The sequence below is a fragment of the Ipomoea nil genome, unplaced genomic scaffold (assembly GCF_001879475.1).
Source record: "Ipomoea nil cultivar Tokyo-kokei standard unplaced genomic scaffold, Asagao_1.1 scaffold1421, whole genome shotgun sequence".
NCBI classification, from domain to species: domain Eukaryota; kingdom Viridiplantae; phylum Streptophyta; class Magnoliopsida; order Solanales; family Convolvulaceae; genus Ipomoea; species Ipomoea nil.
The window spans coordinates 3,670,354-3,738,815 of record NW_017617849.1 but is presented as its reverse complement, the minus strand read 5'-3'; the positions used below and the strand labels follow the sequence as shown (position 1 = coordinate 3,738,815).

Sequence of the window (68,462 nt, the reverse complement as noted above, 5' to 3'; positions counted from 1 at the left end):
TTTGGTAAGTTATGTATGGAGTTGACGTGATTATGTATATTTGTTTATACAATTATGTGTATTTGTTTATTCAATTATGTGTATTTGTTTATACAATTATGTATATTTGTTTATACAATTATGTACATTCATGTATACAATTATGTGTATTCTAATATAAAATTATGTATATTTTTGAACATGAGATTTTTTTTTAAAGAAAAACTAGTATTTTCACCCGTGCGATGCACGGAATGGAATTGTTGTAATATATTAAGAATATTTAAATCGATATATAATTATTTAAGAGTTAATTTCACCAGAGGTCGCATATCTTTCCTGACAATTCCAAATTTAATCCTAGACTATGGTTATTAATTATTACGATTTATTCTATATTATAATTCTTACGTTAATATTCTTACTATTATTATTAACACTTAATTATTTATAGATATTATTTTTACCACATATTATTATTATTATTATATTATTATTATTATTATTATTAGTTTCTTTTCAAGTTTTGTTAGCATATAATGGGCGTGAGGCAAACAATAACAATAAAATCATAATTAAATATTCTTATATTGTATTTCGTGAGTCACAATAATATTATAACAATAATTAAATATTCTTCAATTCAATATTCTTCTAGGATTTCTATTACCATCATTAATTATTCCCTAATTTACCAAAATTAAATAATTTGACCAATTATAAAAACAGATTATTAAATAAAGCACGGGACAATTTTTAAATTAAAAATTTTAAAAATTCATTAATAAAACATAAAGTTCTTATAGTTTTTTCTTAGAAACTATTTAATAAAGCATTTTTTTTAGAAATTGGTGGGCCAAACCGCCTACGGCAATTTGCGATGGATAGATCTCGAAAAAATACGCAATTTCAAAAAGACATTTGTCCAAAACGGACAACCGAGTCAAAAGTTATGCGTTGTCGAACTTTTGACACTTCACAACTTTAACCCAGAATTATTGTACGAATGGGAAAGTAGACATCAATATATTTTATTGGGAATGGAGATTTTTTAGGAATTGGGCGGGAAGTTAAAATTTCAGGATTTTGTTATTATATATAGTATAGATTAGATGTGCAAAGGGAATTGTATTACATTATTTTATAATTTCAGAATAGAATTTTTAACCCAGAATTATTGTACGAATGGGAAAGTAGACATCAATATATTTTATTGGGAAGAGAGATTTTTTTAAGAATTGGGCGGGAAGTTAAAATTTCAGAATTTTGTTATTATATATAGTATAGAAGTATAGATTAACTGCCAACATTGGGTAGCGAAATTTCAAAAAAAAAAAAAAAATCTGAAACGACGTCGTTTGCATCAGGGCGCACAATGCAATGTGCGCCTGAGTGCACGTTATAAATTGCCATTTTTAAGAGGGGGCGGGCGGCCCAGGAAGTTAATAAATCCTTCTAGTAGAAATAGATATTGTATGGGATGAAAAAAGCACAATTTAAATAAGAATAATATGCACACACAAGCATAAGAGAGGAGATTTATAATGATTCGGCAATTGTTTAAAAAAACAAACACCAATCTTTTAAAACCAACAGACACTAGACAACGTCTTTGGTCTGTAAGACAAAATCATCTTCAAACGAACATTTTTAGAATGATGTTGAAAAGCATAGATGCCTAAATATATGTGATATTCCTGACTACAATTTGCGCAACAGAAGCGGAGCTCCATACTGGGGTTGCAGACTTATAATGGAGGTGGGAGCATGTGCGTACGAAGGGGAGAGCTCAAAAGAGTAACGCTGCAAAATCATAGCCATTACCAGTTTTGCTTCGAGCATTGCGAAGTTTTGCCCAAGACATATTCGAGGTCCTCCACCAAAGGGGAGAAAAGTTAACTCTCCTTTAGTTGCCTTTGACACTCCTTCACTGAATCTCTCGGGGTTGAACTCTTTTGCATCGTCGCCCCATATCTTTTCGTCGTGATGATTTAAGATCACTGGGATTGATATTAGAACCCCTGGGGGAAGCATTAGGTCTCCTAGCCTAGTTTCTTCTTTATTCCTTCGAGTAAGTGATGCTGCCGGTGGATATAGTCTTAGGGATTCATTTAGAATCATTGTCACCTGTTTTTGAACATGTACACGGTTAGTGTGGAGATTCAAAAAGTTGATAATAGAATGTGTACCAAATCGTTTAGTGTACTTACAATTTTCATATGATTTAATCCATCGATATCTGGTTTGTCTTTACCGAATAGCCGAAAAACCTCTTCTCTAGCTCTTGTTTGCCATTCTTGATACATACACAACAAAACCATTGTCCAAACAAGCAATGCAGAGGTGGTCTCCTGACCAGCAAGATAGAACAGTTTGCACTCTTCAATCACCTCTCTGGTGGTCAATCCAAAATCTTTGTTTCCATGTTTTTCAATTTCTTTAAAATTTGATTCCAGTAATATGCCCAATAGATCGTTCTTACTACCTTCCCCTGCTTTCATTGCTTTCACTCTCTTGTCAATTATACACCTAATTAATGCTTGAACCTGCTTCTCAATTTCCTTCATTCTTCTGTTCCTCCTAGTTGGTAAGAACCTGCCATGCACCAATAATTCATCCGATCCACTCAATAGAAAACCAAAAACATAAAGGGCAACCCGCCCTGTGGCATAATTTAGATGATTAGTCAATTCAAAAAGAGTTAATAGCTCTGTTTCGCTAGCAATAGTAACAGAGTGATAAGACGTTCAGAATCGGAATGCAGTCCTTTAGTAAATTAAAAATCAATTTAACTCTACCTTGATCCTGGTATATATACAGAACCCAAAAGTTCTGTCTTATGCTGGGCTTGTTCCTTTTGGAGTTCAAATATCTTTCTTCCTTCTTCATAGTTGCTCCCAAATGCAGTTCTGGAAATTGCATCACCGCTAATCTGTTGAAGGTGAGGCCACACATCCACCTCGGCTAAACCTTGGTCACCCACGTTCTTCTCCCATTTGCCCAACATTTCAACACAGCTCATGTAGAAAGCTGGTACCATATGCTGTACTAAGACCAAACTTATTATGAATTCATTCTTTTATTTTACAACAAAACCAAAAATATAATGAAATGAAACAAACCTTTAACTTCTCCATATGAAAAGCAGGATTGACGATTCTCCTATGTTTGTACCATTTATCTTCTTCGTAAGTTCCAACTCCTAGGACTAGCAGTTTGGCCAGCGGATTGGGCATAGGCTTATGGTACATAGCGTACTTAGTTAAGATATCCCTTATGAGTCCAGGTTCCTTGATGAGTACCAATGGATTTGGCCCAAGCCATACAAACGAATTCTCACCTACATATAATATATGTTTCCAGTTACCAAGTTGACAGTCTTTTCTAGTATGTATAATACACAGATAGTTCTGTTCTTCAAGTAAAGCTATTTTATTTATAAGATTTATTGGCTGAAAACATCTACACATTTATACTTTATAAACTTGATGAAAAACAAAGCTTTGTATTTTCTTACAATGGTAGTCAATTATAGTATATAGCTCTAAAAATAATTCAGATCTGATCTCTCGATTTAAGTATTAATTAGTGTCTACTGCAATATAATATTCAAACAGGGTTTTATACTGTAAAGTATTTGTTTAAAGAGTTTAATTTTAAACTTTTACTTGTATAAAGTGGATATTTTCATACATTATATTTTTAAAAATCATGTTATGATGTTCTTTTTAAATAATTTGTGCGCAAACTCAAGAAGTTTGGGTTAAAAATTATATTCCGTAATTGTTATAAAATACAAATGTTTGATATCAATTTATCAAACTTTAGAGGTATGTAAATATTTCTATGCATAATTGGGTATATTCCCAAATGGGTAGTCACCGGATCAAACTCGGGGGAGGGAAATTGATTATTTGGGCTGAAATGTTTAAGAAAGTATAGAACAAATACTACATTGTAAAGAATAATGAGTGTTTAAAAAAAAATAGGTATACTTGTCAAGAAATAGAAGGGTTTGTGTTTGTTTGTTTTTTTTTTTTTTTTTTCACTAAGTTTAAATGTTTGGATATAATTGCCACGGTGTTCCAAAAGTCACTATATCTAATCCGCTTGCCTAATTCTCTATATGTAAATAATTTAATTATTTGAATTGTTAAATTAAGTATTTTTATCTTTAAAATTAGATTTTTTTTTTCCTTTTTGAATGAAATATTTAAAAAAATATTTTCACTTTGATTTTTATTTCCATGCTTGAATTTTAATATTAGAATTTATTTTATTTTTAAAATGTATGATCCACCATTCAATTCAATCGACATCGAAGTCATTATTGGTGGAACATATAGGATTGAATTCACACTTTTAATAAATGCAGATGAGATTTTTTTTCCCAAAAGGCTGAATCTCCAATCCTAAGGACCCTATACTCCAGCCCGACAGAGTATTTGGGAGGATGTAAATCACGGTGACTCAATATTCAGCGGACAAGGCTAAATGTCTGTGCGCACAAAGAATCTGCTCACTTTGAACATAATTCCCACACGCAGATGAAATTTTCTAAATTCACATTTAGCGGATTGAATACAGATTCATCCCTTCAAACCTGATTACATGCAACCACCTTGCAAAGAAATAATTAACACTAAAACGCTTTGCAGGAGAACTGGAGAAGTGAATTTGTTTCTAGAGAAATGATTACTCCACGTTCATGTTATCAACATTTTCTAGAAGTGAATTCAAGCCAATAATAGTGAATCTTGGAATCAACCCACACAAAATTAAAGATTGTGAAACTTACCATTTTTGTGGATGGCATCAATGAAGAAAGGAAGGAGTCTTGGGGATATGTCATGTGAGAGATTCATTGGCTTGGACTTGGCTTCTTTGGCGCTCTTGGTTAGCTGTTTGAGGTCCCCAAAGATGAACTTATATTCGTTCCCCTTAAGGCCCTGTTGTCTCAGCCACTTCTGCAACTTTCTTGGCCTAAACCATGCCCAGTTCAACACTCTCCATAGCCACACCAAGAACACAACACCAGCTGCCATACCAAACACCATCTCCATCTTTCTAGTAATTCTCTTCTTACTTTCTGTATAATTGAGATTTGTATATATAGGGGTGGATTCAATTTTTTTGGAAAATGCGGACAAAATAGGGAAAAATTTTGGGGATGAGACAACAAATAAAATGAAATTACAATGCACTTATCGTTTTTAATTAAAAATTAATTTTTTTTTCTCTCTTTCCAAATTACACAATTCTGATCAAGACCTCATGGTTTAATGACACTAAGTTGTATTCCCATACACATAGTCACATATGGTATATTATATATAATTGTTTTATTTTTTTTGGTAAATATATAATGTAAAGAAATCCTACGGACTCTTATTTGTACTCTTTTATTCTTTCTTGTTTGGTTATTCCACCGCTCCCCACGTCTCTTTTACTCATTTCCTCTTATTTTTTTGTTTCTTTCTTTTTCTTCATTTTCCAACGACGCCCATGGTAATTACATTGCCGCTTCTGTCTATCATCCAAAATCTCATATGATTCCAAGTTCCAACCAGTAGAAGCGGGACCACATTTGTCAAAAAAGAAATTCAAAATTTAAGGGGCATGCAGTAATTGCTAATGTTGCTATTTGTACCACCCTTTAGTCAAAAGTAGGTGTAAAGTACGTTAAAATTGTAAAAATGACAAAAAATTTAACAATTTTATAGGTGGGTGTAAATAGCCATAGGGGTGTTCGTAGTGTTATTTGCACCACCTTGGTCAAACATGATTTACAAGATGCAATTAATAATTTTTTAATTCAAAATTTAATTAATTAAAACATTAAAAAAGAAAAACAAAACCCCTCGCCTTCTTCGGTGAGAAGGCAACCTACTGGATAGGCTGCCTTCTTATCGGGGAAGACGAGGAGTTTTTTTGTGGGAGGTGATAGGTTCAAGCCAATCATGTACACTGCTTGTATTATGAAATAGATAATTTTTTTTTTTTTTTTTTTTTGTGCCGGCAGCCCAAGAAGTTAATAAATCCTTCTCGTAGAAATAAATATTGTATGAGATGAAAGAAGCAGAATATAAATAAGAATAATCTGCACACACAAGCATAAGAGAGGAGATTTATAATAGTTCAACAATTGTTTAAAACAACAACAATAGATACTAGACATCGTCTTTGGTCTGTAAGACAAAATCAACTTCAAATCAGAATGATATTGAAAAGCATGCAGTAGATGCCTGAATATATGTGATATTCTTGATTACAGTTTGCGGAACAGAAGTGGAGCTCCATACTGGGGTTGCAGACTTACAGTGGAGGTGGGGGCATGTGCGTACGAAGGGGAGAGCTCAAAAGAGTAACGCTGTAAAATCATGGCAATTACCAGTTTTGCTTCGAGCATTGCGAAGTTTAGCCCAAGACATATTCGAGGTCCTCCACCAAAAGGGAGGAAAGTTAGCTGTCCTTTAGTTGCCTTTGACACTCCTTCACTGAATCTCTCGGGGTTGAACTCTTTTGCATCGTCGCCCCATATCTTTTCGTCGTGATGATTTAAGATCACTGGGATTGATATTAGAACCCCTGGGGGAAGCATTAGGTCTCCTAGCCTAGTTTCTTCTTTATTCTTTCGAGTAAGTGATATCACCGGTGTGTATAGTCTCAGGGATTCATTTAGAATCATTGTCACCTGTTTTTAAACATACATACATATATGTACACGTTTAGTGTGGAGATTCAAAAATAAAGTTGATAATGGAATGTGTGAAAAATCAAATTGTTTAGTGTACTTACAATTTTCATATGATTCAATCCATCGATGTCTGGTTTATCTTTACCGAATAGTCGAAAAACCTCTTCCCTAGCTCTTGTTTGCCATTCTTGATGCCTACCCAACAAAACCATAGTCCAAACAAGCAATACAGAGGTGGTCTCCTGACCAACAAAATAGAACAACTTGCATTCTTCAATCACCTCTCTGGTAGTAATTCCAAAGTCTTTGTTTCCATGTTTTTCAATTTCATTAAAATTTGATTCCAATAGTATGCCCAATAGATCGTCCTTACTACCTTCCCCTGCTTCCATTGCCTTCACTCTCTTGTCAATTATACACCTAATTAATGCTTGAACTTGCTTCTCAATTTTTTTCATTCTTCTGTTCCTCCAAGTTGGTAAGAACCTGCACCAATATAATAATTCATCCCTGTTGAGCATATAGCCATTAATGTGCAATCCAACTATCAGCTTAGGCTTTTAGTTGAAATGGAGCAAATGCTTCAATTATCCCATCCACTCAATACAAAACCAAAACTTTATCAAGCTAGCTAGGAATTGAACTCTACCTCCATCCTGGTATATATATAGAACGCATAAGTTCTGTCTTATGCTGGGCTTGTTCCTTTTGGAGTTCAAATATCTTTCTTCCTTCTTCATAGTTGCTTCCAAATGCAGTTCTGGAAATTGCATCACCGCCTATCTGTTGAAGGTGAGGCCACACATCCACCTCGGCTAAACCTTGGTCACCCATCTTCTTCTCCAAATTGCCCAACATTTCAACACAGCTCATGTAGAAAGCTGGTACCATATGCTGTACAAAGACCAAACTTATTATGATCGAATTCATTATTTTAGAACAAAAGCAAAAATCAAAGGAAACAAACCTTTAACTTCTCCATATGAAAAGCAGGATTGATGATTCTTCTATGTTTGGACCATTTATCTTCTTCGTAAGTTGCAATTCCTTCGGCTAGCAGTTTGATCAGTGGATTGGTAAAAGGTTTATGATAGATAGTGTTCTTAGTTAAGATATCCCTTATGAGTCCAGGTTCCTTGATGAGTACCATTGGGTTTGGCCCAAGCCATACAAACGAATTCTCACCTACAATTGTACTCAATTATTATAGTATATATATATAACTCTAAAAATAATTCAAATCTCTTCATTATATCTTCAAGCCAATACTATCTAGTGAAAATGAAAGATTGTGAAACGAACATACCATTTCTTTGGATGGCATCAATGAAGAAAGGAAGGAGTCTTGGGGATATGTCATGTGAGAGATTCATTGGCTTGGACTTGGCTTCTTTGGTGGTCTTGGTTAGCTGTTTGAGGTCCCCAAAGATGAACTTATATTCGTTCCCCTTAAGGCCCTGTTTTCTCAGGCACTTCTGCAACTTTCTTGGCCTAAACCATGCCCAGTTCAGCACTCTCCACAGGCACACCAAGAACACAACAGCAAAAGAAACAGCTGCCAGACTAAACACCATCTCCATCTGGACTGTATGTGTTCCGCGCAAAATTAATGTTTGTAGAAATTCTCCTTCTTACTTGAAGAGCACAGGGCCTGGCCCTGACATATATATTTATATACACACACAACCCCACATTTATCAAACAGCTACTCACCAATTTTATTCATTTATTTTTTTTAATGAATTACTAGTTTTTTAGATGAGAAAATGTCCAATGATTATTTTTAAATAAGTACTTCAAAGTATATAAATGCAATATTATATAAAAGATGTTTATGGATAGGTAATTGAATGCTGAATTTGTTTATTTAAATCGTTAATTTAAAGTATACAAATGCAAATAATATATGAAAGCATGATTATAGTTGTCACTAAAATAAATGTTTTCAACTTTATAATATCATTAGTCTAAATACTAATTAGTATAAGAGATAGTCTTGTTGGGAAAAAAATCTCACTTCCTATGACAATAAAAAATCACAGACCCGACACGGTCTAAAAATACGAGATAACACAATTGCCATAATTAATTATTATTTACGAGGACGAAACGGAAAAAAGATCCATAATTGACTGAAAATTGAAAAGAAAAATATTATTGATTATTATGCACGACGATGAAACGGAAAATGATCCATAATTGACTCAAAATGGAAAAAGAAAATATTAATTATTCACGAGGATGAAACGGAAAAGGATCCATAATTGACTAAAAATGAAAAATATTATTGATTATTATCTACAAGGATGAAACGGAAAAGGATCCATAATTGACTCAAAATGGAAAAAGAAAATATTAATTATTCAGGAGGATGAAACGAGAAAGGATCCATAATTGACTGAAAAATGGAAAAAGAAAAATATTATTGATTATTATCCATGAGGATGAAACAGAAAAGGATCCATAATTGACTGAAAATAGAAAAAGAAAATATTAATTATTCACGAGGATGAAACGAAAAATGATCTGTAATTGACTAAAAATAAAAAATATTATTGATTATTATCTACGAGGATGAAACAGAAAAAGATCCATAATTGACTCAAAATGGAAAAAGAAAATATTAATTATTCAGGAGGATGAAACGAGAAAGGATCCATAATTGACTGAAAAATGGAAAAAGAAAAATATTATTGATTATTATCCATGAGGATGAAACGGAAAAGGATCCATAATTGACTGAAAATTGAAAAGAAAAATATCATTAATTATTATTCACGGGGATGAAACAGAAAAGGATCCATAATTGACTGAATATGGAAAAGGAAAATATTATTGATTATTATTCACGAGGATGAAACGGAAAAAGAGCTATAATTGACTTGAAAATGAAAACGGAAAATATTATTGATTATTATTCACGAGGATGAAACAGAAAATGATCCATAATTGACTTGAAAATGAAACGGAAAAGGATCCATAATTGACTAAAAATGGCAAAATACGAAGAATTATATTTAGGCAAATGATATGACTACTTTACTCTTTGATTTAAAGTTCAATTTACCGTAGTTTGACGAAAGGACCTCAATTGGAAAGAAATTGAAAGTCAAGGGACGTAAAGTGTCCAAATTAAAAGTCGATGACTAATTTTAGAAAAGAGTTAATACCCAAAATGGTCCTCCGACTATTAGTTAATACTCGATTTTTTCTCAAAGTATTAAACGTAAATATATAAAGTAAAGAATAGAGATGGCAATGTGCCCGTCCCCGATCCCCGCCTCAACCGAGACGGGGATGAAAAAATTTCCGGGAACGGGGACGGGGATACCCCTCCCCGCCCCGCCCCTTCCCGTCCCATCCCCGAAAAATTATTGTAATTAAAAATAAATAAATAAGTAATATATATATATATATATATATATATATATATATATATATATATATATATATATATATATATATATAATTTTTAAAAATTAAATTTAAGTTTTTAATTTTTAAAATTAAAAATTACACTCATTTAAGATTTTGAGTAAAAATTGATCAGAAACGGAGAATCTCCATCCCCGCTAAATTACCCACGGGGACGGAGATGGGGACTATTTTCAATTTTCCTCTCGAGATGGAGATGTGGTTAGAGTTTCGGGGACGAGGATGGGGAGTATACTCTCCGCCCCGCCAGGTTGCCATCCCTAGACTAAAGAAACCCTACCGACTCTTTTCTTGAAGCAAAAGGAAACCGGTATATTAGCTCATTAAATCAGAAATACACTGGGGTGGGTGATCATCCCACGACCCTAGGACAGATCCAGAATCCGTTGCCCGTGCAAGCACGTGAGCCACGTGATTCGCTGACCGCTTAACATGGTGAACCTGAACGTTCCCAATGTCACAGGCAAGCAGTTGACACTGCTTTACAATCAAATCAACATACGATAAATCAAGACAACGCGAATTAAAAGCAACAGAAAAACAATCAGTTTCTAGAACTACGTACATTATTACGGTTGTGATGCTTCAGCCAAGTGAGTGCCTCCTTCACAGCAATTGCTTCCGCCATGAGTGGGTCAGTGATACGGGCTAGTTTTCCACTGTGTGCCGCGACAAATCGACCCTCATGATTACGAAGAACCGCTCCAAATCCCGCACCATCCGCAAAGAGAGTTGCGTCGACGTTGCATTTTAACCAAGTTGGTAACGGTGGAGTCCAAGCGGCTGTCAAAGCCTCGCTTCGTGCTGCCCTTCCGGTACCTCTGTAGGTGTCTCTCCATTGATTGCGTAGGAGATGTACTTGGATGCGGAGAGAGTCAATCGACTGGTTCTCATTCTTCCAGACTTTGGCATTGCGGGCAGACCATAGAGTCCAGAAAGCAGCCGCCAAATGCATCACAGGTTCTTCAGTTGCATATCCCAATACCCGCTGCATGCATGATGAAACAGTGTGGACATCCAAACCAAACTCCTCCCCCAGACCTTGCGCGCAACACTGCATTCACAGAGAAGGTGATCCAAAGATGACGGGAAATTGCATAAAGGGCAACCACCCCCAATCCATACATGTCGAAGTTTGAGCGTCTCTTTCACAGGCATAATACCTCGAGCACATCTCCATAATAGGTTACGCACTTTTGGCGGTACAGGTAATTTCCACAATTTATTCCAGGCTGTGAAGTCCGGTACAGTGTTGAGGTGATGCCGGGAATCAGTGAGAATATCATAGCCGTGTTTTACAGTATACATACCTCGCATGTCGCCTTGCCAACGCCACGAGTCTTCAAGCAAAGGTGAGATAGGCGTCGCCATAATTTGGATACGGTCACTTTCAATGAAAAGGTCCTGTAGGATTTCTGCATCCCAGCACCCTTGTGAGTCCATGAGACCATTGATTGTAGCATCTCTGAGTTCATCAATAATAGGGGTGTGGAGCTCAGGTGATTGTGTAGCAGACAACCAAGGCCAAGCCCAAATATTGGATGATTTACCATTCCCGATACGCCGGGCAGAGCCAATTTTAAGTTAGGGTTGTCCAGCCATGATGCTTCTCCAAATGTAACTCGGACTACCCCCCAGTTGAGCATCGATGAAGTCTTTCTTTGGATAGTATTTCGCCTTCATAATGCGGCTCACTAAAGAATCGGGATAGATCATCAACCGCCATCCCTGTTTAGCCAATAAAGCAATGTTAAATTCATGTAGCCGCTTGAAGCCTAGACCCCCCTGATCCTTTGGTACACACAGACGACTCCAACTTAGCCAATGAATGCCTTTACTAGCAGAATTACCCCCCCCCCCCCCCACCAGAACCTATTAAAACACTTCTCAATTGAGTCACAGACTCGACCTGGTAATAAAAAAACCGACATGGTGAAGATGGGCAAAGCTTGGGCAATACTTTTCAGTAGAACCTCCTTTCCAACCCTAGATAAAAATCTTTGTTGCCAACCCCCGATTCTTTCCCGAATTCTTTGTTCAATATACCTGAACGTGGCCGTTTTATTGCGGCCTAGGACCGATGGGAGTCCTAAATAACGACCCAGATCAGCCGTTACAGGGACACCCAGAGTAGTGGACACCACGGTTTTTATATCAGCTTTAGTATTTGAACTGAACATGACATTTTATTTATCATAATTTATTCACTGACCCGACACAGCACTGTAAGTATTCAAGCAATCTTGTATGTGAACTGCTTCCGACTCTACGACCCTGAAGAATAGAAGACTGTCGTCCGCGAAGAAGAGATGTGAGACAGGTGGGGCCCCCCTGGCCACCCTAATCCCATGTATATCCCCCCGGGCTTCAGCCTGTTGCAAAAGGATAGAAAGGCCTTCAGCACACAGGATAAACAGATATGGGGATAACGGGTCCCCTTGGCGGATGCCTCTCGTAGGGTAGACTGTCCCTACCTTCTCGCCATTCACATGGATGGCATATTGGACTGACGTCACACACATCATCAGCAATTCTGTCCACTCCTTAGCAAACCCCAAAGTATTCAACATTCCTTCCAAAAACCCCCATTCCATTCGATCATAGGCCTTGGCCATGTCGAGTTTTAAAGCAGTCCAACCCATAATCCCAATAGTTTTGCGTCGTAGGAAATGGCCCACTTCCCCGGCTACAATCACATTATCAGTTAGTAACCTGTTCGGTATAAAGGCGCTTTGGGACGCCGAGACAACGCGACTGTTTCTAGGACGTCTTTAAGTCGGTTGGCTAACATCTTAGCCAGAACCTTGTAAGCCACATTGCAAAGAGCAATGGGGCGCAGGTCAGAAACCCTTTCGGGTACCTTCTTCTTTGGGATTAACATGATATTGGAGTCGTTAAGACACTGTGGGAGAGTCCGACTCGTTATGCAGTTCATGATAAAAATGTATAAATCATGGCCTAGTATCGGCCAAAATTGTTGGTAAAAAGCAGGTGTCATACCGTCCGGGCCTGGGGCCTTCTCCGGTGCCATCGAGAAAAGTGCTGCCTTGACTTCCGCCAAAGAATATGGTTGGAGTAAAGATGCATTATTGATTATTATTCATGAGGATGAAATGAAAAAGGATCCATAATTGACTGACAATGGAAAAAGGAAAATATTATTGATTATTATTCACGAGGATGAATAGGAAAATGATGCATAATTGACTGAAAATTGAAAAAGAAAATATTATTGATTATTATAAAAGAGGATGAAACAGAAAAAGAACCATGATTGACTGAAAATAAGTAAGGAAAATATTATTAATTATTATTCACGAGGATGAAACGGAAAAGGATCCATAATTGACGGAAAATGAAAAAGAAAAATATTATTAATTATTATGCACGAGGATGAAACGGAAAAAGAGCTATAACTGACTTGAAAATAGAAAGGGAAAATATTATTTATTATTATTCACGATGATGAAACGGAAAAGGATCTATAATTGACTGAAAATGAAACCGGAAAATATTATTGATTATTATTCACGAGGATGAAACGGACCGGAAAAGGATCCATAATTGAATGAAAATGGAAAAATACGAAGAATTATATATTAGGCAGATGATATGATTAATTTACCCTTTGATTTAAAGTCCAATTTACCGTAATCTGACGAAAGGACCTCAATTGGAAAGAAATTGAAAGTCAAGGGACGTAAAGTGTCCAAATTTAAAATTGATGACTAATTTAAAAGAATCAATATAGTCGGAAGACCATTGCTGGAATTAACTCTACCAACAATAAATGAGTGTGAAAGCAAAATGGCTTCTCTTCATCTTCTATCCAAACATTGTTGCTCCAACTTCCACTATATTCCCTAAAATATTATTATTATATATAATATAATAATAATAATTAGGGCTTAACAAAAATATAATGGATAAAAATATATGTTTAATAATTATGCCAACTCTGATTGGGATGAAGTTCGAAACTTCGAACCTAAACTTTTTTTTATAGAAACCAATGAATAAGTTAAGAATAATTAATAAATAGTTAACGAATATTTCATTATTAAAGTTTATACTAACGAAATTAAGGGTTATTTAAGTGAAAAAAAAATAATATAATAGAGGATAAATAAGGAAAATCATTAAAAATACAAAAATCAAAATAATATTAACCATTCATTTCTGTGAATAATATGTTTAGTGTTATTATTATTTCCTCTTGTAATAAGATATTTAATATGTGGTGTTAGACTAGTCAGCTTAGAATAGTCTATTAGTCAGGAGACTTTTACGTGTAGATCTTTAGTATTAGTCTCTATCTCTGTAACCGAATTCTAATTGAATCGCATTTCATCTGGTATCAGCTAAGCCGCAGGTTAGATCCTCCGCCTTTCTCTCTCTCCCTATCGTCGATCAACTCCCGATGTCGACCAATTCCTCTTAGAGGACTGTTACCGCCGGTACACCACCGCCGGCCACCACCCCAAACACTCTAGCCACAACCCATCACTTTGTTTCAATCAAACTCACCTCACAAAATTTCCTGTTCTGGCGCACACAGTTCGTGCCCTTCCTCCGGGGACAGGGCCTGCTTGGCTACGTGGACGGAGAAACTCCGTGTCCGCCGCCGATGATCGACCCACCACCGTCCGACGACTCCGGAGCCACCACTGCCGTGCCTCAGGTCAATCCAGCGCACCGGGTGTGGATGCAACAAGACCAATCCATCCTTTCTCTTATGATTTCATCACTGTCAGAAGAAGTGATGTACTTGGCGGTTGGCCGGAACACGTCGCGGGAAGTATGGCAATCCATCACCCCCGCCCTCGGGTCGTCAACACGTACGTGCACGCTACCTGAATCTACTCGAGCAGTTCCAGTCGTTGCGCCAAGGCAACAGTTCGTTGGCAGAATTCTTGGGACGTGAGCAGCTTCTAGTCAAACAGAACTTGTTCGTATTCTTGGATCTACGCCCGGAGTTCAGGGCCACGGCAACCTCCTTGACGGATCCAGGTAATCCGATAACCATCCCTCAGCTGTCTGATTTCCTACAGGCGCAAGAATTTATTCTTGCTGATGACTACCCATCGCCGGCTGCCGGAGCGTCGCATTCTGGTCTGTACACTGCCCGTGGTCGAGGTAATCAGAATGGCGATAGCCATTCCCGTGGTGGATGCGGTCGTGGAGGTCGCGGCGGGTACGGCCGTGGCGGTCACAATGACCGAGGTAATCCTCCGAGGTGCCAGATCTGTCGCGCCATCGGACACACTGCCGTTCATTGTTTTAAGAGATACAATGCACCGCCACCTGCCCAGGCGAATCTGACGGTCGCTGGTGATGAGTCCACGACCAGTGACGTTAACAACTGGTTCCCGGATACCGGAGCATCTACCCATGCCACGCCCGATGCGCCAATGATGTCTCAGTCTGATGAGTATAATGGCAATGACATCCTGCGAGTCGGTTATGGCGCAGGTTTGGTTATTTCACGTGTTGGTTCTGCATCTATTCCATCCGTGTCAAAGTCTCTTAAATTGTCTAATATATTGCATGTGCCTGAGTTGTCTGTCCCATTACTTTCAGTTCAAAGATTTACTAACGAAAACAACGTGTTTTTTGAATTTCACAAAGATTGTTTTTTTTTTTTTTTTTTTTTTTTTTTTTTTGTGAAGGATTCAATAACTAGGGCAACCCTGTTTAAAGGTCCCACTTCTGGAGGGCTATACACACTTCCGCTGTCTCGGTCACGTTTCGCATTCATAAGTTCCCGAACCACTCCAGTCATGTGGCACCGCAGACTTGGCCATCCACATAATCGGGTCCTAAATAATGTTCTACAAACATGTCCGGTTGACAATAAATCAAAATCAATGGGCGTTTGCACATCGTGTCACCTTAGAAAATCGTCCCGATTTTCGTTAGATAGGGTCAATTCTTGTAGTACAAATGTATTAGATTTACTGTACACGGACGTTTGGGGTCCGTCTCCTATTATTTCCAGTACTGGTTTTCGTTATTTCCTCTTGTTTGTAGACGATTATTTCCGCTTTACCTGGTTTTATCCTTTACGGGTAAAGGCGGATGTATACAAATGTTTTGAGTCGTTCCGAGTCATGGTAGAACGACAATTCTCACGTTCTATCAAATCAATTCAATCCGATCTAGGGGGCGAATACCGGAAACTCCATAACACGTTTCAATCCCTAGGCATAAATCATAGACAGTCATGTGCTTACACGCACGAACAAAACGGAAGGGTAGCGCCGGAATAGACACATTGTCGAAACCGGGTTCGCTCTACTCGCTGAAAGCTCAGTCCCACTGCAGTACTGGGACTATGCCTTTGAAACAGCCACCACCTTGATAAACTATCTGCCTTCCTCCGTCCTACAGTTCCAAAGCCCCTACTCACGTCTCTATAACATGTCCCCAACATATACGTTCCTACGAGTGTTCGGGTGTCGGTGCTATCCCTATCTACGGCCTTATAATCGCCATAAGATAGAGTATCGCTCCGCCCCATGTATCTTCTTAGGTTACCCTCCCTCCTATAGGGGATATAGATGCATGGACTTAACAACTGGAAAAATCTATATCTGTCGTCATGTCCGGTTTGACGAAACTGCTTTTCCCTTTTCAGATGCAACTGTGCAGAACACACCGCAACAGACAACACCCGCGGCACCCTGGGCAGTCGGGCCCTTAGTACCGCAACCTATACTGCCCCCAGTTGCGGTTGCACCACCCACCGAGCCGGAGCCCATACCCTTAGCTAGTGAGCCTGCTCCGTTAGCTACTGAGCCCGCTCCATTGGCTATTAGGGCACTGGTCAGAGCTCGTCGCATAAAACCACCGGCTCCACCCACGCCACATGGTATGCGTCTCCGACATATGACACAAGGTACAGATGAGCACTTTCACGCTCTAAGTGCCACTATCGACCCTATTTGCTACTCTCAAGCTGCAGGGTATCCACATTGGCGTGACGCCATGGACCAGGAGTTTAATGCACTCCTCCACAACAACACTTGGCAGCTAGTCCCAGTAGAACCACATATGAATATAATTGGGTGTAAGTGGGTCTTTAGAACTAAACGCAATGCAGATGGCTCTGTTGAGAGATATAAAGCAAGGCTTGTTGCCAAGGAGTTTAACCAAGTAGCCGGTGAGGACTTCTTTGACATCTTCAGTCCAGTTGTCAAGCCAACTACAGTTCGGCTGCTGTTCTCACTTGCTGTGTCTATAACTGGACCTTACGACAACTTGATGTTCATAATGCATTCCTAAATGGGCATCTAGCAGAAACGGTACACATGAAACAACCGCCAGGATATGAAGATCCCATGCAACCTGGTCACGTCTGTTATCTCCAGCGCTCTCTATACGGCCTCAAACAAGCACCCCGTGCCTGGTTCAAGAGACTGCATGGTTTCTTACTCTCTACAGGATTCGTCGCATCCAAGACAGATGTGCCTCTTTTCCACTACACCGCTGGTACAGCCCGGGTTTTTTATTAGTATATGTGGACAACATAATCATGCTGGGTAATGATGCTGTGCTCATTGACACTCTTCTCAAACAGTTATCCACGACATTCAAGATTCGGGACTTAGGGACACCAGGGTTCTTTTTGGGTATTGAAACAGTGAAGGTAAACGATGGTATGCTTCTTTTGCAACGTCGTTACCTGGGTGATATTCTCACACGTGCAGGAATGGGTGATTGCAAGCTGTTGGCCACTCCTGCTGCTGTTACTCAAGCTGTCTCACCATCTGAGAAACCGTTTGACAATCCAACTCAATATCGTCGCATTGTGGGGGCCTTACAGTATTTGACGATTACTCGTCCTAATTTATCCTATGCAGTCAATAGATTATGTCAGTTCATGCACTCACTCACAGAAGACCACTGGGGCCTGCTGAAACGAGTTCTCCGTTATGTCAAGGGTACTCAGGACTATGGGTTGCGTCTATCACCGTCGACATTGACTGCCTTGCATGCCTTCTCAGATTCAGACTGGGCTGGATGTCCAGTTGACAGGAAAAGTACGAGTGGTTATGTTGTGTTCCTGGGCTCCAATCTCATTTCGTGGTTATCCAGAAAACAACGAACAGTTACCCGCTCGTCTACCGAGGCAGAGTATAAAGCTCTTGCAGATGTTTCCGCGGAAGTCACGTGGGTTGTTTCTCTACTTCGGGAACTTGGTTTACACTCCGGTCAGCCTTCTACTATGTGGTGTGACAATTTGGGCGCCACATATCTCTGCGCTAATCCGGTTTTTCATGTTCGTACAAAGCATGTGGAGATTGATTATCATTTCGTACGGACAAGGTAGCATCCGACGACTTCATCGTTAATTTTGTCTCTACTAAAGATCAACTGGCAGATATCTTCACAAAACCGCTACCGGGTCCTCGCTTCCAGCTTCTGCGTGACAAGCTCAATGTGGTCGCACACCCACCTTGTGTTTGAGGGGGTGTGTGAATAATATGTTTAGTGTTATTATTATTTCCTCTTGTAATAAGATATTTAATATGTGGTGTTAGACTAGTCAGCTTAGAATAGTCTATTAGTCAGGAGACTTTTACGTGTAGCAATTATCTTTAGTATTAGTCTCTATCTCTGTAACCGAATTCTAATTGAATCGGATTTCATCATTTCAAGAAACAATTACACCAATTATTATTATTATTATTATTATTATTATTATTATTATTATTATTATTATTATTATTTATTTCTGTTAAGGGTCTAACATTATTAGCTTTTATTATATTTGTAGATGTAGATTGTAGATATAATTTGGGAGAAGAATGTAAATTAGATATTATATAATTATTTTTCATTTTTTGGTAAATATATAAAGTAAAGAATAGGGATGACAATGTGCCCCGATCCCCGCCTCAACGGGGACGAAGATGAGAAAAATGTTCGGGGAACGGGAACGGGGACGGGGACAGGGATACCCCTCCCCGGCCCGCCCGTCTCCAAAAAATTATTATATTTAAAAATAAATAAATTATATATATATAATTTTTTAAATTAAATTTAAATTTTTAATTTTTAAAATTAAAACGTACATTAGTTTAAAATTTTGACTAAAAAATGATCGAAGACGAGAAATCTCCGTCCCACTAAATTCCCCGAGGGAACGGGAATAGAGACTATTTTCAATTCTCCATCGGAAATGGGTACGGAGACGGAAACGAAAAGTATACTTTCCACCCCGCCTCGTTACCATCCCTAGACTAAAGAAACCCTACCGACTCTTATTTGTACTCTTTTATTCTTTCTTGTTTGGTTGTTCCACCACTTCCCACGTCCAACGGCAATGGTAATCTCATTGCCGTGTCTGTCAATCATCCAAAATCTCATATTTTAAAAAAATTACCTAATCAAGCTATGACTCCAACCCGTAGAAGCGGGACCACATTTGTCAAAAAAGAAATTCAAAATTTAAGGGGCAAGCAGTAAATAAATGCTAATATACTAAAAGTTGATCTAGTTTAATATATATTCCGTTTTGGTTTTCCAAAAAAAAAAAAAAAAAAAAAAAAAAGTTGTGCTGTAAATGCTTAAATTTAATGTGATTTTTTTACCTCCATATGTCAATTTTGACTTATTTGATCATTATTAATTGTTTGATAAATTTTGCTAATGTGTCACAACTGGAAATTATGGAATTTCCGACCACCTGAAAGTGATCTTAAATCAAGTCGAAAGCCTTGTTCCGACCACTTTTGGTATCCGGAAAAACCTTTGTTGCTATTTCCGACCACTTTTTACTTTCGACTGGATTTAAGACCACTTTCAGGTGGTTGGAAATTTTATAATTTCCAGCAGTGTGTAATAACTTACAAACCACATAAGAAATCGAGATAAATCACAATAAAAAAAAAAATCTTTTTTAGATGTGCTAGACAATATCTTTAATATCTTAAAATTATCATATACATTCTTCCAAAAGGCTGAACCCCAACCTTAAGGGTCCCCACACCCCGACCCGACAGAGCATTTGGGAGGATAAAATTATCATATACATTATAATATATTGTATAAATTCTAAAAACACAACAGATAAAGTTAAGGAGTTCTGTTTAGAAGGTTTAATCAACAAAATGGTAATTTGATTAAGAAAGTGAATGGTCCACATGCATAATGGTAGAATTGCCGTCCCCACTTTTAAATCTTCCCAATAATAATGTAGAGTTTTAAAATGTTATATTTTGTGTAATTTAAGGATATAAATTGAATTATGTACTTTGAGTTGTTAGAATCATTAACCTCTTGATTGCAACAATTAATCCCAAGTTTAGCACTGATTAGGGACAAGTTTTATCATTTGAACAACCGAACATTAAAAAATCCTATTACTACAACGAGGATGTTTGTTCACCAACTCCTACACTCCTTTTCATGGATTGTATAACAAAATAGAGCTTCATGTTTCTCTGAAAGGAATAATCAAGTAGGAGAAATATAATTATCATACCTGAAAATATTTAATTAAGAATCAAAAGTGAAAGTATGATTATATAAATTATGAATTAAAAATGAAATTAATTAACTCGTATTTATTTGTTCAATTACTAATTTCTTGTTCTTCAATACTAATTAATTATATAGATCAGAGAGGTTACTTTAATTACCTCTTGTTTAAGTTTTACCTTACTTGGTTTTCAAAAAAAAAAAAAAAAAAAAAAAAAAAAAAAGAAGTTTTACCTTACTTCAAATGTGATTTTTGCCGCCAGTGTTTCTGAATAGATGTATGAGTTATGCATTTATCAGAAGAACAAAAAAAAGCGGTACGTCTTCAAACCAAAAATTCACCTAACTGACAAATTTCAACTTGAAGATTTTTAGTATTTTTTTTTTTGGTGTCAACCACACACAAGTTGGCGCAAAGGGATCGTCACTTGTGAGAGTCAAACCCAAGTTATCCTGAAATCCTCCCCCATAAGAGAACTCATTTGCCACTTGAGATACTCTGTTGGGTTAGATTTTTAGTATTTCTAATTGAATTATTTTTGTTGTTGCACATTCACTTTATTTTAATATAATTTATACATGTTTGATTTAAAACTCAATATGATATAAAATAACTTTTTTTCTATATATTATTTTTGTGTTTTAAGGGTACAGATGATAATTTCTTTGTCAACGGCTTATAATGATGAATCACATGCAAATGCAAAGTTGCTTCCATCTTTTTTATATTGTTGGCTAGAGATATTTCAATTCCAACAACTAAGGTGATTTTTCTTATTTCTCGTTTATATTTCTCCGATCCACTCTTAATTACCTTGTTACTCTTGTGCAATTTTGAAGAAGCCGAGGAGCTTAACACCTAGGCGGCCTAGTAATTCGAGTATATTGTCTCCACTTTTTTTACTCACGGCTAGGAATTGTTACTTGTTAGACTGCTATAATCTCTCGAATTAGTCAACTGCATATGTTAGATGGTTAGTTGAGTACATGCATGGCTTGAGAAATATAGAAGAGACGTAGTCGAGTAAACAAAAAATAAATTACTCGGCCGAGTTGAGCACCAACTCGGCCGTGTTAGGCACCGACTCGACTGAGTTAGGCACTGACTCGATCGAATTAGGTGCTCCACTCGGCCGAGTTAAGCGCTCAACTTGGCTGGGTCGGCGCTTAGGGTGCCTAGTTGGTCAATTAGTCGATCAGCTGATTAAAAATCACCTAAGGCGATCGCCTCAACTTAGCGACCCCTAGCGCCTAAAAAAAAGTGTTAAAAATGAAATGTATAAGGATTGAGAATGATGTGATAATATATTGCATCATTTAAATTCTAATTGAATTGGGTATATGTGTGAAAAAATGAATTGCAATATCAATCACCTGTTTACTAACGGAAAAATTTCTCCAAATTTCTTTAAAAATTGAAGAACAAAAATTAGAAATGTTTTTAACATAGAAAAAACTAAGAGATTGATTAACAAAGTTTCACTCTATAGTTCACCTTCAAGACTAAGAATTTAATGTGTGTGCATGCGCATATATCGATGTCATTATTTCTAGTGCCTCTTATCGACGCTAATTTTATTAACATAATAATTTATTTTGTTATCATAGTATTATATTATTGATTATTATTCACGAGGATGAAACGGAAAATGATCCATAATTGATTTAAAATGAAAAAGGAAAATATTATTGATTATTATTCACGATGATGAAACGGAAAAGGATCTATAATTGGCTGAAAATGAAAAAGGAAAATATTATTGATTATTATTTACGAGGATAAAACGGAAAAGGATTCATAATCTATACTATATATAAAAACAAAATCCTGAAATTTTAACTTCCCGCCCAATTCCTAAAAAATCTCTCTTCCTAATAAAATATATTGATTTCTACTTTCCTATTCGTACAATAATTCTGCGTTAAAATTCTATTCTAATATTATAAAATAGTGTAATACAATCTATACTATATATAAAAACAAAATCCTGAAATTTGAACTTCCCGCCCGATTCTTAAAAAATCTCTCTTCCTAATAAAATATATTGATTTCTACTTTCCCATTCGTACAATAATTGTGGGTTATAATTTTATTGTAATATTATAAAATTGTGTAATACAATCTATACTATATATAAAAACAAAATCCTGAAATTTGAACTTTCCGCCTGATTCCTAAAAAATCTCTCTTCCTAATAAAATATATTGATTTATACCTTCCCATTCGTACAATAATTCTGCGTTAAAATTCTATTCTAATATTATAAAATAGTGTAATACAATCTATACTATATATAAAAACAAAATCCTAAAATTTGAACTTTCCGCCTGATTCCTAAAAAAATCTCTCTTCCTAATAAAATATATTAATTTATACCTTCCCATTCGTACAATAATTCTGCGTTAAAATTCTATTCTAATATTATAAAATAGTGTAATATAATCTATACTATATATAAAAACAAAATCCTGAAATTTTAACTTCCCGCCCAAATCCTAAAAAATCTCTCTTGCTAATAAAATATATTAATTTATACCTTCCCATTTGTACAATAATTCTGCATTAAAATTCTATTCTAATATTATAAAATAGTGTAATACAATCTATACTATATATAAAAACAAAATCCTGAAATTTTAACTTCCCGCCCAATTCCTAAAAAATCTCTTTTGCTAATAAAATATATTAATTTATACCTTCCCATTCGTACAATAATTCTGCGTTAAAATTCTATTCTAATATTATAAAATAGTGTAATACAATCTATACTATATATAAAAACAAAATCCTGAAATTTTAACTTCCCGCCCGATTCTTAAAAAATCTCTCTTCCTAATAAAATATATTGATTTCTACTTTCTCATTCGTACAATAATTGTGGGTTATAATTTTATTGTAATATTATAAAATTGTGTAATACTATTCCTATTCTAATCTATATCTATTTTATATATCAGTGTTGCAAAAATCGTGTCGCTGGCCTCAGCGAGGAAAGCCGGAATCGGCCTCCTCAGCAGCCGCCTCGCCGGCTGATCCGGCCTTTAATTTTTTTATTTTATTTTTAAGTTGTAAAGTGTCATAAGTTCGGCAAGGCATAACTTTTGACTCTGTTGTCTGTTTTGGACAAATGTTTTTTTGAAATCGCGTATTTTTTCGAGATCTATCCACCGCAAACTACCGTAGGCGGTTTGGCCCACCAATTTCTAAAAAAAAAATACTTTATTAAAGAGCTTCTAAGAAAAAAAACTATGAGAACCTTGTGTTTTATTAATGAATTTTTAATGTTTTTAATTAAACAATTGTCCCGTGCATTTTAATAATCTTTCTTTATAATTGGTCAAATTATTTAATTATGGTAAATTTGGGAATAATTAATGATGGTAATAGATATCCTAGAAGAATATAGAATTGAACAATATTTAATTATTGTTATATTATTATTGTGACTCACGGAATACAAGAGTTAATGCCATTTTTGGTCCTAGACTTATTGGGGCATTGACACTTTTCATCCTCCGTAATAAAAATTGCCACTTAGTAGCCACTGTTATTGATCGTTGGACAGTTTTGATCCTCCGTCAATGACGCCGTTTGTTGACCGTGAATTAGAAGGGTTTTTTTTTTTTTTTTTTTTTTTTTTTTTTTTTTTTTTGTGTTTTTATGTTCTAATCCTTGTATTTCTCCATCCATTGGTCACTGCTACATCCATTTCTTCAAACTGAGGTTATCCGCTTCAGTCCTTTCTAACATTAAGAAACCATCTTCACCCAACTAACAATCACGAATTTTACATTTGACATCAATCTCAAGATAATAGAAACAAGTGCAGTTGGAATAGAAAGGGTGTTAGTCCATGCCTGTGGAAATTTTGTCGAGCATACAACATAACTAGCAAAGTCAGGAATATTACCCAACCCCTCCCTTAACCTTTCTGCATCAACTATAATAGGTATGCCCCTACTCTTTGCCTCCTGCACTACAATCAAAGCAGTCTCATACAGCCTTCCATCTAAGTAGACAATATTTACTCCAAGCGCTGAAGACAATTTTGATTTGGTTATGTAGACCCTCAGATATCATGGGTGGATATCCTGGAGTGAAAATGCACGTGCGAGTTTTTTTTTTTTTTTTTTTTTGGTTGTCAACAATGACATATGTGAATAGTGAGTTTCCTCCTTTGGACACCACCATAAAAGATGTATCAACACCATCCCTTTCAAGCTCATCAAGTATTCTTTCGCCATGCGAGTCATCAGCAACCTTAGATATGATCCTTGGATTAAGACCAAGACGAATTTTATCATCCGGGTTTTATCAAAGCATTGCCAGTGTTACCACCTCCTTGAACCTCAAAGCTGGTGCTCCGAATTTTATCATCCGGGTTGGGGAATGAAGCTACAGCAGCCAGGAAGTCAACACCGGCCATTCCAACACCTCAGACAATGCGATTTTTGGGGAGCAGCGGATACCACATTTTCAGCTTGAAACTTCAATGAATTTCAGGTAGAATAACAGAGTTTTTGAGGTTGTGCACCAAGTAGTTGTGGTCAGAGAGAGAGAGAGAGAGAGAGATGGGAAGGATATTTGTGGCCAATATGGAAGGGAGGACTTACAGGTGCAAATTCTACATCACGCCATCTACAACTACAACTGCTATTTACCATATGAGGGTTCGGCGACCTGCTGCCCTCTCTGCTTCGCCGGAACCAAAAACCACCGGTGAAGGCCCCAACCTCGCCGGATCTGTTGCTGCACCGCCAGATCTGCCTTACTGGTCCGTCGCCGGAAGGAGTTACTGCCTCGTATGCTCGCCTCCATACCCACAACTCGCCGGAGAAGAACCTCGCTGCTACTCACTACCGACGGTTACTACTTAGCCGCCAAGTCTCGCCATCTTGCCTCACAGGAGTCACAGCAGCACTGGTCTAAACAAGATTAGAAGAATAAGACATAAAAAGACAAAAAAAAAAAACCCCTTCTAATTCACGGTCAACAAACGGCTTCATTGACGGAGGATCAAAACTGTCCAACGACCAATAACAGTGTCTACTAAGTGGCAATTTTTATTATAGAGGATGAAAAATGTCAATGCCTTAATAAGTCTAGGACCAAAAATGACATTAACTCCGGAATACAATACAAGAATATTTAATTATGGTTATATTATTATTGTGCCTCACGACCATTATATACTAACAGTACTTGAAAAGAAATTAATAATAATAATATAATAATAATAATATAAGTGGTAATAATAATATCTAAAAGTAATTAAGTGTTAATAATAATAGTAAGAATATTAACGTAAGAGTTGTAACATAGAATAAATTGTAATAATTAATAACTATAGTCTAGGATTAAATTTGGAATTGTCAGAAAATATAAATGACCTCTGGTGAAATTAACTCTTAAATAATTATATATCGATTTAAATATTCTTAATATATTACAACAATTTCATTCCGTGCATCGCACGGGTGAAAATACTAGTTGACTAAAAAAGGAAAAAGAAAAATATTATTGATTATTATTCACGAGGATGAACCGGAAAAGAATCCATAATTGACTGAAAATTGAAAAAGAAAATATTACTAATTATTATTCACAAGGATGAAACGGAAAGATCAGACTGAAAATGAATAAGGAAAATATTATTGATTATTATTCACGAGCATGAAACGGAAAAAGGATCCATAATTCACAGAAAATGGAAAACGAAAATATTATTGATTATTATATATCCATGGAGGATGAACCGAAAAAGGATTCATAATTGACTAAAAATGAAAAAAGAAAATATTAATTATTCACGAGGATGAAACGGAAAATGATATATAATTGATTGCAAATGGAAAAAGGTAAATATTATTGATTATTATTCACAAGGATGAACCGGAAAAAGAGTTATAATTGACTGAAAATTGAAAAAGAATATATTTTTTATTATTATTTACGAGGATGAAACGGAAAAGGATCCATAATTGACTGAAATTGAAAAAGAAAAATATTATTGATTATTATTCACGAGGATGAAATGGAAAATGATCCATAATTGACTGAAAATGGTAAAGGAAAATATTATTGATTATTATTCACCGAGATGAAACGGAAAAGGATGCCTATTTGACTGAAAATGGAGAAAGGAAAATATTATTCTTCCAAAGGTTGAACCCCAACCCTAAGGGACCCCCACACCTCGGCCCGACAGAGCATTTAGGAGGATATAAATCATGGTGACTCAACTGAAGAGAAAGGAAAATATTATTGATTATTATTCATAAGGATAAACCGGAAAAGGATCCATAATTGACTGAAAATTAAAAAAGAAAATATTATTGATTATTAGTCACGAGGATGAAATGGAAAAGGATCTACGATTGACTAAAAACGAATAAGGAAAATATTATTAATTATTATTCACTAGGATGAAACGGAAAATGATCCATAATTGACTGGAAATGAAAAAGGAAAATATTATTGATTATTATTCACGTGGATGAAACGGAAAAGGATCTATAATTGGCTGAAAATGAAAAAGGAAAATATTATTGATTATTATTCACAAGGATGAAATAATTGACTGAAAAGGGAAAAAGGAAAAAGGAAAATATTATTGATTATTATTCACGAGGATGAACCGGAAAAGAATCCATAATTGACTGAAAATTGAAAAAGAAAATATTACTAATTATTATTCACAAGGATGAAACGGAAAGATCAGACTGAGAATGAATAAGGAAAATATTATTGATTATTATTCACGAGTATGAAACGGAAAAAAGGATCCATAATTCACTGAAAATGGAAAACGAAAATATTATTGATTATTATCCACGAGGATGAACAGAAAAAAGATTCATAATTGACTGAAAATGAAAAAAGAAAATATTAATTATTCACGAGGATGAAACGGAAAAAGATCCATAATTGACTGCAAATGGAAATAGGTAAATATTATTGATTATTATTCACAAGGATGAACCGGAAAAAGAGCTATAATTGACTGAAAATTGAAAAAGAATATATTTTTGATTATTATTTACGAGGATGAAACGGAAAAGGATCCATAATTGACTGAAAATGGAAAAAAAAAATATTATTGATTATTATTCACGAGGAAGAAACGGAAAATGATCCATAATTGATTGAAAATGGTAAAGGAAAATATTATTGATTATTATTCACTGAGATGAAACGGAAATGGATGCATATTTGACTGAAAATGGAGAAAGGAAAATATTATTGATTATTATTCATGAGGATAAATCGGAAAAGGATCCATAATTGACTGAAAATTAAAAAAGAAAATATTATTGATTATTAGTCACGAGGATGAAACGGAAAAGGATCTACGATTGACTGAAAATGAATAAGGAAAATATTATTAACTATTATTCACTAGGATGAAACGGAAAATGATTCATAATTGACTGGAAATGAAAAAGGAAAATATTATTGATTATTATTCACGAGGATGAAACGGAAAATGATCCATAATTGACTTGAAAATGGAAATGGAAAATATTATTGTCCATTGTTATTGGTTGTCCTATTTTCTTTAGAATTGCGCATTGCTTCTTTTGTGCATTGTTATTGGTTGTCCTATTTTCTAACCATTTTCTTTAGAATTGCGCATTGCTTCTTGTGTGTGTGTGTGTGTATGTGTGTGTGTGTGTGTGAAAATTTAAGAAAGAAAATATTATTGATTATTAGTCACGAGGATGAAACGGAAAAGGATCTACGATTGACTGAAAACGAATAAGGAAAATATTATTAATTATTATTCACTAGGATGAAACGGAAAATGATCCATAATTGACTGGAAATATGGATGTCAGCTTTTTCCCCATCCCCAGTAGCCATTGCCCCCTCCCTGATGATGATGCGGAGGCGGCTATGGTGGTTAAGAATTATGGGAATAATACAACAGAAATTCACACTTAGTTGGTGTACAAATTTTGTTGTGCGTGCGTCATCTATATAAACATTCAACTGCACTGAAGGTAGCTGATAATCCAGAATCCATGGCCAAATTGAAGGAAGAAGTAACAAGAAGCTTGGGCGTTAATGTGTGTGAGTTTTCTGTTCTGCTTCCTTTTGAGCTCGTAATTTTGAACTACTCACGCACATTAAGCACAAATCTCACGCACATTAAGTACAAATCTCACCCACATTAAGCACAATACTCAGACACATTAAGTACAAAACTCACGCGCATTAACATTACGCACATTAAGTACAAATCTCAAGCACATTAAGCACAAGACTCACGCACATTAAGTATAAAACTCACGTACATTAATCAACCGTACAACCGCACGGGAAGCCACAAATGCACCTGATCCTTTCCCTATATAGATATAGATATAGATATAGATTTGTTGTTTTTTTTTTTAATAATTCATTTTGTTAAAAAAATTATTCTCATTTGTTTGTTTTTTTTTTTTTTTTGGAAACAACTCATTTAGTTAAAAAAAGATCTTCCACTTGATGACTGATGACATTTCTCAATGCGGGCGCTTTCTCCGAGGGAGAGTGTAACTTGAAATGGATAGGTTGGTGGCCGCACATAAATTGTTTTATTCTCATTTTTTTTTGGAAACAACTCATTTGGTTAAAAAAGATCTTCCACATTGATGTGTATAAAATAGTCGTACTTTGATACAGTAGAGTTAAGGGTTGACCGATCGTAGACAATGACCGGGACCCTCTGGAGTACAGTGTATCGATAGATCCAAAAGTCCTCACTCCAGCGCAGCATTAAATGCAGTATTTATAAGAGACATAGGGAGCAGCACCCGGTCTTCCGGCATGACGGGCACGTGGCGTACATGCATCGTGTCTCGAGGAGGCGAGCATGCAGTCTTACACGTGGTGCGCACCTCCTGACAGCAATAGGGTCCAGCTCCACCCGGTTGTCCCTCCCGGTCACCGATCGAAGAGGCGCAAGGCCCCCAAGGCGCTCTGCCTCCAGAAGATGGTCGGGCGACCGGAGAAAGACTTCCCGAGGAGCTGACCGGGCTATGTTACACGGATCACCGAGCGGATCTGATGACCGGGCTAGACGACCCGAACCGATCAGGGTATAACCCCCATCACACATGATGACTGATGACATCTCTCAATGCGGGTGCTTTCTCCGAGGGAGAGTGTAATTTGAAATGGATGGGTTGGTAGCTCCACGTAAATTGTTTTATTCTCATTTGTTGTTGTTGTTTTTTTTTTTTTTTTTTTTTTTTTTTTTGAAAATAATTCATTTAGTTAAAAAGTATCTTTAACATGATCACTGATGACATTTCCTAATGCGGTCACTTTCTAGGAGGGAATGAATTATTGTTCACATGTCAAATGGTGAAATTTTTGCCATGATGTAATGATAATAATTAAGGCTTGCTGAAGTCCTTCATTTGCATATACTTACCTTTACTTTCAATGTTGTGTCTACCAGTTAATTGATTAATAAATCAGGTTGTAATTTATTTGTGATGGCTAACAATTGTTTGATTCAACTCATTCAAGAAGGACACATGTATGAAGATGGGTGATTTGGCTAAAGGGAATAAAAGAGTTTACTATCTAATCAACCTACCAGAAAAGGATTAGTTTTTTCTCTCAATAATATTGTAGAATTACGTTATAATAGTGTCAATTTACATAATTAACTACAACATTTTCCTATTAATAAAATGCACATCTGGGTAATCGGCAAACTGGTTCGACATTCCTAGGCCGAGATGGTGCGAAGCGGAAGAGGGTCTCTACCCCGTGGAAATCGAGGTTCGCCGGGAGATTGAAGCGCGGCGTGGTTGGGTGTGTTGGTTTTTGTTCTGAACGGGCGGTTGTTTTTGTTTTGATTCTTGGATTAGTGTCGTTTGGGTGTGTTGGGATTAGGAGTTTTCCGGAGATTAATGAGGGAGAGAACGGTGGTGGGTTTGGATTTTCTGATCAGAACGACGTGGGCTGTCTGGTGATTAGCCAAGGTGTACTAGGGATTGAAATGGCGTCGTGTTGTGGCCCTTCTTTGGTTCACATAGCCATGACACTTGACTCGGAGTATCTCCGGCAATTGCGAGACAGGAATTACCGGAGCAAAATCGAGAGGTGGATGAAGGTTCAACGACAGAGGATAATATACGATCTGGGGTCTTTGCCGCCGTTCCTGCTGGTGTTCGCCGGAAACCTGGAGCCCAATAATAACTGGTGGAACCAGCACGGTCTTGGCGGCAACAATGTGAAGGGATGGCAATTTATATCCTACACCACGGCGTACATTGCACTATGCGCTCAGATGCAAAACGACGTCGTTTTAATTTTTTTTTTTTTTTTAAATTTCTCGCCCCAGTGAATGGCAGTAGGCTTTTCTTTAAAAAAAACCCGCTGTTCAAGAATGTACATAATGTTATACTTGAATACATATAATGTTATACATGAATACACATAATGTTATAACAAAATATACATACTCTTTTTAAAAGATAATACACATAATCTAACATAATACATAATAAACATAAACTTTTAACATAATACACATCAACTCTTAACATAATACACACAAATTTTTTGATTCGGATGTACATAATTGTATAAAAACAATGTACATAATTGTATAAAAAATACACATAACTGTATGAACCAATACACATAACGTTGTGAACGAATACACATAATCTCAGCAACTTCCTACCGCGCCTCCCAACACGACCCCAAAACGACGTCGTTTTGGGAGGCGCGCGGCGCACAGTGCTATGTGCGCCGTGGTGTAGGATATAACGATTGTGAAGGGATCTTGCAGTCGCTCCATCCTGGTCCGGTGAGCCTTCATTTAGGCTGAGAGGAAGAAGAAATCAATATAATGAAAAGACACATCTACGGTTTACCCCCTAAACTGGGCGGTCAAGAAACGGATTATTAACGGAAGGACCTTTGGTGGAACAAATTAGAAAATTAAGTGTCTTTTTCGTCCAAATTAAAAATCAATGACCAATTTTAAAAAATCGCAATAGTCAGAGGATCATTGCTGGAATTGACTCATATAATTAATACATATAAGCTGATAAGCATAGTAAAGCATAGTACAAGTACTCTGAGATAAAACACGCAGTACGTACTCGAGATTCAAGAAGCTAACCTAAGCTAAGCAAAGCAGTATTTTCAAAAGTAACTTCATTTAGTATTCATACAAACCTCAATCTAATTGTTCTCTAGCTTTCTCAGAATTAACTGAGCGCCATACTGAGGTACGAGAGCCATTCCAGCTTGAGGAGCATGCGCATAAGACGGGGACAACTTGAAAGCATAGCGGCGTAGGATCATAGCCAATGACATCTTGGCCTCTAACATGGCGAAGTTCTGTCCAATGCAAATCCGAGGCCCCCAGCCGAACGGAAAGAAGGAGAACTGCCCTTTGGTTGCTTTGCTGATCCCTTCGCTGAACCTCTCTGGGTTGAACTCCTTTGCATCTTCGCCCCACATTTCTTGGTCTTGTTGCAGCAGAATCAGTGGCATGAGGATCAGAATTCCGGCAGGTAAGGTTATGTTTCCTAGTTTTGTGTCTTGTTCAATCACTCGACCGAATAGAACCACCGGTGGATACAACCTCAAAACCTCGTTCAAGATCATAGTTACCTGCATGCATATATGTAGACAAATTAATAAAGTTATGGCTCTTATAGATGATGAAAGTTGAAATTTGCCAAACTTTAAGAAGATGAGATGAAAGAATACTAACAATTTTGAGTTGGTTTAGCTTGTCGGAATCTGGTTCCTCAGTTGTGCCAATGACTTGTAAAATCTCTTCTCTAGCTCGTTCTTGCCACTCCAAATGCTTACCTAGTAAGATCATTGTCCAGAGCAATAAAGTTGAGCTTGTCTCCTGCCCCACAAAGTAGAATAGCTTGCACTCGTCAATGATTTCGTCGCTACTCATTCCATAGCTCTTACTTCCATGCTGTTGGATTTCAGTGAGGTTTGATTCCAGCATTATGCCCAACAAGTCATCATTTCTTGATCCCCCTGCCTCAATTGCCCTCATTCTTTTTTCAATCATTCCTAGTATTGATGATCTCACTTCATTAAAGATTTGCTTCATTCTTCTGTTCCTTTTGGTTGGCAGAAACCTATGTATACAGAGAAAGAAATACAAAATCAAGATTCAAAAGTCCAAAAATCTATTGTTGGGATAGATGCATGGTGTGATTGTACCTCAAACCTGGAATGTACAAGGAGCGTGCTACTTGAACAGCAAGCTCAGCCTGTTCTTGTTGAAGTTCAAATATCTTTCTTCCTTCTTCATAGTTACTGCCAAAGGCTGTTCTTGAAATCCCATCAGCTGTTAGTGTTTTGAGAAAAGGCCAAACATCCAACTCTGATCCTTCTGCCGCAACGAGTTTTTCCCATTTGCTTAGCATCTCTGAACAGCTCAAATAGAATGCTGGTACCATATGCTATATATATATATATATATATATATATATATATGTGTGTGTGTGCAGCAAAAACATAATCTTTATTATCAATATGTACCAGAGCTACCAATTCAAGAACACAGTACAGCATTAGATATCTGTATAGCACATACAGTTAACCATGAGTACAGTTTGATAGAGTGTGTAATGAGTACCTTCAATTTTTCAGCGTGAAAAGCTGGATTAAGAAGTCTTCTGTGCTTAACCCATTTATCTTTCTCATAAGTTGCCAGTCCTTGGGCTAGCAGCTTAAAGAGTGGGTTATTTGGAGGCTTCTGAAACACAGTGTATTTGGAGAATATCTCCCTTATAAGTTCAGGGTCCTGGATGAGGACCTTTGGTTGGGGCCCCGTCCACATAAAAGCATTCTTGCCTGCCAATAGAACCACAATACATACCAACAAGAAACTAATCAAAATTCTCAAACTAACCCCATAAAAATTCTTGATAATTAGACATACATGATCGAGAGGGGAGGAAAACGTTGTTGTTACCATAATTCTTGATAGTTTTGTCAAGGAATGGCAAAAGTCTAGGTAAAATTTCGTTGGTGAAACTGATAGGCTTGGAACTGGCTTCTTCCATCAACTTGACAGTCTCTTTAAGGTCCCCGAACGGCGGGCGGTAAGAGTTTCCATTGAAACCCTGTTGTCTGAGTCTCTTCTCCAACTTCTTTGGCTCAAACCATAACCAGCTCAAGGTTTTCCAGGCCCAATAGGCCAAGAAAACTACTGAACAAAATATTGCAACGCTAATATATATGCTGCTCACCATATTCATTATTTCTACTAAAATTGCCCAAATCCAAACTATATATATAAGTGATGAATAGAAAAGAAGACAATAAAGCAGAGGTTTCTCTCTTGTTTCCCTTATCAGACTTTTCTTGTTTTGTGTGGGGAGAAAGTTATATTTGCCATAAAAGTTAAAGGATCTACAACACTCTCCATAGCCACACCAAGAACACAACACCAGCTGTCATACCAAACACCATCTCCATCTTTGTTCCACAAATGTTTCTAGCTAGTAATTCTCTTCTTACTTTCTGTATAATTGAGATTTGTTTATATAGGGGTGGATTCAATTTTTTTGGAAAATGCGGACAAAATAGCAATCATTATTGTATGGACCATGGTCCACATAAGTTGTGTGGACCATATTTTGTTTACTGTAAAATAATATACATTCAGTACAAAAATAGTGTACATTTAATACAAAAATAATGTACATTGTATTCAGGGGATGTACATTATTTTTGTTATGAGTGTACATTATATAGTAATATAGTATAATGTACATATTGTATAAAAATAATGTACATTTAGTATATTAACAATGTATTTTTTGTTATGGTCCACATAACATTGTGTGGACCAATAATTTGCCACAAAATAGGGAAAATTTTGGGGGATGAGACCAAAAAATAAAATAAAATTACAATGCACCTATCGTTTTTAATTAAAAATTAATTTTTTTCTCTTTTCAAATTACACAATTCTGGCCAAGACCTCATGGTCTAATGACACCAAGGTTGTACTCGAGCCTCAGTAAAGGTGGCATACATTTTACATTGTCACAGAGATAGTAGCACTCGAAAAAAAATTAAAAAAAATAACACAATTCTGTACACAAATGGTATATTATATATAATTGTTTTATTTTTTTGTAAATATATAATGTAAAGAAATCCTACGGACTCTTACAGCATGTTTGGTTCACGGAATGAATTTTGATATAATAGGAATGCTATTCCATAAGGAATGGAATATGCAAGGAATAGAATAGGAATTGTATTCTATTGTTTGGTTCGCGGAAGGAATAGACTTTAGGAATTATATTACAGTGTTTGGTTGATTTATGGAATAGAAATGAAATATGTTTTAAAAGACATAAATACTCTTATAAAAATATGTGATGGTGGCGATGGTAGTGGTGGTGGTGGCGGTGGTGGTGGTGGTGGCGATGTTGGTGGCGGTGGTGGTGATGGTGGTGGTGGTGCTGGGGTGGTAGTGGTGGTGGTGGCTGTGGCAGTGGTGGAGGCGACGGTGGTGGTGGTGACGGTTGCGGCAGTGGTGGTGGGGGTAGCGACGGTTGTGGCGGTGGTGCTGCTGGGTGGTGGTTCTGGCGGCGGTGGTGCTGCTGGGTGGTGGTTCTGGTGGCGATGGTGGTGGTGGCAGCGACGGCAATGGTGGTGGTGGTGGTGGTGATGGTAGTGGTGGCGGTGGTAGTGCTGGGGTGGTAGTGGTGGTGGTGGCGGTGGCAGTGGTGGGGACGGCGGTGGTGGTAGGGGTAGCGATGGTAGTGGCGGCGGCGACGGTGGTGAAATAGGATAAATTTATATATAGGATAAAAAAATTAGGTTAAAAAAATTAGGATAAAAAAATTAGGTTAAATTAGGTTGAGCATTCAGTAATAGGCTAATACCAGGGGCCCTAGTAATAGCTATTACCTTATTTGAGGTAATAGGCTATTACCAAGAATATTATTCCTGATAATAGAATGGTTACCAAACAAAGAAATATACCTATTACTGGGAATGCTATGTTATTCCTAACCTATTCCGTGAACCAAATGAGCCATTATTTGTACTCTTTTATTCTTTCTTGTTTGGTTGTTCCAGCGCTCCCCACGTCTCTTTTACTCATTTCCTCTTATTTTTTTTGTTTCTTTCTTTTTCTTATTTTTCCAACGGCGCCAATGGTAATTCCATTGCCGCTTCTGTCGGTCATCCAAAATCTCATATCATTCCAACCAGTAGAAGCGGGACCACATTTGTCAAAAAAGAAATTCAAAATTTAAGGGGCAAGCAGTAAATGCTAATATACTAAAAGTTGTGCTGTAAATGCTTAAATTTAATGTGATTTTTTTTTACCTTCATATATCAATTTTGATTCATTTGATCATTATTAGTTGTTTAATAAATTTTGCTAATGTGTAATAACCTACAAACTACACAAGAGATCGAGATTAATCACAGTAAAAAAAAAAAAAAAATCTTTTGGAGATGTGCTAGACAATATCTTTAATATCTTAAAATTATCACATTATAAGATATTGTAAAAATTGTAAAAACACAACAGATAAAATTAAGGGGTTCTGTTTAGGAGGTTTAATCAACAAAATGGTAATTTGATTAAGAAAGTGAGTGAATGGTCCACATGCATAATGGTAGAATTGCCGTCCCCACTTCTAAATGAGTTGTTAGAATCATTACCCTCTCATTGTAACAATTAATCACAAGTTTAGCACTGATTAGGGACAAGTTTTATCATTTGAACAACCAATTACATTAAAAAGGGAATGCTGTCACTAGAACGGACCACACAAATAGAGGTGATCTATCAATCATTATTGTATGGACCATGGTCTACACAAGTTGTGTGGACCATATTTTGTCTACTGTAAAATAATGTACATTTAGTACAAAAATAATGTACATTCAGTACAAAAATAATGTACATTATATTCAGGGGATGTACATTATTTTTGTTCTGAGTGTACATTATATTATATTGTATAATGTACATTCAGTACAAAAATAATGTACATTTAGTATATTAAAAATGTACATTTTATTATGGTCCACATTACATTATGTGAACCATGGTCCATGAAATAATTTGCCGTGATCTATGCATAGTCATACCAGGTCCACGCATTTCTATTACTACAACGAGGATGTTTGTTCACCAACTCCTACACTCCTTTTCATGGATTGTAAAATAAAATAGAACCCCATGTTTCTCTGAAAGGAATAGTCAAGTAGGACGAATATATAGAGAAAATTTCAATTTTGGTCTACTGACTATTGGAGTTGTGTTAATTGTAACACTTGACTTTCAAAAATGTTAATTTAGTACTTTGACTATGTAATTTTTATCAATTTTGGTCACTCCGGCCAAATTGCCAACCAAATTTCGCCGAAAATTTTTAATAGTTAAAATAATAGGGGTACTTTAGTCATTTTACTTGTTTATTCTTTCTTCTCCGACGGTCCATCTCTTATACCCAGCTTCCGGCGATCGTTTCTTCTCTGTTCTTGAAGCTGCTGCCGCCGTCTTTCATCTCCCCTATTTCGGATGAGTTGGTCCTCTCTTCTTTCCAAAGCCAATAACGACAGTGACAAAGTGGTGGTGGCATAAAATTCAAGAAACCAAACAACAAAAATAAACACAAACAAATTATGACCGACGACAACCTTGATTTGCTTCTCTGGCAAGCTTTTGCACCAGCCAAACACCCTTATTTGCATCACTCTGAAGAAGCTCATTTGGATGTCAACGACGGCTCACGCAACCTCCAAATCCGGAGGGTTTTCTCTACGAGCTCTGTAATTGAATAAAATGGCGAAAGTTTGGAGATGGGTTTGAAAAGCGTGAGCCGTGGAAGGATTAAGACTACATGTGAACGTGGGGAGGGAGTCAGAGAGGAATGGAAGGTGGATGTTAGTGTCGTTCAGGCATCTGACGTCGATTGGTACGATGGTGATGGATTCGGATCTGAAAAACAGGGTGAAGTCTAATTTTGAAGGGTTTCTCAAGTCGAAGCAGTATTATCACCGGCTATGATGACATTTTCGCCGCTATCAGAATTGTTGAATCAAATTTCCGGCGGCCTTCACCATTACCGGCGGCGAATTTGCACGGAGAAAAAAAAAAGATGCAAAAAGACTAAAATACCCTATTAAAAATTTTCGACAAAATTTGGTCAGCAATTTGGCCGGATTGACCAAAATTGATAAAAATTGCATAGTCAAAGTATTAAATTAACATTTTTGAAAGTCAAGTGTTGCAATTAACACAACTCTAATAGTCAGTGGACCAAAATTGAATTTTTCTCCGAATATATATGATTATTATAACTTAAAAAGTTTAATTGAGAATCGAAAGTGAAAGTATGATTACATAAATTATAAATTAAAAATGAAATTAATTAACTCGTATTTATTTGTTCAATTACTAATTTCTTGTTCTTCAATACTAATTAATTATATAGATCAGAGAGGTTACTTTTTTTTGAAAATTTTATGGTGCTTCATTAAAAATAGGCCGAAATAATGTCAGGTGGGAGAAAATCCCAATACATAGCAGCGGATTGCTGTTAAGCCGTAGTAGCTAAAGCATGAGCTAAATAATTGTCTAATCTAGGAATAAAGTGAAACGAACAAAACTGAATCAAAGATGCAATAAGTCTGCAGCTGTCAATGGCATAGCCTAGATACGTGCGCAACACAACGGTTGGTGTAGTAAGATAACGATGTAGTGTCAAACAATCTGTATATACCTCAACATTCTGTTCTCCCCGATCCTTTAACCATGATAGAGCAGAGAGGTTACTTTAATTACCTTTTGTTTAAGTTTTACCTTACTTGGTTTAAAAAAAAAAAAAAAAAAAGTTTGCCTTACTTCAAATGTGATTTTGTGCCGCCAGTGTTTCTGAATAGATGTATCACTATGTATGAGTTATGCATTTATCAGAAGAACAAAAAAAGAGGTACGCATTCAAACCAAAAATTCACCTAACTGACAAATTTCTCCAATTAATGTTTTCGTTCAATTCAACTTGAAGATTTTTAGTATTTCTAATTGAAATATTTTTGTTGTTGGACATTCACTTTATTTTAATATAATTTATACATGTTTGATTTAAAACTCAATCTGATATATTAAATTTATATATATATATATATATATATATATATATATATATATATATATATATATATTAAGGGTACAGATGATAATTTTTTTGTCAACGGCTTATAATGATGAATCACAAATGCAAAGTTGCTTCCCTCTTTTTATATTGTTGGTTAGAGATATTTCAATTCCAATTAAGGTGATTTTTCTTATTTCCCGTTTATATTTCTCCACTCTTAATTACCTTGTTACTCTTGTGCAATTTTGAAGAAGCCCGGACGCGCCTAGGCGGCCTAGTAATCCGAGTATATCAACTTTACTTTTCTCATTCAAGGCTAGGAGTTGTTGTTATAACCCAGTAAATTAGTCAAGTGCATATGTTAGATGGTTAGTTGAGTACATGACTGGAGAAATATAGAAAATGCGTATTCGAGTAAACAAAAAATAAACCACTAAGCCGAGTTGAGCACCAACTCGGTCGCGTTAGGCACTGACTCAGTCGAATTAGGTGCTCCACTTGACCAAATTAGGCGCTCAACTTGGCTAGGTCGACGCTTAAGGTGCCTAGTTGATCGGTTAGTCGATCAGCTGACTAAAAGCCACCTAAGGCGATCGCCTCGACTTAGGGGCACATAGCGCCTTAAAAAAAAGTGTTAAAAATGAAATTTATAAGGATTGAGAGTGATGTGATATTATATTGCATCATTTAAATTCTAATTGAATTGGATATATGTGTGAAATTAATACATAAGCTGATAAGCATAGTAAAGCATAGTACAAATACTCTTGAGATAAAACACGCAGTACTCAATATTCAAGAAGCTAAGCTAAGCTAAGCAGTATTTTCGAAAGTAACTTCATTTAGTATTCATACAAACCTCAAATCTAATTGTTGTCTAGTTTTCTCAGAATTAACTGAGCGCCATACTGAGGTACGAGAGCCATTCCAGCTTGAGGAGCATGCGCATAAGACGGGGACAACTTGAAAGCATAGCGGCGTAGGATCATAGCCAATGACATCTTGGCCTCTAACATGGCGAAGTTCTGTCCAATGCAAATCCGAGGCCCCCAGCCGAATGGGAAGAAGGAGAACTGCCCTTTGGTTGCTTTGCTAATCCCTTCTCTGAACCTCTCTGGGTTGAACTCCTTCGCATCTTCGCCCCACATTTCTTCGTCTTGATGCAGTAGAATGACTGGGATGAGGATCTGAATACCGGCTGGTAAGGTTATGTTTCCTAGTTTGGTGTCCTGCTCTATCGCTCGAGTTAATTGAACCCCCGGTGGATACAACCTCAAAACCTCGTTCAGGATCATAGTTACCTGCATCCATATATGTACACAGATTGACAAGTTTATGGCTCTGATCTGATAGATGCTGAAAGTTGAAAATTGATAAACTTTATGGAGATGAGAAAGATCAGAATACTAACAATTTTGAGTTGGTTTAACTTGTCGGATTCTGGTTCCTCAGTTGTGCCGATGACTTGTAAAACCTCTTCTCTTGCTCGTTCTTGCCAGTCCAAATGCTTACCTAGTAAGACCATTGTCCAGAGCAGTAAAGTTGAGGTTGTCTCAAGCCCGGCTAAGTAGAATAGCTTGCACTCTTCAGTTATTTCGTCGATACTCATTCCGTAGCTATTACTTCCATGGTGTTGGATTTCAGTGAGGTTTGATTCCAGCAAGATGCCCAACAAGTCATCATTTCTTGATCCCCCTGCCTCAATTCCCCTCATTCTTTTATCAATCATTCCTAGTACTAATGATCTCACTTCGTTAAAGATTTGCTTCATCCTCCTGTTCCTTTTGGTTGGTAGAAACCTATGTATACAGAGAAAGAAATACAAAATCAAGATTCAAGAATCCATGAGTCTGAAACAATCTCAACCAAGTTGATTAGATTGTTGATTTGGTAACCAGAATGTTACAAATATGTTCTACTCTCACTAAAAATGGCCTATTGGCCTTCTTTATGTGAGCCAGTTAGCTATATCTCCTCGTGATCCTTCGCTGACTAGGGTAAGCAGGTAAGGTTATTACTCAGAGAAAAAAAAAATCCAAGAATCTACTGTTGAAAATTGCAGGGATTGATGGTGTGATTATACCTTAAACCTGGAATGTTCAAGGAGCGTATTACTTGAATAGCAAGCACTCCTTGTTCTTGTTGAAGTTCAAATATCTTTTTTCCTTCTTCATAGTTACTGCCAAAGGCTGTTCTTGAAATCCCATCAGCTGTTAGTGTTCTGAGAAAAGGCCAAACATCCAACTCTGATCCTTCTGCGCCCACAAGTTTTTCCCATTTGCTTAGCATCTCCGAACAGCTCAAATAGAATGCTGGTACCATATTCTATATATGTGCAGCAAAAACATAATCTTGATTATCAGTACCAGAGCTCAAGAACACAGCATTAAATATCGATCTGTTTAGCACAGTTAACCATGAATTTGATAGAATAAGAAATCACGTACCTTCAGTTTTTCTGCGTGAAAAGCTGGATTAACAAGTCTTCTGTGCTTAGCCCATTTATCTTTCTCAAAAGATGCCAGTCCATAGGCTAGCAGTTTAGTGAGTGGGTTACTTGGAGGCCTCTGAAACACAGTGTATTTGGAGAATATCTCCCTTATAAGTTCAGGGTTCATGATGACGACCTCTGGTTGTGGCCCCTTCCACATAAAAGCATTCTTGCCTGCCAATAAAAACACAACACCAAGAATTAACAAACTACCTTAAATTAATCAAAATTCTCAAACTAACCCCATAAAAACTACATGAGGGGAGGAAAACGTTGTTACCATAATTCTTGATAGTTTTGTGAAGGGATGGCAAAACTCTAGGAAAAATTTCATTGGTGAAACTGATAGGCTTGGAATTGGCTTCTTCCATCAACTTGACAGTCTCTTTATGGTCCCCGAACGGCGGCCGGTACGAGTTTCCATTGAAACCCTGTTGTCTGAATCTCTTCTCCAACTTCTTTGGCTCAAACCATAACCAGCTCAAGGTTTTCCAGGCCAAATAAGCTAAGAACACTACTGAACAAAATATTGCAATGCTAAAGCTGCTCATCATATTCTTTATTATATTTCTACTTAAATTATTGCCCAAATCCCAACTCTATATATAGTAGAGTTGATGAATAAAAAGAAGACAATAAAGCAGAAGTGGCCCAACTCTATATATAGTAAAGTTGATGAAATAAAGTAGAAGTTTCTCTCTTGTTTCCCTTTTCTATCCGACTTTTCTTGCTTTGTGTGGGGAGAAAGTTAACTTTGGCAGTAAAGTCAAAGGATCTATAACGACTGCAGTAGATATCAGCCAATTATATTTTGACATGTCAGGTAGCTTGGATTTGACGGTCAATGAATGTAGTCAAATTTTGTTAAAATATTATTTCCTATGTCATACTTGTAAGTGTTGTGAATAATAATAATAATAATAATAATAATAATAATAATAATAATAATAATAATAATAATAATAATAATAATAATAGAATGGAGCTGAAGGAGGAAGAGATGAGTTTTGTATATATTCCTTATTTTACAAAGAGTGAGGATGGGTATTTATAAGGCTGAAATGAGATTAAATAAATAAAGATTTACAAGATAAGGATAACTATCTAAGTCAGGCAAATTGACTTGTCACTTACTCACGGCATTGCATTATTACAAGAGGTAACGTGCTCCATACCCTCCACCATGAGTTAGTCCTTCTTGGAACTTGGAAATTGATTGTGTTCCATACCCTCCATCATGAGTCACATGTGTCAATCCTTTTTGGAACTTGCATGGAAACCGATTGTGTTGAACATTTATGTTCAATATGAAATATTAACCCAAATGGGATTGTTTTCAAAAAAAAAAAAACTCAAATGAGACTATAGTAGGTGGATATTAGTGTGATTTTTGAGGTGTCAAATATGAGAGAAATGAAAGAAAGAAAAGAAGAAAAAAAGAAGAAAAAAAAAAAAAGGAAAAACATGCATCTCACACAAGGAAAATAAAGATGCAATGTTAATGACGCGCCTAGCTGGGCGGCATTTTGCATTTCCTTCTTTTGTCTCCGCGTGACCCACAAACACCCTTTCCTTGTAAGAAGACCTCATATTTTCTCTCTCCTCTCATTCTCTCATTCACATCACCAATGATACTCTCAAAAACTATGCAAAATGCACTAATGGGGATGACCTAAGGTTCTTGTTTTTTAAACTAGGTGATTATCTTATCATAGAATGTTCACTACTTTAATACGTGCGAGAAATAAGCAATTTCTTTTTAACATCAAAATGGTGTTGTTTTGGATCGTGGTCTATACAATAATGTGCCCTCAATCACACCCATCATGTTGTAAATATTACAATTTCAGTTATAAGGATTACTCACACTGTCCCATTTTATCTGTCCTACTATTCATGGGGTCAAAGTAACTCTTTCTTCTTTGTTTATTTTCTTCCGTATTTTTTTACTTATTTTTAAATTTGATTTTTTGTGTTTAATAGTATTTTTAGTGTATTTTTCAAATATATAAATTTTGTATACAAATACTAAACTTAATATTATGAAAAATTAGATTAAAAATAACTTCAGTCAAGCATCATTAACCGAACCAAGACACATAAAATGGGACAGATCTAGTATAATATTTATCATTAGTAACAATCAATTTTACCTTAAATATTATCACAATTTCACGTATATGTATTATAATATCTATCATAATTAGTAATATCTATCATAGATATGTATTATAATATCTATCATAATTAGTAAGGATTTATTTTTAATTTAAATTGGTATTAATTTTTTTACCATAAGTATTACAATTTCTTTCGAAAGTAAAACTTCATTCACATATAAATATTACTCCGTACAATATTTATATTAGAATTACAATTTTTATTACTCCGTACAATATTTATATTAGAATTACAATTTTTAAGTATCACAATTTGTTAAGAACTTTGTAGTCCAATGACATCATATTGCTCCCTCATAGCCATAGGGGAGGTTGTGGGTTTGAGTTTCAGTGAAATTGATATTGCAATAGAGTTAGTAGTTATCAATATTCTTATTTAACCCTAAATAGCTAGTATTATAATTTCACATATAAATATTACAATATATACCTATTATAAGTAACAATTTTATTTTCAAAAAAAAAAAAGTAACAATTTACACTACTGGAAATTATGGAATTTCCGACCACCTGAAAGTGATCTTAAATCAAGTCGAAAACCTTGTTCCGACCACTTTTGGTGTCCGAAAAAATCTTTATTGCTATTTCTAACCACTTTTTGCTTTCGACTTGATTTAAGATTACTTTGAGGTGGTTGGAAATTCAATAATTTACAGTAGTGTTATTTATTTCAAATCAGTATTAAATTTTCTGTAATAAATATTACAATTTCCTACATTCTACCCGTGTCATGAATTAAAATTTATGATATGATCGATTTTTAAGTGTTTAACCAGTCAAATATGGTAAAATTGGTCAAATAAACTACATTTGACTCATAAATCATTTTCCAAACACCTCATAACTGGATAAATAAGCAAAGTATCATATTAAAAAAAAAAAAAAAGATTGAAAGAGGGATGAGATTTATAATTGTGAAATAATTGAGAGACTATTATGAAAAGGCCTTCACACTACAAATTAAACCCTTTAGCGAAAATGATAGTACCTGATATATGATACAAAAGCTGATAAGCAGAGTAGTCTGAGCTAAAACACACACTCAAGATTCAAGAAGCTAAGCACTATTCATTTTTCTTCATCTAATTGATCTCTAATTTTCTAAGAATTAACTGAGCGCCATACTGAGGTATGAGAGCAGTTCCAGCTTGAGGAGCATGCGCATAAGACGGGGACAACTCGAAAGCATAGCGGCGTAGGATCATAGCTAATGCCATCTTGGCCTCTAACATGGCGAAGTTCTGTCCGATGCAAATCCGAGGTCCCCAGCCGAACGGAAAGAAGGAGAACTGCCCTTTGGTTGCTTTGCTGATCCCTTCGCTGAACCTCTCTGGGTTGAACTCCTTTGCATCTTCGCCCCACATTTCTTGGTCTTGTTGCAGCAGAATCAGTGGCATGAGGATCAGAATTCCGGCAGGTAAGGTTATGTTTCCTAGTTTTGTGTCTTGTTCAATCACTCGACCGAATAGAACCCCCGGTGGATACAACCTCAAAACCTCGTTCAAGATCATGGTTACCTGCATGCATGTAGACAAATTAATAAGGTTATATGGTTCTGATGGATGATGAAAGTTGAAATTTGACAAACTTTAAGAAGATGAGAAAGAATACTAACAGTTTTGAGTTGGTTTAGCTTGTCGGAATCTGGTTCCTCAGTTGTGCCAATGACTTGTAAAATCTCTTCTCTAGCTCGTTCTTGCCAGTCCAAATGTTTACCTAGTAAGATCATTGTCCAGAGCAATAAAGTTGAGGTTGTCTCCTGCCCGGCAAAGTAGAATAGCTTGCACTCGTCAATTATTTCGTCGATACTCATTCCGTAGCTCTTACTTCCATGCTGTTGGATTTCAGTGAGGTTTGATTCCAGCATTATGCCCAACAAGTCATCATTTCTTGATTCCCCTGCCTCAATTGCCCTCATTCTTTTATCAATCATTCCTAGTATTGATGATCTCACTTCGTTAAAGATTTGCTTCATCCTTCTGTTCCTTTTGGTTGGCAAAAACCTATGTATTCAGAGAAACAAATACAAAATCAAGATTCAAGAATTCAAGAATTGGATTGTTGGAAATTGTTGGGATAGATGCATGGTGTAATTGTACCTCAAACCTGGAATGTACAAGGAGCGTGCTACTTGAACAGCAAGCTCAGCCTGTTCTTGTTGAAGTTCAAATATCTTTCTTCCTTCTTCATAGTTACTGCCAAAGGCTGTTCTTGAAATCCCATCAGCTGTTAGTGTTCTGATATAAGGCCAAACATCCAACTCTGATCCTTCTGCCGCAACGAGTTTTTCCCATTTGCTTAGCATCTCAGAACAGCTCAAATAGAATGCTGGTACCATATGCTGTATATATATATATATATATATATATATATATATATATATATATATATATATATATATATATATATATATATATATATATATATATATATATATTTGTGCAGCAAAAACATAATCTTTATTTCAGTACCAAAGCTACCAATTCAAGAACACGTGCAGCACTAGATATCTGTTTAGCACATACAGTTAACCATGAGTTTGATAGAGTATATAATCACCTTCAATTTTTCTGCATGAAAAGCTGGATTAAGAAGTCTTCTGTGCTTAACCCATTTATCTTTCTCATAAGTTGCCAGTCCTTGGGCTAGCAGCTTAATCAGCGGGTTACTTGGAGGCTTCTGAAACACAGTGTATTTGGAGAATATCTCCCTTATAAGTTCAGGGTCCTGGATGAGGACCTCTGGTTGGGGCCCCGTCCACATAAAAGCATTCTTCCCTGCCAATAAAACCACAACACCGATAAGAAACCATGGTTGCAGTAGGCGCTAGGCGCTAGTCGGGCGCCCGGACAGCGCCTAGTGCCTAGGCGGTCTAGGGGCGCCTAGGCGGAATCTAGGCGGCGCTAGGCGGGCGCAAAAAAAACAGCTATAGACTTGCAATTTGACAATTTTATTGAGGTTGTTTTCAACTTTTAATCAAATAACACATCCAAATAAATGAATTAATGATAATTCATAAGTCATAACATCAAAACAATGATTTAAAAAAAAAACATTAAAACAATATTAAAAATTAAAAATACTCAAATATGAAATACTCAAATACTTCAATCATCCAAAGATTCAAAGTATCAAACTAGTCTACGAGTGTATATATGTCATATTATATATAAGTATGCACGCGCGCGCTCACACACACATATACATAATAAAAAAAATAGGCCGAGCCGATCAGGTTAACTCGACCGAAATGGACGAGTTAACTCGACTAACTTAGACGCTAGGCGGCCCAATCGGCCGAATTAGGCGCTAGGCGGATGCCTAGACGGCCGGTAACCTAGGCGGGCGCCTAGGAGGGAAATCGCCACAGTCTAGAGGGGCCTAGCGCCTAGGCGGGGCCTAAGCGGGCGCCTAGACCTATTTTTACAACCCTGTAAGAAACTACCTTAAATTAAATAAAATTTTCAAACTAACCCCATCAAAATTCTTGATAACTAGACATATATACATGAGAGGGGAGGAAAACGTTGTTGTTACCATAATTCTTGATAGTTTTGTCAAGGAATGGCAAAAGTCTAGGTAAAATTTCGTTGGTGAAACTGATAGGCTTGGAACTGGCTTCTTCCATCAACTTGACAGTCTCTTTAAGGTCCCCAAACGGCGGGCGGTATGAGTTTCCATTGAAACCCTGTTGTCTGAGTCTCTTCTCCAACTTCTTTGGCTCAAACCATAACCAGCTCAAGGTTTTCCAGGCCCAATAAGCCAACAAAACTACTGAACAAAATATTGCAACGCTAATATATATGCTGCTCACCATATTCATTATTTCTACTAAAATTGCCCAAATCCAAACTATATATATAAGTGATGAATAGAAAAGAAGACAATAAAGCAGAGGTTTCTCTCTTGTTTCCCTTATCAGACTTTTCTTGTTTTGTGTGGGGAGAAAGTTATATTTGCCATAAAAGTCAAAGGATCTACAACACACGTGTTTGTTAACGAGTGCAGTAGATATCAGCCAATTATATGATGACATGTCAATGATGTAATCAAATTTTTTTGAATATTCATATGTCATACTTGTCAACAAAGACAAAATTCTCAAAATCCCTGATATCTAAATTTGTGACTTATCATTACATTGAATGTGATTCTCACACTTGAACTATCAGATTTGATTCGACGTGCTTATCCACAATTTATCACCTAATAGCTAATTGAGATATCATTGCGGGATACTTGTAAGTACTAAGTAGTGTAAATTCATATAAACTACTAATTTATGTTTAAATTTTGTAAAATCTTAGGTAAAAATTTGTAAAAAACTCATAAACTAAGTGTCATGCGTTTGATGAGAAATAAAAAGGAATATCAAAAATTCGAGTGGCTGAAGTTGTGTGCTAATGGCCTTCTGGTTTAGTGGAATGAAGTTACTCTTTTAAAATTGACTCTTTATGTCTCGATAAGACAAAATACTTATGCATGTAAAGCAATGTTATAAATTTGCAACTTTAGATTCATTAATATAGTTAAACCTACTTTCAAAAAAAAAATATAGTTAAACCTATTATTGATTTTAGCTCTAGTTTCATGACAAATAATAGGCACAACTATACCAGAACATAATTATTAACTTTTTGAAACGTAAGGTATCATGTATAGTAGACTCGATTTGTTATTTATAAATATCACAAATGCTTGATTGTTTTATGATGCGAGCCAAACTGTGTATGTTTTAAGTGTTAGTTTGATTATGTTTGTTAGGTTCAAGTGCATGAAATTGATACTTTGATTGCATATTCTTTTGTTTTCTCATTAAGATATGGTTTTACACTTGATTTGAATGTTTTACGGTGTTTGAAACCATTGTAGATCAATTGCAAAAGCAAAGGAAGTTCTAGGACGAGTTTGGAGCCAAGACAAAGTCAAGGTGAAGCTAAGGAGGTGGCTAAAATGCTGCAAAGAGAGCCAAAGAGTGGTACTTTCAATGGATTTGATCACAAGAATCAAACAAGGGAAAAGTGGATCAAAAGACCGAAGAGTTGTAATTCCCGTTGAATTCGGCGACAACTTAGTATTTTGATCATATCTCATGCTAGGAATGTCCGATTCAGATGATTCTTGCGCCATTGGAAAGAAGACTCGAGGGGCTAGAACCTATAACTCATCAGAAAACTCGACGCGTCGAAAATTTTCAGTAACGTTTCATCTCGCACAGATTGGTGATAGTTTGGTTTTTGGACCATATCTCAGCATAGGAATGTCCAAATGAGGTGATTCTTGCGTCATTGGAAAGAAGACTCAAAGGGCTACAACTCTTATGAAGACATAAAAGTCTAAATAATAAGAGAAAATGGTCAAAATAAGCTTGCAAACCGTACCTATTGCACTGAGCGCGATTTTTGAAAACTTCCTAATTTCATCCCCTATTTGTTCCCACTATAAAAGGACCCTTTCCCTCAACCCTAGATGAATTAATTCAGACTTTGGAGACAAGAAAGAGGAGAATTGAGAGCTTCAAGTTGTCTTTGGAAGCAAGAAAGAAGCCAATGAGATTTTGGAGAATCGCTTGGTTAATTCTTGTACTCTTAGATTATCTTGTAACTCTTTATATTTGATATGTATTGCATATTAGCCATGTGTGGCTAAGTTTTATTTGAGATTCTTGGGTAAAAGTATTTATGAACCTATGTGCCTAGATCTTTAATTCTCGATATATTATTATTTGGGTTTTTATGCTTGTGTTGCAATTGCGATTTATGTTCTTGTTGCTAGTAGTTTAGGGCCCGAATTACTTGCTTCATAGCTTTGTTTGTGTCACAACGAGAGTTGAGCATAACTTAGGGCACACACAATTGTACCTTGAGAAAGATAACTTTGTTAAGGAGTTTAATTATTGATTATTGCACATCAAGAGATGAGTAGTAGTTAGGAATTTATTATGATGCTTGTTCTTGTTTTATTGGGTGTTTATACCACGAGAGTGGATATTCACTAGTGTTAGTGACTACGAGAGTAGCTCTATACCACTTTGCATTCTCACACATGTTTAAACCCATATTTAATATTACATTAGGTTAGGCACTAGGTGATTAAACACTTGAATCTCATGAATCTCATTCTCTTTCTTTCTATTGTTTTCAAAACCTGATTCATTGCTTTATTTTATGCAACCATCCAAATCAATCGTTAGGATTAGCTTCATAGAATAATTTAGTAGCTAGTGTTTAATACAACCACTTCCTTGATACTCCAGGCATTTATTTGGTTCGAAATATACTACAATCATTTTATTATATTATATACAAGTGAGTGAATATTTTGCTGCATGATTCTCAAAGGCAAGGGTGAAATAACTTTGTTCACCACTAATTTAAGGGTGAAATAGCTCTATGTACTATAAACAATTACATGATTGACACTTTGAACCCAAAATAAAAAAAAAATAAAAAAAAATCGACACATTCCTTTTTTTGAAGGAAAGACACAAATGCATTAATAATCAACCAAGTGGGAAATGCAATGGCTGTATTGTATAATGACTACGCAGCTACATACTCTGACAGTTTATCCTCTAATCAACCTGTCCTGTCTCAGGCTACTAATTGTACAGTTGGTAGGCATGTGTCAAGGATGAAGAGTGAACTTAAAAAATAAAAAAAAAAAATAAAAAAAGATTGGAGAGTGGTGGTGGAAGTAGTAAGCAGACAGAGCTACAAATTTACTTGAGTGAAAATCTGGTGGAGGATGATGAATCTGTGAGTTTTGATGTTTTAAAGTGGTGGAAGAGTCATAGTGAGATTCCATATTCTCTTCAAAATGGCTAGAGATGTGCTTGGAGTTCCTATTTCCACAGTTGCATCTGAGAGCGCATTTAGTACACGTGGAAGGGTGCTTGATGCATTTAGGAGTTCCTTGACTCCTAAAATAGTGGATGCCCTACTTTGTACACAAGATTGGTTGAGGTTACATAATCAGCCAATCACACTTGAGGAGAATTTAGATGAGGTTGAAAGATTGGAGAAAGGTAAGAATATTTGTATGCATTTATCATTCCCATTTGTTTTTTACTTTAGTAACTTGTAACTAATTACTTATCCTTATCTGTTTTGCAGAGTTGTCCACTGGAGCTGCATCTACTCTACCATCAATGTTGCCATCCATTCCTGTAATGTATTTAATATTTATTATTTGTTTAACTAATTACTTATTTTTATCTGTTATGGTGTTGTACTGTTGTTTGTTGTTGGCCTTCATAAGATGAAACTCTAAGAGTCTAACTGTCTAAGAGGTTTGACAACTTTCTATAATTCTATTATGGAAATGTTGCTGCACTTAGATGAGTTGAGTACTTGAGTTAAGCACTACTAAGTACTGATGTCTCATTTCTTCGATTCTGGATTTATGGTATTCCTCTGAATTGATCTCTATTCAGTTTTAATGCATTATTATTTATTTGGCTGGCTATGATGATGCTTCCACCTTTGTATGAACAAATGGCATGGTGTTGCTATGTTGCTCATGTGCTATTATAACACATTTGAGCAATTTGCCCCTATCCTTACTTGAAATGGAAAATTGTCATATGAGCTTATAAGGCTACTAGCCTAATGCCATAATATTGTTACTTAGCTGTTTACTTAATATGTTTCCTAATATTGTTTTAAGTTTTGATATTAACAGAAAGAAGTGTAAAAATGCTGATTGTTGATTTGCTGTAAAGATGTTGATTGCTGAAGTTTAAGTGATTAACTTCGAATTTTGCAATGTTTTTTATTTTTTTGAAGTTAAACACTTAAACTTAGATTAATTTTGTTTAATTTTACAATTTTTTGTTGTAAAATTAAGTAAAATTAAATTATTATATATTTGATATATGATTCTGTTTTTTTTTTTTTTTTTTCAAACAAAAAACTTTATTAATCAAAGGAATTAAAAGGTCTTACAAATGATGACCCAAAAGTGACCGTAAAACAAAGAATTTAAACAAAGAATTGACCCAAGCCCAAGTTACAGAGTCGTTATGCTGTGCATCCGTGTGCATCATGCATGGTGCACACGGATGCACGGCATAATTTGCCCAAGTAACAGGTCATGTCAAAAGAATGAAAGAAATAAAAGAATGGAAGCCCGCAAGCCTAAATAATAAGCTAGGTCTAAACATAAATAAATAAATAAATAATAATAATAATAATAATAATAATAATAATAATAAAAGAGTTGCTGAAATTGAGATGCAGAATCCTCCTATGTTATTTAGCTCTAAAAATTATTAAGTTGTTGCATGTTTTATTTTGTTTACTTATTAGTTATTACTTATTTTCTTAATAGAGACTTAGAGTATAATCGTATTTTAAACTAAAGTAATATTTTGTTTCAGTTATTTAATTCTTATTGAGTTTTTGAAATTCAATCCATATAATCCGACATCCGATTTAGCATATCCGAAAGGTTTTTGAGCACAAAAAAAATTGATTGGATAAGTAAAATGAAATCCGAAATCCGTTCGAATGGACGAATTATATATCCGATCCGTCCGTATCCATCCGATGCACAAGGCTACAGGGAAGGACTAGATTTATAATTGTGAAATAATTGAGAGACAATTATGAAAAGGTCACACCACAATCCCTTTGCAAATGATGATAAGTCCCAGATGCATAATAATTAATACATAAGCTGATAAGCATAATAAAGCATAGTACAAGTACTCTGAGATAAAACACTGCACGCAGTACTCGAGATTTAAGCTAAGCAGTATTTTCGAAAGTAACTTCATTTAGTATTCATACAAACCTCAAATCTAATTGTTGTCTAGTTTTCTCAGAATTAACTGAGCGCCATACTGAGGTACGAGAGCCATTCCAGCTTGAGGAGCATGCGCATAAGACGGGGACAACTCGAAAGCATAGCGGCGTAGGATCATAGCCAATGACATCTTGGCCTCTAACATGGCGAAGTTCTGTCCAATGCAAATCCGAGGCCCCCAGCCGAATGGGAAGAAGGAGAACTGCCCTTTGGTTGCTTTGCTAATCCCTTCTCTGAACCTCTCTGGGTTGAACTCCTTCGCATCTTCGCCCCACATTTCTTCGTCTTGATGTAGTAGAATGACTGGGATGTGGATCTGAATTCCGGCAGGTAAGGTTATGTTTCCTAGTTTGGTGTCTTGTTCGATCGCTCGAGTTAATTGAACCGCCGGTGGATACAACCTCAAAACCTCGTTCAAGATCATAGTTACCTGCATCCATATATGTACACAGATTGACAAGTTTATGGCTCTGATCTGATAGATGCTGAAAGTTGAAAACTGATAAACGTTATGGAGATGAGAAAGATCAGAATACTGACAATTTTGAGTTGGTTTAACTTGTCGGATTCTGGTTCCTCAGTTGTGCCAATGACTTGTAAAACCTCTTCTCTAGCTCGTTCTTGCCAGTCCAAATGCTTACCTAGTAAGATCATTGTCCAGAGCATTAAAGTTGAGGTTGTCTCAATCCCGGCTAAGTAGAATAGCTTGCACTCCTCAATTATTTCGTCGATACTCATTCCGTTGCTATTACTTCCATGCTGTTGGATTTCAGTGAGGTTTGATTCCAGCATGATGCCCAACAAGTCATCATTTCTTGACCCCCCTGCCTCAATTGCCCTCATTCTTTTATCAATCATTCCTAGTACTAATGATCTCACTTCGTTAAAGATTTGCTTCATCCTCCTGTTCCTTTTGGTTGGTAGAAACCTATGTATACAAAGAAAGAAATACAAAATCAAGATTCAAGAATCCATGAGTCTATTGGGACAACCTCAGCCAAGTTGATTAGATTGTTGACTTAGTAACCAAAATGTTACAAGTACGTTGGACTCTCACTAAGAGCGGACTATTGGTCTTCTTTATTTGAGCCAGTTAACTATAACTCCTTGTGACTAGGGTAAGCAGTTAAGGTTATTACTCAGAGGGAAAAAAAAAATCCAAGAATCTAGTGTTGAAAATTGCAGGGATTGATGGTGTGATTATACCTTAAACCTGGAATGAACAAGGAGCGTATTACTTGAATCACAAGCACTCCTTGTTCTTGTTGAAGTTCAAATATCTTTTTTCCATCTTCATAGTTACTGCCAAAGGCTGTTCTTGAAATCCCATCAGCTGTTAGTGTTGTGAGATAAGGCCAAACATCCAACTCTGATCCTTCTGCGCCCACAAGTTTTTCCCATTTGCTTAGCATCTCCGAACAGCTCAAATAGAATGCTGGTACCATATTCTATATATGTGCAGCAAAAACATAATCTTGATTATCAGTACCAGAGCTACCAATTAAAGAACACAGCATTACATATCGATCTGTTTAGCACATACAGTTAACCATGAATTTGATAGAATAAGAAATCACGTACCTTCAGTTTTTCTGCGTGAAAAGCTGGATTAAGAAGTCTTCTGTGCTTAGCCCATTTATCTTTCTCAAAAGATGCCAGTCCATAGGCTAGCAGTTTAGTGAGTGGGTTACTTGGAGGCCTCTGAAACACAGTGTATTTGGAGAATATCTCCCTTATAAGTTCAGGGTTCATGATGACGACCTCTGGTTGTGGCCCCTTCCACATAAAAGCATTCTTGCCTGCCAATATATAAAAACACAACACCAAGAACTAAGAAACTACCTTAAATTAATCAAAGTTCTCAAACTAACCCCATAAAAACTACATGAGAGGGGAGGAAAACGTTAGTTCTTACCATGATTCTTGATAGTTTTGTCAAGGGATGGCAAAACTCTAGGAAAAATTTCATTGGTGAAACTGATAGGCTTGGAAATGGCTTCTTCCATCAACTTAACAGTCTCTTTATGGTCCCCGAACGGCGGGCGGTAAGAGTTTCCATTGAAACCCTGTTGTCTGAGTCTCTTCTCCAACTTCTTTGGCTCAAACCATAACCAGCTCAAGGTTTTCCAGGCCCAATAAGCTAAGAAAACTACTGAACAAAATATTGCGATGCTAAAGCTGCTCATCATAATCATTACTCCGTATTATATTTCTACTAAAATTGCCCAAATCCCAACTCTATATATACTATATAGTACAGTTGATGAAATAAAGTAGAAGTTTCTCTCTTGTTTCCCTTATCCGACTTTTCTTGCTTTGTGTGGGGAGAAAGTAAACTTTGGCAGTAAAGTCAAAAGGATCTATAACGACTGCAGTAGATATCAGCCAATTATATTTTGACATGTCAGGTAGCTTGGATTTGACGGTCAATGAATGTAGTCAAATTTATTTCGTATGTCATACTTGTAAGTGCATGTTGTGATTAATAATAATAATTGTTAAAACATAATGGATGTAGTGGCTCAAATCTGTGGAGACCATTTCATCAATCGTCCGCATCATCCCATGTCCACTTCTTGCACGTTCTCCTCTTTGTGTTTATCATATTTCTCTCTAAATTAGAGTGTATAAATAGGATGTATAATTTAGCTTTTATTTTTTGCTCATTATCTTTTACCTTTTATAAAGGAAAATGTAATACTTTTACATCAAAATGTAAAAGTATTACTTTTTTTTCAAAAGTATTACATTTACCCATATAAATAATATACATTTTATTTCTGATTTAATATTACATTTCCTAGTATAAGTATTATATTTCATATTGACTCAACCCGTCTCACGGACAAGGATAGGTGAGCACGTCTTACACAAGGTTTTGCCTAAAATAAAACGTATGGTGTAATAGAAAACTTCCTGATACTTTTGCAAAATGTAAAGGTAGCTTTATTTTATCCAAATTATGCTAACACAATTGCATCAATTTGACTCTAGACTATCCTACAGAGAAATAAAAAGCTTGCAACTTATACAACAAGATAAGGGCGCAAATTGTAGCATAAAATAATGAAAATTGAGAGGCACCATCTTCTCTGCTGCTTTTACCTTGGCCCAGATAAAACTGATGGAATCAATGCTGCGCTGCTGATGGCATCAGGAGCTTGCCCCTTCTGATTAGGCACTTCCATGGTGTTTCTTGGAATGGGTGGATAGCTGAAGTTGTAGTCCAACTTGGCTTCAACAGCTGCCGAAGAACCTTGTAATGCCTTAACCAGCATTGACATGGATGGCCTTTTTGTGAAATCACTCTGTAAGCACCAACCAGCAAGCCTCATCATTTCTATTGCTTCTTCTTTCTCTACTTCCAAGTCTTTGTTGTATATATCAAACATCTCACCAAGTTTATCTTCTTCTATTTTACTCTTGAACACACTCAGCAAGTGCACTTCTTCCTCGGCCTGATTCCAGTCCACATTCTTTCGCCCGCAAACAATTTCTAACATCACAATCCCGAAACTGTACACATCTACTTTCTCCGTTATAACCAAGCTCATCCACTCCGGAGCTATGTAACCCGGAGTTCCTTTCATTGCTGTGACAACTTTGCTCTGGTCTTTTGCTACCATCTTTGACAATCCAAAGTCTGCAACTTTTGCATTGAAATTTTGATCTAAGAGGATGTTCTGAGGTTTGATGTCCAAGTGAATGATCTTACGGTTGCAATCTTCATGCAGATATGCTAACCCTTTGGCAATGTCTGTCATGATTTTCTTTTTGGCATGCCAAGTGAGACTATGTTCCTGGTTCCCATTAATAATCCATCTATCTAAAGACCCATTCGCCGCGTGTTCATACACCAGAAGCCTCTGTGATTTTGCTGCACAAAATCCTAACAATTTTACTAGATTGGCATGATCAATGCTTCCTATTGTTGCCACTCCTCCATCAAAAATGAATTCTTGATGTGATCAACTCCCTTAACGTTTGTCCGCTAAGAATTTGTTGCCCAGGTAGCAATGTGTCTGTAGGATGATCAAAAGACTGCCAAATGGTTTCATTGTTTTGGCCATAAATGACAAGATTCCCAGTCGCCGTCAAATTCAACCCGGAAACGCCACTCCCAATAATGCTGTGCGTGGACCAAACCACAGATCCATTAGAGTCCATCAACAACAACCCTCCTTCTCGCCTGAGTTCCACCGTTGCGTTAACCGTGACGGGATGGTTCCGGTTAGCTGACCAAACTAGATGCTGGTAATCCAAGTGTAATTCACTGGTGGGAAAACCAGCAACGAGTGCTGGGAGCATGTGGATACCGAAGAGGCAAGAAGTGCCAGAGGGATTGCAGAGTAAGCCACATGCAAAGATGGTAGCAGGGCCTTGTCGGTACAGGATAACCGACGGTACTTGAGCTCCATCTGAAGAATATACTGGATACGACTGGTTGTTACTATTAGTCCAGGAAATTGTATTGGAATTATTGTGGGGAATTTTATATTCGGCCGCGAGCAGTTGCCCAAGGAATAGCGGGCCGTGACTGATACGGCGGTGGATTGGCCACAGGTGGATCGGGCTCAGGTGCAGAGTGAGGTATAATGGGCCCAGCAGCCCAAGGAATAGCGGGTGGTGTTGATGCCTGTATCACATGACCTGTTTCAAAGGGGAAAATATTTTCGTCAAATCGGACATGGCGGCAGACATAGGTTTTCCCACTTGCCAAGTCAATGCACCTGTATCCCCTAAAGGAGTTAGGGTAACCTAAGAAGACACAGGGCGCTGAGCGATACTCAATCTTATGCCTGTTATATGAGCGTAAGAAAGGGTAACACTGACACCCGAAGACACGAAGAAAGGTGTACGAAGGTGGTGTTTTATAGAGACGAGTATATGGACTGTTAAATTGTATGGCTGATGAAGGAAGGAAGTTGATTAAACAGGCAGCTGTTTCAAAAGCGTAGTCCTAGTATTGTTGAGGGACTTTGCCTTCGGCGAGTAGAGCAAGCCCGGTTTCGACAATGTGTCTATTCCGGCGTTCTACACGGCCGTTTTGTTCATGTGTATAGGCACATGACTGGCGGTGATTTATTCCAAGTGTTTGAAACCTGTTGTGCAACTTGCGGTATTCACCCCCTAGGTCCGACTGAATAGATTTGATAGAGCGCGAGAATTGTCGCTCTACCAAGACACGAAACGAATCAAATACTTTATAAATATCCGATTTCACCCGTAATGGGTAAAACCAGCAAAATATGGAGAAATCGTCTACAAATAGTACAAAATAACGAAAGCCATTTATAGACATTACAGGAGACGGACCCCATATATCATTAAATACTAAATCTAGTACATTTTCACTTTTATTGCGGACCCTATCTAATTTAAATCTTGATGACTTCCCAAGATGGCAAGCTGCACACGACTCCACGGACTCGGTTTTATTGGACATGACCTGACAGTTCTGTAGGACCTTATTTAGGACTTGTTTGTGCGGATGACCGAGACGACGGTGCCACACAGTGGGAGTGGCACGGGAACTGACAAACGCTTGATATGACCGGGAAACCGGGAGCTTGTACAATCCGCCCAATGTATGACCCTTAAGAAGAACCGCTTTGGTTGTGTAGTCCTTCACAAAGAAACAGTCATTATGAAATTCAAAGAAAACTTTGTTTTCAGAGGTAAATTTGTGCACAGATAAAAGTGGGACAGACAAACGCGGTACATGCAGAATATTAGATAGATACAAATTTTTAGACACAGAAGGGATTAATGCACGACTGACTCGCGAAATCGCCAAACCTGCCCCATTTCCAACCCGAAGCACATCAGGCGCGACATATTCGTCGGACTGCTGCATTATTCCCGCATCCGGAGTTGCGTGTGCGATGGCGCTGGTGTCCGGATACCAGCCGTCGCCCATCCCGGTTGCCGACGACGCCGGAGCTTCACCGGAGACTGCCATGTGGGCTTGCGCTGGCGGCTGCGTGCTGTAACGTTTGAAGTAGTATACAGCCGTGTGACCATGCGAGCGACATATCTGGCACCTTGGATTCCCACTTCGGCCGCCACGCCCCTGTCCTCCGCGCCCACGGTCGTTCTGGTTATGATTCTGCCGGCCACCGGCATTCGACCCACGACCGGCATACATGGCTGTCGGGGGCCGCCCGGTTCAACCGCCGAGGGATAGTCGTCGACGAGTATAAACTCGTGAGCCTGTAGATAATCAGATAAATGCGCAAGAGTTACCGGATTCCCGGAAGCAGTCAGAGAAGTGGAGATCGCCTTGAGTTCCGGCCGTAACCCGCGGAACACATATAAGTTTTGCTCCATGAGAGATAGCGGGCGGCCGAATTGAACAAGGCACTCGACTAGCAGTTGCGCACGTCCGAGGTAATCCGCGGTGGTGGCATTGCCCTGGCGAAGCATCTGAAATTGCCCCAGGAGACTAAGGCATCTCGCTTGGCTGGATGCACCGAGGGCCTGTGTGATCGACGCCCACACCTCCGCCGAAGTATTGCGTCCGACTGCAAGGTGTAAAACTTCATCGGACATCGCCGACACAAGAAGCGAGAAAATTGATTGGTCTTGCTTCTCCCACGCTTTGAACGCGGGATTGGGAGCTACGACCACTGTAGTCGCCGCGGAGGACGGCACTTCGATGGTGGCCGGAGGACACGGGATAGTCCCATAGACATAGCCGAGCAACTCTTGACTCCGGAGAAAAGGGAGAAGTTGCGTACGCCAGAAAAGAAAGTTGCGGAACGTGAGCTTCATGGACACGTAATGGTGTGCCCCAGCAAGTGGATTGGCGCCGGCCGGAGATGGAGTTCCGGCGGCCGACACCGTACGTTCCGACGAATTGGATGACATTTGGCCGGAAGGGAACGGTAAGGGAGGGTAGATTTACGGTGGAGATGGATTCGACACCTGACTGATACCAGATGAGAGATGTGAATCGTGAAAATAGATTTAACCAATAGAATAGGAGTTACAAGTATATCAGTAATAGACTTCTAACTAACACTCAGAAAAAGTCTAAACTAACTGCACTATTCTATAACTACACAAATATAAACATTGACTAATACAATGGTAACATAATAAGAATAATAATAATAATAATAATACTAACAACACAATTGCATCAATTTGACTCTAGACTATCCCACAGAGAAATGAAAAGCTTGAAAATTATACAACAAGATAAGGGCGCAAATTGTAGCATAAAATCAATGAAAATTGAGAGGCACCATCTTCTCTGCTGCTTTTACCTTGGCCCAGATAAAACTGAGGGAATTAATGCTGCGCTGCTGATGGCATCAGGAGCTTGCCCCTTCTGATTAGGCACTTCCATGGTGTTTCTTGGAATGGGTGGATAGGAGTCCAACTTGGTTTCAACAGCTGCAGAACCTTGTAATGCCTTCACCACCACTGACATGGATGGCCTCTTGCTATAATCACTCTGTAAGCACCAAGCAGCAATCCTCATCATTTCTATTGCTTCTTCTTTCTCTACTTCCAAATCTTTGTTGTACATATCAAACATGTCACCAACTTTATCTTCTTCCATTTTTCTCTTGAACACACTTAGCAAATGCACTTCCTCCTCTGCCTGATTCCAGTCCACATTCTTTCGTCCGCAAACAATTTCTAACATCACAATCCCGAAACTGTACACATCTACTTTCTCCGTTATAACCAAGCTCATCAACTCCGGAGCTATGTAACCCGGAGTACCTTTCATTGCTGTGACAACTTTGCTCTGGTCTTTTGCTACCATCATTGACAATCCAAAGTCTGCAACTTTTGCATTGAAATGTTGATCTAAGAGGATGTTTTGAGGTTTGATGTCCAAGTGAATGATCTTACGGTTGCAATCTCATGAAGATATACTAACCCTTTGGCAATGTCTGTCATGATTTTCTTTTTGGCATGCCAAGTGAGACCATGTTCCTGCTTCCCATTAAAAATCCATCCATCTAAAGACCCATTCGCCACGTGTTCATACACCAGAAGCCTCTGTGATTTTGCTGCACAAAATCCTAACAATTTTACTAGATTGTTGTGATCGATGCTTCCTATCGTTGCCACTTCCGCTAGAAATGATTTGTTGATGTGATCAACTCCCTTAAGGCTCTTTACTGCAATTTTAGTGTCATCCCGCAGTTCACCTTCAAATACAGAACCAAATCCTCCTTCCCCGAGTTTCTTATTGAAATTTTGGGTCATTCCGCTCAAGTCTTCATAAGAGAATCGAGTTGGCAACCCCGGCACGCCATCCAAAAACTCCTCCTCATCTTCTAGCTGAACTCCTTTCGTTCTAACCAAGACAAAATAAAAGGAGATTGATAAAACCACACCAAGGGAGGCACCAACAGTCCCCATTATTATTTTGGCATGCTTCTGCCGAATCCACGGAGGAGTCTGCTGAACCGGTGGGGGATTACTTTGAAGAGTCGATGAGTTTTGCACCTTTAGATAAACAGTGTTGTTGCTTGTCGTGGTCACAAGGGAGAGAACTTCATTCAGCAATAAACAGTAGCCGCCATTAAAATGAGCTGCTTTGCAGGAGCAGTTCCTTAAACATGCCTTCTTACAACTTTCTAAATCTGTGTACTCATCAGATCCATTTCTCATATTTTGGCCAATATAGCTCGTATGCTTCATCTCCAGAAGAGTATGGAGTTGGGAATGCGCACACGAAATGGGAGTAATCAAAGAACATTCTAGGATTTCTTGACTCTTGTTTTTTTGCGTGAAAAAAGTGGGTTCAGGAGGACAAGTACAGAACTTCCCATCCTTACAAACACTGTAACTTCCGCAGACCCATGGGTATCCACAAAAACCAATAAAACGTGCAAAAACATCATAAATAACCCCCCACGAAAAAGGTGGTGACCACCCGTACACATTCAAATGCCCATCAGGCTCAAACTTGGTGATTTGGTGATCTGGTATTGGAGACCGTGTGGAAGCAATTATCCCTTGAACATAATCTACTTCCACATCCGCATATCGATACCAGTACAAATTAGAGGACTGTACATAAGCACGAGCAGAGTAGTTATCAAAGTAGAGTGAATACAAACCCTCTCCAAAGTTTGATGTTGATATGCTGGCTTTTAACGTTTGTCCGCTACGAATTTGTTGCCCATGTAGCAATGTGTCTGTAGGATGATCAAAAGACTGCCAAATGGTTTCATTGTTTTGGCCATAAATGACAAGATTCCCAGTCGCCGTCAAATTCAACCCCGAAACGCCACTCCCAATAATGCTGTGCGTGGACCAAACCACAGATCCATTAGAGTCGGTCAACAACAACCCTCCTTCTCGCCTGAGTTCCACCGTTGCGTTAACCGTGACGGGATGGTTCCGGTTAGCTGACCAAACTAGACGCCGGTAATCCAACTGTACTTCACTGGTGGGAAAACCCGCAAACAGTCCTGGGATTATGAGGATACCGAAGAGGCAAGAAGTGCCAGAGGGATTGCAGAGTAAGCCACATGCAAAGATGGTAGTAGGGCCTTGTCGGTACAGGATAACCGACGCTACTTGAGTTCCATCTGAAGAATATACAGGATAGGACTGGTTGTTACTATTAGTCCAGGAAATTGTATTGGAATTATTGTGGGGAATTTTATATTCGGCGAGCAGTTGCCCCCTGGATTGCGAGCAATGGATGACAAGGAGGGATGCGAGGAATAGGGTGGTCCACGATGGCAATGACGGTTGGAGGTGATTCCAAGCCATCATTTTATTTAATCAACTGATCGAGAAGCTAAGAAAGATTAAACTAATTTAACTCTCAAAAGCTGTAACTTTGGATAAGAAATTAAACCAAGATCACAAGTCAAGCGAGCTATCGATCCAAGTTAATTGCCTCACAAGTCATAACAACGCGTAAGAAAATTCAAAGTCTCCATTGGTTGGCTGACTTAATTGGTTCCTATCAGTGAGAAATTAAAGGGGAAAAGGTTTCCTACACCTGGCAAATGGTATAAACTGATTCATTAATGGGTTTACTTTTTTTTTTTTTTTTTTTTTTGGTGCAAAGGAGGGACCTGAGGTCCTTCTAGAAGCAAGTTCATGACATTATGCTTAAGAATGTCTTTCATCCCGTCAAGGAAGATGAGTCAGAACATAAGTACCTCAAGGGTTGTCTTGTCCCATAGTTGCCGGCCGGAAAATCAATACATTGTTTAACGAAACACATGGTTCATGAGTTTATACAATAAGATTAAACAACACAATCTCTTAAGATTTGATTTATGCTAATCAACGGCTTTAAAGAAGAGATATTTTTTCAAAAAAACAAAACAAAAAAACTCGTATATAGATTAAAGAGTTAAAATCTCCAATGGTCCTCCGAGTATTGGCGATTTACCAATTGTGGTCATCTGAGTTTTAAATGACCTACAAAAGTCTTTCATGTTTTAAAAAATAACCATTTGTAGTCCTTTTAGGACGTCTCGTTGTCATTTTAAACTCGTTTTTTTTTTTTTTTTAAGAATTAAGACCACATGTGGTTATTTTTTTAAAACATGGAGGACCATTGGAGGTCATTTAAAACTCGGATGACCACAGCTGGTAAATCGCTAATATTCAGAGGACCATTGGAGGTATTAACTCTCCTAACCCAAGCCATGCATGTCTTGATGGTGAACACTGGTTCGGTGACGTAGTCAGTTGTATGTGCGGCCACCTTGACCTTGTGATGACCCAAAATTTAGGAGCTTATAACTTATTTAGGAGCTTATAGCCTATTTTAAACTACTAATAAGCTTTGTTTGGTAATGTTCTCCAAATAAGCTCATAGCTTAAAATAAAAGCTTATTTTGGAACATTACTTTAGGTAGCGTTTCAAAATAAGCTAGTAGCTTTCTAACTTTTTTCTCATTTTTGTCCTAATTATTTTAAAGAAATAACATCTTTTACCTTCCCAATTAAAACTCTTTTCTCTTCTCATTTATCCGCAACTTTCATTGCAAATATTATTATTACTAGTCTTTTCTATGCGCAATGCGCAAAAACATATGCCCAATATTTATATTTTTTGAAATAACTAAGAAATCCATACTAATTAAAATTATATGAAATCAAATGTATTTATTATAATAATCCAATATATAATATCTACAAATATTATTACCATAAAGAATATAAGAAAATATATAGTGGATACATGTGTATGGTAACAATAATGAAAAATATAACGGAAGTTATAACGGTAGGGGTATTTTTGTCCAAAGAATTATATAGTACAACTCTAAAAGCACAATGTACAAAATGATTAGCATTAAAAACATGGACATAACTTTGATTGAGACTTATTATGTTTTTAGATTTAGATTATTATTATTATTATTATTATTATTATTATTATTATTATTATTATTATTATTATTATTATGAAATGAAGGAGATTCTCAACAATATTGCTATTCATTATGAGATGTTAGATCATGATTATGTTAATAGTTTTATTTCAAAATGTTAAATTTTAATATGTAAACAAAGTCCTTTTTTGTCTTTTTACATTTATCAGCTTATCAAAAAGCTAATTTTACCAAACACTTTCAAACATAACGGCTAGCTTAACAGCTCTTCAATTTTCAACTCTTAGCTTATACCTTTTTAACTTTCAGCTCCTTTTCAACTTTCAGCTAGGTTTGCCAAACATAACGGTTATTGATTATCCTGTACAATCCTTGACCCGCCTCTTTGAATGTTTCAATCAATCCATACTCATCCTATAACTCTTTCAGTGTTGATCCCTTGACTCAATTCTACTTCTAAAATGCGTAAATTTAAAATCACTTCCTTTTTTGCTTGAACAAGTAAAAGTGTACTTAATTTAAACGAACAAGGATTTTTTGAATATAATATTTACATTCTTAATTGCAAAATAATGATTAAATATATATGCGATAAAGTTATCAAAATTTTCACCTTATAAGTTATCAAAATCAAGACGTGAAGGAGCATACTCTGGAAATAAAAGTTGACTATTTTTATTTAATCTATGCACTAAATTCTGCCACTAACAAAAAAAATAATTGGCAATGTAAACTCATGCATGTAAAGCGTATTTAATTTGTTTGACTTAGGCAAGTGAAAGCCAAATGCTGCAATTCAAGCATGATATTCAAATTGGTAAGGATAATCTATCACAACTGAAAGGAAAAACGAAAGTAAAAAATAAACATCAATTAACTTAATTATTCATGAAAACTTGAAAAAAAAAATACTACTCTTACTCCTAAATTCTATTCCCAACTTTTACTTCATCTCATAAAATTTTGATGTTGACATTTTTATTGAGATCCACAAGATAATTAAAAAAAAAAAAAAAAAAAAAAAAAAAAAAAAAAAAAAACTATGAGTGCCCGCTACATTACATTAGGGAGTAAGATTTGGAAGTACATGTCACCATAATAAGTCATGTTCCTTGATGTAAGGCGGAGTGGTGGACCAGGGTTGATGATATAATTTGCTAGTGAAAGTCAAATATTGCAATTCGATCAATGAGCCAATGATATTAGCTTTGAATCACCGCTCCAAGTTGATCTACTTTTTTGTTTTCAATTTGGAAAATGGACCCAAAAAAAAAAGGTCTAACTCTTACATATACATACTAAGCAAGCGCAATAGTCATTGAGAGTACTTTAATCTTTCTAGCTTCTCCTTTGATTAAACAATAATGGCTTCTTCTTCATCATCATGTACCACGGTTTTTGTAGTATCTCTCGTCCTAGCTATCCTCTGCTCCCAATCCATCTCTATCTGGGGGCAATTTGCTGCCCAGTATAATATTCCCAATAATTCTTCTATTATTTCCTGGAGTTTTGATAGTAGCAGCCTCCCCTCCTTTTTAAACTCCTCAGATTCAACGACAGCTATCCTGCTCAGACAAAACATGTATACGGGCTTTGCATGTGGCTTAATCTGTAATTACTTTGGCACTACCTGCCTCTTTGGTGTCCAAATAATCCCACACAGGGGTACGGATATGCAGAATGATTTGTTCTTGGATTACCGGCGTCTAGTTTGGTCAGCTAACCGGAATCATCCTGTCACGGTTAATGCAACGGTGGAACTCAGGCGAGATGGAGGGTTGTTTTTGATGGACTCTAATGGGTACCTGGTTTGGTCCACGCATACCAAAGGGAGTCCTGTCTCTGGTGTTAACTTGACGGAGAGGGGAAACCTTGTCATATTTGGCCAAAAATATGAAACTATTTGGCAGTCTTTTGATCATCCGACCGACACTCTTCTACCTGGGCAAGTGGTGGGTAGAGGACAGACGCTCAAAGCCAGCATATCAACATCAAACTCTGGAGAAGGTTTACATTCATTCTACCTGGGTAATAATGGCTCTTTGGCTTATGCTTATACACGCTCCTCTAATTCATACCGGTACATATATGCATATCAGGATTTGGATGGGATTAAAGGGTTATCGCTTTCCACTTCATTATCCAATAATCAGTTCGTTAAGTTTGAGGCTGATGGGCATTTGAGAGTGTACGGGTGGGCGTTAACTACTACGTCTGGGATTAAAAGATGGTCTTGGGGGGAAAGCTATGATCTTTTTACACCTTTGATTGGCTTGCGGAAGATATGGTGTTTGTGGGAATGGGCAGTACTGTTCATGTCCTGAACCCAGCCTTTTCACTCAAAGATTGAGAAAGATAAGTCAACCAACAAGAGGATGTTCTTTAGTTACTCCCATTTCCTGTGAACATTCCCAACTCCATACTCTTCTGGAGATGAAGAGCACCACTTTCATTGGCCAAGCTTTGAGGGACGAGTTCGGGAATTATGTAGATGGAGTAGAGGGGGATTTGGAAAGTTGCAAAAAGTCCTGTTTAAGGAACTGTTCATGCAAAGCACTTCATTTTACTTCGTTTGGAAATTATTATTCAAATGGGGTTAAAGGGTCCTGTTTATTTCTAAATGAAGTTTTCTCCCTTGTGAGCTTGGGAAGCAACACTTCTGTGTATCTAAAGGTGCAAAATCGGCACAGTCATCCAACGACTCTGAATGTCAAAAAGCTTTTACTGGCAATTATTGGTGCTTCCATCACTGTGGTTTTAGCAATTGCCATTTATTTTATCATGGTTAGAAAGAAACCAGTTGAGCCAGAAGAGGAGGAACTTCTGGAAGGTTTGCTGGGGTTGCCTACTCGATTCTCCTTTCAAGACTTGAGTGCAATGACAGAAAATTTCAGTAGGAAACTAGGGGAAGGAGGTTTCGGTTCTGTATTTGAAGGTGCACTGCGGGATGGTACTAAAATTGCAGTAAAGCGCCTCAGAGGATTAGATCAAATCAATAATTCATTTCTGGCTGAAGTGGAGACAATAGGAAGTATCCACCATGTGAATCTGGTGAAATTAATTGGGTTCTGTGCTGAAAAGTCACATAGGCTTCTAGTGTATGAACATATGGCGAATGGGTCTTTAGATAGATGGATTTTTAATGGGAATCAGGAACATGGTCTCACTTGGCATGCCAAAAAGAAAATCATGACAGACATTGCCAAAGGGTTAGCATATCTTCATGAAGATTGCAACCACAAGATCATTCACTTGGACATCAAACCTCAGAACATCCTCTTAGATCAAAATTTCAATGCAAAAGTTGCAGACTTTGGACTGTCAAAGCTGGTAGCAAAGGACCAGAGCAAAGTTGTCACAAAAATGAAAGGAACTCCGGGTTACATAGCCCCGGAGTGGATGAGCTTGGTTATAACAGAGAAAGTAGATGTGTACAGCTTCGGGATCGTGATGTTAGAAATTGTTTGCGGGCGAAAGAATGTGGACTGGGATGAGGCCGAGGAAGAAGTGCACTTGCTGAGTGTGTTCAAGAGAAAAATAGAAGAAGATAAAGTTGGTGAGATGTTTGATATGTACAGCAAAGATTTGGGAGCTGAGAAAGAAGAAGCAATAGAAATGATGAGGCTTGCTGGTTGGTGCTTACAGAGTGATTTCACAAAAAGGCCATCCATGTCAATGCTGGTTAAGGCATTACAAGGTTCTGCAGCTGTTGAAACCAAGTTGGACTACAACTTCAGTTATACACCCATTCCAAGAAACACCATTGCAGTAGTGCCTGATGGTATCAGCAGCGCAGTATTAATTCCATCAGTTTTATCTGGGCCGAGGTAAAAGCACAAAAATACATGCTTCTGTTAGCTTTTATGCTACAATGTAACTTGTACTCTTATCCTTTTTTTTTTTGGAATGCTACTAGCTCTATTACATTGTAGTATCTGTTCATATACTTTCTCAACCTACTGAAACACAAAGAGCTAATAACGCCTCCACTGAGGCTCGAACTTACAACCTTCCAAATAGAAGTCCAACCCGGGTACCATTAGACCACATAGTCCTGGTACTCTTATCCTGTTTATATATAAGTTGCAACTTTTTATTTCTTTCTAGGATGGACTAGTCTCAAATTGATACAATTGTGTTGAAAATTTTGGTTAAAATAAAGCTACTTTTACCCTACATTTTGCAAGAGTATCACACAAGGAGCCCCCTCACTTTGAGAGTTCGCTCCCACACTATCGCTGGTGAGACTCGATTCCTGGTCATTATTCCAAAGTTTCACTTCTATGACCAGTTGAGCTACCCATGCGGGTGTGTTTACTCTTAATATCACCGATGGTAATATGAGTTTCCTACAAACCTTTGACTTTTCTGGCAAAGATAACTTTCTGGCGGAAAACAAGAAAAATCTGATAAGGGATACAACTATACAAGAGAGAAACTTATGCTTTATTGATTTCTTTTTTATACTTCACCTACAGTCCTACATATACAGTTGGTCTAGTATCCAATGACCAATTTTAGTATGAATATGGCGAGCAGCTTTAGCGACAAAAGGATCGCGGTCCACAATGATTGTGGTCCAGATATCAAATATGCACTACAGTTTTATTTCAATACAACTACAGTATTATTTTGATATAACTACACTTTTGCTAGACAATATACACTCAAATATATGAAATTGTTATTCAGTTTCATTTTGTATACACTGCAGTTTCATTCAACACAACTACATGTTTATTTCAATTCAATTGCAGTTTTATTTGATAATATAATAAAAATAAGGAATAAGGGTCAAATAGGCCATTGAACTACACAAGGAAATGCAATTAGGCCACTGAACTCAAAAAGAATGCAATTGGGCCACTGAACAGCGCAAAATGTTGCAATTCGACCAAAAATGACCTGTTTACTTGTTAACTCGC

The 68,462-nt window shown here is 37.0% G+C and overlaps 7 protein-coding genes and 2 pseudogenes across 7 annotated transcripts; 2 read left to right on the top strand and 7 right to left on the bottom strand.

The window, feature by feature from the left end:
- Positions 1 to 1,521: 1,521 nt before the first annotated feature.
- LOC109187699 (cytochrome P450 CYP72A219-like) lies at positions 1,522 to 5,055 on the bottom strand. Its single transcript, XM_019337968.1, has 5 exons — positions 4,778 to 5,055; positions 3,102 to 3,319; positions 2,778 to 3,022; positions 2,190 to 2,574; positions 1,522 to 2,106 (listed from the first exon to the last, which is right to left on the bottom strand). The coding sequence occupies exons 1-5, from the start codon at positions 5,040 to 5,042 to the stop codon at positions 1,681 to 1,683; spliced, it is 1,539 nt and encodes a 512-aa protein (XP_019193513.1). The 5' UTR covers positions 5,043 to 5,055; the 3' UTR covers positions 1,522 to 1,680.
- A 1,025-nt stretch (positions 5,056 to 6,080) lies between these two features.
- LOC109187698 (cytochrome P450 CYP72A219-like) lies at positions 6,081 to 8,309 on the bottom strand. The gene is made up of 5 exons (XM_019337967.1): positions 7,983 to 8,309; positions 7,644 to 7,861; positions 7,326 to 7,570; positions 6,778 to 7,162; positions 6,081 to 6,673 (listed from the first exon to the last, which is right to left on the bottom strand). The coding sequence occupies exons 1-5, from the start codon at positions 8,254 to 8,256 to the stop codon at positions 6,248 to 6,250; spliced, it is 1,548 nt and encodes a 515-aa protein (XP_019193512.1). The 5' UTR covers positions 8,257 to 8,309; the 3' UTR covers positions 6,081 to 6,247.
- A 9,336-nt stretch (positions 8,310 to 17,645) lies between these two features.
- LOC109187399 (uncharacterized mitochondrial protein AtMg00810-like) lies at positions 17,646 to 18,443 on the top strand. Its single transcript, XM_019337583.1, has one exon. It carries the CDS (start codon positions 17,646 to 17,648, stop codon positions 18,441 to 18,443), a length of 798 nt encoding a protein of 265 aa, XP_019193128.1.
- A 13,141-nt stretch (positions 18,444 to 31,584) lies between these two features.
- Positions 31,585 to 34,104, bottom strand: LOC109187636 (cytochrome P450 CYP72A219-like). Its single transcript, XM_019337878.1, has 5 exons — positions 33,559 to 34,104; positions 33,220 to 33,437; positions 32,802 to 33,043; positions 32,329 to 32,716; positions 31,585 to 32,225 (listed from the first exon to the last, which is right to left on the bottom strand). Exons 1-5 carry the CDS (start codon positions 33,842 to 33,844, stop codon positions 31,791 to 31,793), a joined length of 1,569 nt encoding a protein of 522 aa, XP_019193423.1. The 5' UTR covers positions 33,845 to 34,104; the 3' UTR covers positions 31,585 to 31,790.
- A 5,337-nt stretch (positions 34,105 to 39,441) lies between these two features.
- On the bottom strand, positions 39,442 to 47,279 carry LOC109187635 (cytochrome P450 CYP72A219-like). Its single transcript, XM_019337876.1, has 6 exons — positions 47,208 to 47,279; positions 41,494 to 41,764; positions 41,170 to 41,387; positions 40,806 to 41,047; positions 40,134 to 40,521; positions 39,442 to 40,023 (listed from the first exon to the last, which is right to left on the bottom strand). Exons 1-6 carry the CDS (start codon positions 47,214 to 47,216, stop codon positions 39,589 to 39,591), a joined length of 1,563 nt encoding a protein of 520 aa, XP_019193421.1. The 5' UTR covers positions 47,217 to 47,279; the 3' UTR covers positions 39,442 to 39,588.
- LOC109187634 (cytochrome P450 CYP72A219-like) lies at positions 44,282 to 47,230 on the bottom strand. Its single transcript, XM_019337875.1, has 5 exons — positions 46,931 to 47,230; positions 45,953 to 46,170; positions 45,493 to 45,734; positions 45,009 to 45,396; positions 44,282 to 44,910 (listed from the first exon to the last, which is right to left on the bottom strand). Exons 1-5 carry the CDS (start codon positions 47,214 to 47,216, stop codon positions 44,476 to 44,478), a joined length of 1,569 nt encoding a protein of 522 aa, XP_019193420.1. The 5' UTR covers positions 47,217 to 47,230; the 3' UTR covers positions 44,282 to 44,475.
- Positions 47,280 to 52,140: 4,861 nt separating the features above from the next.
- LOC109187637 (cytochrome P450 CYP72A219-like) lies at positions 52,141 to 54,454 on the bottom strand. The gene is made up of 5 exons (XM_019337879.1): positions 54,117 to 54,454; positions 53,783 to 54,000; positions 53,408 to 53,649; positions 52,742 to 53,129; positions 52,141 to 52,631 (listed from the first exon to the last, which is right to left on the bottom strand). The coding sequence occupies exons 1-5, from the start codon at positions 54,394 to 54,396 to the stop codon at positions 52,197 to 52,199; spliced, it is 1,563 nt and encodes a 520-aa protein (XP_019193424.1). The 5' UTR covers positions 54,397 to 54,454; the 3' UTR covers positions 52,141 to 52,196.
- Positions 54,455 to 55,124: 670 nt separating this feature from the next.
- LOC109187633 lies at positions 55,125 to 62,020 on the bottom strand (annotated as a pseudogene).
- A 2,831-nt stretch (positions 62,021 to 64,851) lies between these two features.
- LOC109187645 lies at positions 64,852 to 67,417 on the top strand (annotated as a pseudogene).
- Positions 67,418 to 68,462: the final 1,045 nt, after the last annotated feature.

Bases quoted from the DNA above. Each gene is read 5' to 3' on its own strand.
- LOC109187699 (XM_019337968.1), bottom strand. From the start codon at position 5,042: ATGGAGATGGTGTTTGGTATGGCAGCTGGTGTTGTGTTCTTGGTGTGG. The intron at 2,575-2,777 runs GTAGAGTTAAAT...GGTGCATGGCAG, and splicing joins GTATATATACCAGGATCAAG to GTTCTTACCAACTAGGAGGA. The intron at 2,107-2,189 runs GTAAGTACACTA...GTTCAAAAACAG, and splicing joins GATTAAATCATATGAAAATT to GTGACAATGATTCTAAATGA.
- LOC109187698 (XM_019337967.1), bottom strand. From the start codon at position 8,256: ATGGAGATGGTGTTTAGTCTGGCAGCTGTTTCTTTTGCTGTTGTGTTC. The intron at 7,163-7,325 runs GTAGAGTTCAAT...ATATTGGTGCAG, and splicing joins ATATATATACCAGGATGGAG to GTTCTTACCAACTTGGAGGA. The intron at 6,674-6,777 runs GTAAGTACACTA...GTTTAAAAACAG, and splicing joins GATTGAATCATATGAAAATT to GTGACAATGATTCTAAATGA.
- LOC109187399 (XM_019337583.1), top strand. From the start codon at position 17,646: ATGCTGGGTAATGATGCTGTGCTCATTGACACTCTTCTCAAACAGTTA.
- LOC109187636 (XM_019337878.1), bottom strand. From the start codon at position 33,844: ATGAATATGGTGAGCAGCATATATATTAGCGTTGCAATATTTTGTTCA. The intron at 33,044-33,219 runs GTACTCATTACA...ATATATATATAG, and splicing joins TTCACGCTGAAAAATTGAAG to CATATGGTACCAGCATTCTA. The intron at 32,717-32,801 runs GTACAATCACAC...CTGTATACATAG, and splicing joins TTGTACATTCCAGGTTTGAG to GTTTCTGCCAACCAAAAGGA.
- LOC109187634 (XM_019337875.1), bottom strand. From the start codon at position 47,216: ATGAATATGGTGAGCAGCATATATATTAGCGTTGCAATATTTTGTTCA. The intron at 45,397-45,492 runs GTACAATTACAC...CTGAATACATAG, and splicing joins TTGTACATTCCAGGTTTGAG to GTTTTTGCCAACCAAAAGGA. The intron at 44,911-45,008 runs GTTAGTATTCTT...ACATGCATGCAG, and splicing joins AGCTAAACCAACTCAAAACT to GTAACCATGATCTTGAACGA.
- LOC109187635 (XM_019337876.1), bottom strand. The intron at 41,388-41,493 runs GTAACAACGTTT...TTTTATTGGCAG, and splicing joins CAAAACTATCAAGAATTATG to GCAAGAATGCTTTTATGTGG. The intron at 41,048-41,169 runs GTACGTGATTTC...GCACATATATAG, and splicing joins TTCACGCAGAAAAACTGAAG to AATATGGTACCAGCATTCTA.
- LOC109187637 (XM_019337879.1), bottom strand. From the start codon at position 54,396: ATGATTATGATGAGCAGCTTTAGCATCGCAATATTTTGTTCAGTAGTT. The intron at 54,001-54,116 runs GTAAGAACTAAC...ATATATTGGCAG, and splicing joins CAAAACTATCAAGAATCATG to GCAAGAATGCTTTTATGTGG. The intron at 53,130-53,407 runs GTATAATCACAC...TTGTATACATAG, and splicing joins TTGTTCATTCCAGGTTTAAG to GTTTCTACCAACCAAAAGGA.